The 72089-nt window shown below is 40.3% G+C and overlaps 5 protein-coding genes across 5 annotated transcripts in view; 2 read left to right on the top strand and 3 right to left on the bottom strand.

Moving 5' to 3' along the window:
• LOC139479760 (sushi, von Willebrand factor type A, EGF and pentraxin domain-containing protein 1-like) overlaps positions 1–3474 on the top strand; it is a 28460-nt gene extending 24986 nt beyond the window's left edge. The window contains exon 9 of the mRNA XM_071262646.1: positions 3010–3474. Coding sequence (XP_071118747.1) covers positions 3010–3251 — 242 coding nt within the window. The 3' untranslated portion in view covers positions 3252–3474. The remainder of the gene's footprint in view (positions 1–3009) is intronic.
• Positions 3475–4617: 1143 nt separating this feature from the next.
• Positions 4618–11330, top strand: LOC139465874 (EGF-like and EMI domain-containing protein 1). The gene is made up of 3 exons (XM_071247846.1): positions 4618–4722; positions 7376–7498; positions 9160–11330. Exons 1-3 carry the CDS (start codon positions 4656–4658, stop codon positions 9504–9506), a joined length of 537 nt encoding a protein of 178 aa, XP_071103947.1. The 5' UTR covers positions 4618–4655; the 3' UTR covers positions 9507–11330.
• A 4296-nt stretch (positions 11331–15626) lies between these two features.
• LOC139465869 (melatonin receptor type 1B-like) lies at positions 15627–17867 on the bottom strand. Its single transcript, XM_071247832.1, has 2 exons — positions 17798–17867; positions 15627–17104 (listed from the first exon to the last, which is right to left on the bottom strand). Exon 2 carries the CDS (start codon positions 17102–17104, stop codon positions 16106–16108), a length of 999 nt encoding a protein of 332 aa, XP_071103933.1. The 5' UTR covers positions 17798–17867; the 3' UTR covers positions 15627–16105.
• Positions 17868–29735: 11868 nt separating this feature from the next.
• LOC139465860 (melatonin receptor type 1B-like) lies at positions 29736–32605 on the bottom strand. Its single transcript, XM_071247820.1, has 2 exons — positions 32509–32605; positions 29736–31348 (listed from the first exon to the last, which is right to left on the bottom strand). Exon 2 carries the CDS (start codon positions 31346–31348, stop codon positions 30329–30331), a length of 1020 nt encoding a protein of 339 aa, XP_071103921.1. The 5' UTR covers positions 32509–32605; the 3' UTR covers positions 29736–30328.
• A 4638-nt stretch (positions 32606–37243) lies between these two features.
• On the bottom strand, positions 37244–57419 carry LOC139479738 (prolow-density lipoprotein receptor-related protein 1-like). The gene is made up of 11 exons (XM_071262600.1): positions 57084–57419; positions 51885–52130; positions 51198–51366; positions 48678–48802; positions 47900–48059; positions 46597–46712; positions 43862–44002; positions 41484–41621; positions 40452–40730; positions 39438–39485; positions 37244–38374 (listed from the first exon to the last, which is right to left on the bottom strand). The coding sequence occupies exons 1-11, from the start codon at positions 57145–57147 to the stop codon at positions 38325–38327; spliced, it is 1536 nt and encodes a 511-aa protein (XP_071118701.1). The 5' UTR covers positions 57148–57419; the 3' UTR covers positions 37244–38324.
• Between the last annotated feature and the right edge of the window lie 14670 nt (positions 57420–72089).

Below are 72089 nucleotides of genomic sequence, written 5' to 3'. Positions count from 1 at the left end.
TCATGAGTCTTTACATGCTTCACAAGAGGATCAAGAGACATATGAATGTGTGCCAAAGTGCACAAAACAATTCTATCACGAAGCGCCTCCACGTCAATCTAATGATTGGTAAATATAAGCGATTGAGGGAAGAGTGAGGGTGGTAGGATCTATTGTCTGACATGATTCTTCGTGTGAGAATGTCAATACCCTGTATTTATTGTTTCGTCCAATCAACAGAACCAAAAGAATATGAAAGGACGGGTACATCATAAGTATTTGTGGCTTTGACGTTATTGAACTCCAGATTTTCGTAAGTCTCCATTTGTACTCTGCCCGAAGTGTTTCCTGGATGTGGGCATCCTGCATCCATAAGAACGGATAGGCCTGACCTGCCACGAGATGGTCAATAACTCCTCCTCCCAGTAAACTGACTGATCCTCCCTCTTCTACCTTGCCACGTTTCATATGAAGAATGTTGCATTTGTCGAGTCCAAAGTACATGCCGACATCATTAGAAAAGGAGCCGGCAATGACAATATGTTTGTTTAGTGTGGATCCTCCATTAGCAATAAGTTCAAGGTCATCCATTTGTGTGTTGGGGATCTGTGCTGAGGAGGTCCAGGGTAATAACCTCCCTCTTTGCTAAGCTAAAAGCATAAGGGATTTAGTCACAAACAGAAAAGCAAAGGACTAAAAGAATCGCCCTGAAATATTCCTCTTCTGAAAGAAATGGGTTCCGAAGTCACCACCTGCCCCTGCGCATACATCTCAAGTTGAGTCAGAATTATAAGGTTTTCTGTAGTCAGTCAAACACATTGAGAGGTTACGGTGGTAAGTTTTAGCCTCTTCAAGGATCATTTTCTGAACCAGCAATTGATCCTTACAACCCCAGCATCGCTGTCTGGCTCCTTTCTGCTCCGTTTAAATAATGCCATTGGAAGTGCAGTATGATGATACAAGATCTGTAAGACACCCTGTAAATATTTTCTAGTGTGCATTCACAAATGAACAAGGGCGGAGAGTTTTAGGGTCAGTCAAATCACCTTTCTTTGGGAGGAGTATTGTTTAAACAGTGAAATAATGCGGTTTCGAATACCATCAGGCCCTTTTAGATTTGGACTTTAATTACATTTTTCAGGTGTAATGAAACCCACCAATGTGACCTTATGTTTTCGTGTACAATATCATTGTTATCCTCTACCCATGGTTCCTCGAGGTTACAGTTGCCGGGTATAGACAACAACTGTTTCCAAAACCTGTCACTGGAATCCATGGTGGGTCCTCTCTCATCACTGCCATTGGTTGCATTTAATTGTCTGTAAAATTGTTATTTTAATAGATTTGAACAATTTATTTTGTTTTATTAAATTTCTTTTCTTGTCTCACTTTCTTTTTCTTTCTGTCCAAACCTTCACTTTGTCTTCGGAGCATCAAATATTTGATTTAGAACAGACCAGTGAGTTTATTAAGGTATGTATGTTGGCTGGGGTTTCGTCATTGTTGCTCATGCAGTCAACAACTCCCCTGCCTTGTGAAAGACGCGATTACTCACATACCCTCGCCATGTTGCTGTGTTATTGCTGAATGCTGCTTAAATAGTGTTTATAGATATGTTGATTTTCTCCTCTACTTTGATAAGTTAAATAATAGAACGCACTATTGAGTAACGTCCATGGATGTACCACTGCCCTTATGTGATGACAACCATAAAGTTAATTTTTTTTACGTTTATACGAATATATATCTACAGGTAACCTAGCTATACATTGAAGCCACAGGATGTTTATCACAAACAAACATTTGCAGGCTTTATTGTGATATCGTAGTTAAACAATACACTCTCACCTACCAATGAAGATGTCAAAGTAGGTTAACTTAAACTGTTACAATTTACCAAATAATCTGTATATTGGAATGAACGGTTTTAGACATACATGTGTACATTATTTACTTCAACTTAGGTCATCCTGTGAAAAGCTGTCGGGACCAATACCCAGAAGAATGTCAGCACTACGTGACAAGGACACTAGTACTGTGTGCTCAGCCTGGCATTACCCCGGCGTGTCGACATGCGTGCTCAGCCTGTGTGGAGCCTGTGGGTGAGTATATACCACAGGGAGTACTCCAATATGGAGAACCTTTGAGAGTGAACTGAAGCTTCCCGTGGGGAATCCTTGTTAGAATTGGTCCCTAGCAACCAGTGAGTGAGTGAGTGAGTTGGGTTTAACGCCGCATTTAACAGTATTCTAGTTATATCAAGGCATGTCAGCTTAATGTGAGAGGAAAGCCCGAAGTGAAGCAGGTCTCAGACGTTTACCACTTCGGTGACACCCACGGGCACGGGTATGGTGCTGACAAACCTAGAAACATAATCAGAGCGAACCGGGATTCGAACCCACAATCATAGGTTTCTGGAGTGCCCAAGGGAGGCAACTCTGTACAGCGAATCTTGGCGCCTTGGGCGACTGGGCCCGCAGCAACCAGGGCTTGTCGTAAGAGGTGACTTACTGGAACGGGTTGTCAGGCCCGGTGACTTGGTTGACTGCGTGTCATTGTACGTCGACGGCGTGGATCGTTGATAATAATATCAATGGCGGGTTTCCCTGGTCCATATTAGTTTATTTACAGTCCACCGTCTACTAGTGGAATATTTTGCAGCGTTTTCAACAACAAACAACCAGAAAGTAAAGCTGGTGCTGGTTTCATTGAGACATGTACTTGTTCATGTGAGTTCTTCACAGCCATCAACGTCTGGTGCTCTGTTCATGAGATCTGACCAAGCGTATTGGGCCCTGTCAGGGAACACCAAGGCTACAGCAGCTGCACGTCTCACGAGAGTGGAGACGGGGTCGGGCCAGTGAAAACAATTGTTACGCCAAGCACAACCACAACAAATTAAATAATTAAACAAATTCGAGTCAAGCTACTTCATTTGTAACTTCTTATGTAATGTGTACTATTGATAAACGTGAAATAACAGTTTCTTAGCTCTCCTTTTATTAAGTCACGTTATTGTTGTACCTGCAGATCCCTGCGAGGACCCCGAGAGATGGGGGTGGCACTGTCGTGACCTGTGTGACGCTGCCTGCAGTGGACGACGATGTGACAGACTGACGGGACAATGTCTCGGTGACTGCATCAACGGCCACTACGGTGCGGCCTGTGAACTACGTTGTGAGAACTGTGATGGAGGAGGGTGTTTCAAGAATGGAACGTGTCGTACAGGGTGCAGGAGATGGAGGGGACCACAATGTGATCAGACTGATTAAACGTGATGTAGGACAGTGCGATAGAGTTGGAACGTGTCTTACGTGATGCACGCCTTGGTGGCGGGGTATGCGCTAGGGACAGAACGATTAAAATGGGATGGTTGGATATATACCTACCGATAGGATACATGCAAATGGATCATTCTCCCATTCTCGATACCCTCCCATGAATTGTGTGTAAACAATTCATTCATGAATTAAATGTTGATCATGTTGCATAGCATGGAAAAAAGTGTTTCTTTTTCCAGTTTTTAGTTCATGTATTGACTACTTAATGTGAATATTGTTTCGTCGCAGCAGCAATATTCCAGCTACATCACGACAGCCTATAAAGAATCGAGTCTGGGCAAGGCAAACCAGTGCCTCATAGCAATACATGATCAACGATCCACTCCATCTTAGAAACAAACACATTTGACCCTAGCATCCCAAAGGGGGCAGGTACACCACATTTTCAGGTTATTTAGTGGTGCAGTTATAAAGGAGAAAAAAACCCCAGAAACTCAGGAAACGAAATTGAATAGCCACTAACATCTCCTGTTACTGTTCCATTTGCCTGTCTCACAGACCCAGAGCCATATTATTTTCCCTTTCGCCCAACCTGAAACAACCTAAACGGGCATACTCAATTACATGTCAATAAATAAATTATTGTTATCGTTAGATTTTTTAAAGGGAAATTACATTAAGCAGGCGCATACAAAATAAATTACCCCATTATCTACACTATAAATACTGGTATTATTTCCCGAATAATACGGCCTTCAAATCCACTGTTTCAGACAGGAGGGTCTATTGTGATTAGAGTGAGTGAGTTGGTTTCAACGCCGCTTTGAACAGTATTCCGGTTACGTGTCAGCTTGGTCCCAAGTGATGCAGGTCTCAGGCGTCTTAGGCGTTCAGCACTTTGGTGAAACCCACGAGCACGAGTATAGTGTTGTCAAACCTAGAAACATTATCTGGGCGAACCGGGATTCGAACCAACGATCATCGGTTTCTGGCGTGCCCAAGGGACGCAATCGCGCACGGAGAATTGTGGCGCCTTGGACGACTGAGCCACCCATGCACCCAATTGTGATTAGAAACCTCTGATTTATCAATCAGAAAGGAGTGGTTTTGAAAGCCAATGCTGAATTTAATTCAAACATTTATTTCCCAGCACATCCTGTTGCGTCTTGTGTTATTATATATTATTTAAACCGTATCGGATTATATACATTTTGTCAGATTAGAAGCTCTATTTGTAACGACATGTTAAACACTATGTATTTTATGGAGATATCCCACATGACATTGCACACACGCCCACTTCATCCATCATGCCGTGAGGCTGGTTACATTGTACATCAACACCGGTCCTGTGACATCCGAGCCAGCTTTTGACCGAGAGACACTGCCACAGAAATGGCGTTTCACGTCTTCTTCTTCTCACTGCTTGCGTGGTTCTGTTTGGACACCCAAGAAGGACATGGTAAGAATACACAACCATTAGGATATTTATAATTTGTTTTTCCATTCGTTCATTTAAGAATTGACTTTGGACACCCAAGAAGGACATGGTAAGAATACACAACCCTTAGGATATTTATAATTTGTTTTTCCATTCGTTCATTTAAGAATTGACTTTGGACACCCAAGAAGGACATGGTAAGAATACACAACCCTTAGGATATTTATAATTTGTTTTTCCATTCGTTCATTTAAGAATTGACTTTGGACACCCAAGAAGGACATGGTAAGAATACACAACCATTAGGATATTTATAATTTGTTTTTCCATTCGTTCATTTAAGAATTGACTTTGGACACCCAAGAAGGACATGGTAAGAATACACAACCATTAGGATATTTATAATTTGTTTTTCCATTCGTTCATTTAAGAATTGACTTTGGACACCCAAGAAGGACATGGTAAGAATACACAACCATTAGGATATTTATAATTTGTTTTTCCATTCGTTCATTTAAGAATTGACTTTGGACACCCAAGAAGGACATGGTAAGAATACACAACCATTAGGATATTTATAATTTGTTTTTCCATTCGTTCATTTAAGAATTGACTTTGGACACCCAAGAAGGACATGGTAAGAATACACAACCATTAGGATATTTATAATTTGTTTTTCCATTCGTTCATTTAAGAATTGACTTTGGACACCCAAGAAGGACATGGTAAGAATACACAACCCTTAGGATATGTATAATTTGTTTTTCCATTCGTTCATTTAAGAATTGACTTTGGACACCCAAGAAGGACATGGTAAGAATACACAACCATTAGGATATTTATAATTTGTTTTTCCATTCGTTCATTTAAGAATTGACTTTGGACACCCAAGAAGGACATGGTAAGAATACACAACCCTTAGGATATTTATAATTTGTTTTTCCATTCGTTCATTTAAGAATTGACTTTGGACACCCAAGAAGGACATGGTAAGAATACACAACCATTAGGATATTTATAATTTGTTTTTCCATTCGTTCATTTAAGAATTGACTTTGGACACCCAAGAAGGACATGGTAAGAATACACAACCATTAGGATATTTATAATTTGTTTTTCCATTCGTTCATTTAAGAATTGACTTTGGACACCCAAGGACATGGTAAGAATACACAACCATTAGGATATTTATAATTTGTTTTTCCATTAGTTCATTTAAGAATTGACTTTCTCTTTGCGTAGATTATGAACCTTCATAGAGTGAGGACCAAGCTGTATTAACAATGTTTGGCCCTCATTCTATGAAGGTTCATACTCCAATGAACTCACACAAACTTAAAGTCAATTCTTATATTTTTATATCACTTTTTTATATGTCGAGAGACGTCTATTACAGGAATGAATTGGTACCTGTGACTTCGTGTTAACACGGAATAAAATAGTTCATCAAAAGGGGAGGTGACATGAGCGTATGTATGCTCAACTTGCTCTACGGGGACGTCTCTTATTGCCTGGTTACAACAAATAGATTCAAAAGATACCATCATTAGATGAAGAAGGTGTCTCACGAACAACGTCGGTTAGTCAGTCACACTGACAGCGCGTCGTAATACATTTACATCAAATCCTGGCCGCAAAAATGGCTACACGATAACGAGACAGGAGATATTTCCGAAGTTGTTCAGGAACCTGTGGCGATTATAAGTGTTAGCCATCACCGATCATTTGGCCGATCATTGACAGGTGATTGTGAAGATGCGTAAAATAGATACTGGAGTAAATTCATAGATTGCTCTAGACTGTCACTGTCAGTCATGACATGGATTGAGTCGATGCTACGATAGTTTGGATGTGCATTTCTTCGTTTTGTTCATAAGGATTGGTCGTAACGAGGACATTCGTAAACGATCATGCAGTCAAACTCTCTGATTTTTTTCATCAGGATGAAAGGGTCTAAATGACAGAAAGAACGCTTCTGTATGTATTCGGCCAAGGGAACCCCTAGGGGTTTCCCAGGAATGTGGAAGTAGTCCGTCAGTGGTTACGTCCTTTCAAGAATACCGTCTCGTGACTTCTAAATAACGTCAGTTTCGCGTGGGACCGGCTTCTTGTCCAATGGAAAAAGTCGTTTATCGTGTACACCTCACGTTAAAATGGTATTATACAGTAAACTTAATTTGATCACATGTATGCTCTCAGAAGGAGTTGTGCCAAATTACCAAATTACCAATCATTCATTGTCAGGCATCTGAAATGCAACAATAATATAATGTTCATGTGGTAGTTTATTTAAAAATATCATTTTGGTTCATGGGAATGGGGGATAAATTATTTTCATCTGGTGCCGTCACTGATTTCCAGTGGTCCATTTATATAATTTTCGCAGCTATTTTGTCCTTCACGCCAGATGGAATCTAGACAGGTTAGTCTCTTTATATCTCAGTTCTCCCCACATCAAGTGATTATAAAGTAATTACAACACATGTGTGAGGCATCCAAAAATGTTAAGGCAAATAGGAAGATGGCAGTCACGGATGTCCCCTTTACTTTACTTTGCTACCTTTGATCAACCTGAAGACAATTTCGTGTAACACACTGATAACTTGCCGAAGATTTAGTCCTCAATAATCGTAGTTTGACTTACATACCTGTTTCATCATTATTCTCCCTGCAGGTTTGGATTGTCAGGACACGTTTCCTCGATGTCCGATAGACATCACCCCGTCAATGTGTGAGCAGCCTGGAATCGCCTCAGCGTGTTCGGCAACATGCCAAACGTGTCAGCTCCATGATGACGGTGAGTTCAGTGTATCAGCATCAGGCTCTCAGGTATTGTATAGACCATGTGGGGTTTCATTGTTGATTGTTTAATGTGGCACTCAGCAATATTCCGACAATAAAAAGAATGTAATCGAATCTGAACATCACCAACCACTCATTTGTATTAGGAGCAACGTCCCACGTACAATGACACACAACCGCGAATCACCTGACAATCCGATTCATTTAGCCACCATGATGTTGTTTGGGGCCAAGTCTAACCCGGAATTCCCACGATGGGTCAGTTGACTATATCATCATGCCTCTATAGAAGGGTTCGTTACAATGCTATAAAGACTCGTTCACTCACATACTAACCATCTTGTTAAATGTATTTGAACGTCCAATCCGGAAAAGGTGAATTACAAACATCTCCTACACACATGGCGTTTATCCGAACTTTATTTCAGACGAGGAACAATCTATGAGGGATCGCTGAAAAGTTCCGAGCCTAACTACTAAGATTGTATATCACACCCTTAATAGTTTTCATGTTTTTAGTACAATAGTTTCAATAATTACAGACTGCATTTAAACCAAATGCATACACTACCAGGCAGGACATTTCTCCAGCCATCAAAGAGATCAGTATTCTCTTTTGATGAAAATGGACAAAACTGGTAACGGCACAATCTCCAAATGAAAGGACTAACACCTATATCCACCCATGCGAACATGGTTTTAACGTTAGTGGTTGAGATTCCTTCTTTTGCCACTGAGGGCAGCGGAGTTCGAGAGAGGACGAGAGAGACTCTAAGATGATCCCAGACCAGGAAGACCTTCAACTGTCACCGCTGAGGACAGTGTTGATAAAATACACGATACGACTATGGATGATAGACAACTCACCACTCATAGCCAATACAGAAGGTATGTCGCATGAGAATGAACTGGGCATGACAAGGGTTTCAGCACGCCGGTTTCCAAGACTTCTGACTCCTGATCAAAGACACTTCAGGTTCATCATCCCTGAGACGTTTTGAAGTTGATCTAGTTTATTTTGTTAAGCAGTTTGAAACCATTGGTGTTTCTGTCGGTGCATCACTATAAGCTAGAGACTGAACAACAGTCGAAGCAGTGGAGACATCAAACGTCGGCTTCTCCGAAGAAGGCAAAGTCTTTTCCTTCTGATGGCAGGGTGATTGCTTCGGTTTTCTGGAATCCCAAAGGAATCATACTGATGGACTATCCCCCGAAAGATCAGACCATTAATGGCCTACATAATATCATTTTGCTGAGGCAATTCCATGATAATATCAAGACTAAACGTCGTGGAAAACTTAAAGCTATGTTGTTCCTCCTGGATGCACCTATGCAAAAGTCTGGCTGCAGCGCATGACTCTGACTTTAAACTCTTTGAACATCCCCCGTTTTCACCAGATTTGGCACCGTCAGCTTTCCACCACTTCATAGAAGAAAGAACTGTCTGACAAGCAATATGTAAATGACATTGACGTCATTTCTGCTATGGAGGAGCATTTTACACATGTGGGACCCAAGCACTCTAGCATCGGAGGAGATTTTATTTAAAAACATTAGCAATCAACTCAACTCAGTCTATCATAGTTAGGCTCAGAACTTCTCTGCCCCAAAACACACTTTGTCCTTGTTTTGAAGTCCCTACAATTTATCTTTCAGGTTATCAGTGTGTAGCTGGTTATGTGGAAAAACGAAACAAATGTAACAGTTGCGGCAATCTGAGCCTTCAAGAAATCTTCCAGAGTAGAGAATGTCCTCAAGGTTGTCTTCGGGGTAACTGGGGGAGAAACTGCTCCATACCCTGTAGCCTGGGCTGTTATGATGGATGTGAGAAATGGTCGGGGCAATGTCTTCAGGGCTGCCACAACGGCTTCTACGGTGCGCACTGTGATCTGCATTGCGAAAACTGTGGAGCCAGTGGTCGATGTCGTATAGATGGGACATGTATGCATGGCTGCAAATCTGGTTTCAGTGGACCTTTGTGTCTGGAACATACAAATAACTAATCACTCGCTTCACTCAGAGCCACTGTAATCTAGACTTATGAGCTGACCATTTGAGGTCCTAGGGGTTAAAAATGTTAACAAATATTATTGTGCTTCAGACTGTTGACAAAATACGACATTGTCTGCCAAAAAATATACATTGTGTACATGTTGCAAGATATTTAAAAATTATATTTAGGCACACAGATTCAATCAAAAACACATATGGTTTTGGAGCTGTAGCTGAAAACATTTCCAGTAACCCGTCCAAATATCAAATCGTCGGTCCCTTAGCTATATGTTCTACATATCTGTACGTTCTTCACAAATGTGCATTTGTTGTTTACCGCCACACTCAGCTATAGAAGAGTCATATTATGGCGACCTGTAACTAATCGAGTTTGCGCCAGACAGTAAGCGATGATGAGTAAGGTCCAATGCCGTCAGGATAGGATGACACGCGATCAACAAAGTCTCCGAGTCAGACTACCAGATCCGCGTAGTCGCTTCGGATGACAACCATAGTTTCCTGGGACCCATTTTAACCTGCAGTCCCCATGGGTGTCGTCACATTGTTTATGCTTGACGTATATCTGATGTGAAGTTAAAGAGTCTTATATTCTAATCCGCCCGTCATCCATATCCTACTTACTATCCCCGATTCATCCACTGCCACGTCTTTGTATGCCCGATTATCCGTTGACATTCAGATCTTACTGCGCCCGACCCGTCCATCATTCACCTTTCATTACGCATGGACTATCGACAATCCAAATCTTACGTGCTCGATCAGTCGACAATCCACATCTTACTATGCATGATCTGTCGACACTCCAGATCTTAAGTGTCCGATTCGTTTACAATCGAGATATTACTATGGACGATCCGTCGACAATCCAAATCTTAAGTGCCAGATCAGTCGACAATCCGGATTTTACTATGCTCGATCTGTCGACAATCCGGATCTTACTATGCTCGATCCGTTGACAATCCAAATCTTACTATGCCCGATCCGTCCACAATCCAGATGTCAAGTACCCGATCCGTCCACAATCCAGATGTTAGATACCCGGTCCGTCCACAATCCAGATGTTAGATGCCCGGTCCGTCCACAATCCAGATGTTAGATGCCCGATCCGTCCACAATCCAGATGTTAGATACCCGGTCCGTCCACAATCCAGATGTTAGATGCCCGGTCCGTCCACAATCCAGATGTTAGATGCCCGGTCCGTCCACAATCCAGATGTTAGATACCCGGTCCGTCCACAATCCCGATGTTTAGTGCCCGATCCGTCCACAATCCAGATGTTAGATGCCCGGTCCGTCCACAATCCAGATGTTAGATGCCCGATCCGTCCACAATCCAGATGTTAGATGCCCGATCCGTCCACAATCCAGATGTTAGATGCCCGGTCCGTCCACAATCCAGATGTTAGATGCCCGATCCGTCCACAATCCAGATGTTAGATGCCCGGTCCGTCCACAATCCAGATGTTAGATGCCCGGTCCGTCCACAATCCAGATGTTAGATACCCGGTCCGTCCACAATCCCGATGTTTAGTGCCCGATCCGTCCACAATCCAGATGTTAGATGCCCGGTCCGTCCACAATCCAGATGTTAGATACCCGGTCCGTCCACAATCCCGATGTTTAGTGCCCGATCCGTCCACAATCCAGATGTTAGATGCCCGGTCCGTCCACAATCCAGATGTTAGATGCCCGATCCGTCCACAATCCAGATGTTAAGTGCCCGATCATTTTTACGGAAATATATGCACACCACACGTGTAACGTTCAACTGCTACAGCACAGTGGTATTACAATGTAGTATTTGCCATGCATACAATGCAAAGAATAAATTATATTAATTGAAAAGACTTCGTACACTCGTTATAGAAATCTATATTGAATTCAAGTGAAATGTGTTTAAAGTTGCTCGGCTTGATGAACATACCATAATTCTTTTCATGTGCATACTATCTCGTCTGGATCAAATAAACCAGTGAATTACAGTATGTGCCACGCTGTCGGGGTTCGATGACATGCAATTGGAGAATCATTTAGGTACCTTGAACGAGAAGCATAGTTGCTAGGGACCTATTCTTACACAGGAATTCCTCGAAGAACTCCATCCGGTCAAATCAAGAATTGACTTCAAAGTTCTCTGTTTCACCTATAGATGTCTTCGTGGTACCAGCCCTGCCTGTCTCTCTGATCTTCTCGCGTTTTATGCTCCTGTACGTGAACTCTGTTCTCAAAACCAAAATCTGCTGAGTCCCTTGGTACAAGCTCATTTCTCCTGCTGTGTGCCAGTCTTGAGGAACCCGTTAACATCAAATCAGCCAGCAGTCTTGTCACTTTTCTATCGAAACTGAAAACACATCTTTTCACAACCTACTATGCCTATGAGTAAGATTCACTTTCTGTTGTTCGTAATGTCTGGACGGTGCAGCGCTATGAGCACGTACTGGGGCATGGAATAGGCGCATTAGAACATAAATAACACATGCTCGTAATGAAAACAGAAGCTGTCATGTCTACGTGTATGCATCCATATGCCTTATATTCATATCACTGGATTATCACGACTTCCTATGATAATAACTATTGATATTTTGTAATTGAGGTCGAAGCAACCGGGAATTCGACTAATCCAGTTCGACATATCCGGATTAAACTAGTGACAATAATTCAACATATCCGAGTTTGAGACAACGGGTACAAGGTATAGTACAACTAAGCTGGAATTGAAATCCTTAATTCAAATACGTTATGTTACCCCCGTGTTAATAATTTATCTTTCACGGAAACAAATCGTCACTCAAGTGGTTTAGTGGATAGAGTGTCTGTCCGGAAAGATGAAGGCCAGTAGTTCGATCCCCTGTCCGCGTCATACCGAAATACGTTAACATACTATTGAACGCGACGTTTAACACAATCTCACTTCACCTTCCAAAACCAGCTTGTAAAAGTACTTCTTTTCAGCCAGTGTCAAACATGCAGTAAACACAATTTGTCAACGTTGGCTATCTCTTTATGCATAATACCTCTTCACTTGATCTCGCGGTCAAATGTTTTTATTGCATTTCATAAAATACAATTTCATGAAAAAAATATTATATTAAAATTGTCTCCACGTTGTGCTCTAATTAACATATGCCACTTGTGTTCCCTTAAAGTTATTTTGAGTGTTCTATCTGTATTGACTAGACTATGGTAGCTAGTTTGACCACATCGTCGAGCTGTAAAATTGACACCGTGTCGGAACATTTGATACACAATACACAAACAGCTGCCCAGTGAGTGGACTACCTGCTCTTACATCACAAGACCAGTGAAGATCCGGGGTAGAACAGATCTTCAGCAACCCATGCTTGCCGTAAAGGCGAGAATGCTTGTCGTAAGATGTGACTAACGGGTCGTCAGGCTCACTGACATGGTTGATGCTTGTCATCGTATCCCAATCGTGTTGATCGATGCTCATGATGTCAATTCCTGGATTGTCTGGTACAGACTCGATTATTTACAGACCGCCGTCATATACTTGGCAATATGCTGGAGTGCGGCGTTAAAAAACAAACAAACAAACAAACAAACAAACACAAAAGCTATCTTTATCACAAGCACAACGACGAGCGCAGTTGAGTGAGTGAGTTGTGACTTTACGCCGCTTTTAGCAATATTCCAGCAATATCACGGCGGGGAACACCAGAAATGGGCTTCACACATTGTACCTATGTCGGGAATAGAACCCGGGTCTTCGGCGTGACGAGCGAACGCTTTAACCACTTGGCTACCCGACCGCCCCTCCATGAGCAGAATAAGCTCCGAGCGACACATCCTGCACAATCAATCGGAATATCAGGTCACCTTAACGTCTACATGTCATTGAGGTGGAACATTTCATAAAGTTAAACATCTTTCCACGTTGATGTCAGAGGGTGAATGAGTGAGTGAGTTGGGTTTAACGCCGCTTTCACCAGTATCCCAGTTATATCATGGCGTGTCAGCTTAATGTGGGAGGAAAGCCCGACGTGATTCAAATCTCGGGCGTTTACCACTTCGGTGAAACCCACGAGCATGGGTATGGTGCTGACATAACTGGAAACATAACTGGCAAACTGGGATTAGAACCCACTATATATATTTTTTAGCGTGTCAAAGGGACGCAACTCCGCACAGCGAATTGCAGCACCTCAGACGACTAGGCCACCCGTGCCCCCTCGTAGATATAAGTATTACAGTTGCTACTTTAACGGTGCAGAACAAAACTATGAGGAGGATCCCGATCTACGTTCAAAGGCTATTATACGTTAAGGTTTGGGTGACAATGGGATTATTGACAGGGAGGCACAGACATATAACAGATCATATTAGACAAGAACCCACATTACAGTACACAATACAAAAAAATCTAACATAACAATGTGTTACCAGTGTCACGCTGTGACAATATCACTGTAACGTTTGATTAATCTCAGCTTACTAAACACTGTAAGCTCCAACTATGATAGGACAAACACTATCAGTTTCATGGCCACAAACTAGGGCAGCCAAGATGTTTGCTATCTCACACATGTAACCCACTTTCACAACGGGACATGGTGTAAACAACGAGACCAGACAGTGTTACAACTGCTTAATGGCGGACACATATGGTCCATGGCGCCACAATGCGCTCTGCAGAGTTGCGTCCCTTTCAGGGTGCCAGGAACCCGTGATCGTGGGTTGGAATCCCAGATTCGCCCTGATTATGTTTATGGCTTTGTCGGCACCATTCCCGTGATGTCCTCCCACATGAAGCGGACGTGCAGCTATATACGTGAACTCCCTCACTCGCTCACTGACTGAGTTTGAAAGTCAGCAGTTCAGAGTGAGTGAGTGAGTGAATGACAATCAAACCAGTGACTGATAACATAAGAACACACACCCTCCTTCGTGGGGGTGGCTGAGTATGGTTTTACGCCGCTTTTAGCAATATTCCAGCAATATCACGGCGTGTCTAGTGAAAGAAGAAAAAATTGCAAATTCGTGGCCACGATGAGGTAAGTGACATATCTCTTGTGGTGTTACAGTGTATTATTGTTTTCGAACTGTCAGCCCATGCTATCACTCACTGGTTTGTCTGATGCAGGTTCGACTGCGTATCACATCGTCGCTGACTTTTTTGTCAACTGAAATGTCTGGAAACCTCTGTTCTCAGCTTCATAATGTTCCACGCAGGTAGTATATTTGAACGCAGGTTATGCATATATGGAAGCATATGCACTTTCTCTGTCTACAACTATTCAAGTCAGTCAAACAATGGCTTATGGTTTCATGCACGATCGCATGGATCACTGCTTCTGCAATCATCACATGATACAGAGTGTGTACAGCTGTAGTTGATACATGTTAGCTTAAAGGCCGTCTTAAGTATCTTTGCAATAATATCTACATTTATGATCGTAAATATTGTTACGTATTAAAAAATCTTTAAACAAAATATGTGACTGTCATGGGTTCGGATGTGTATGTTGTGAAATGCTCGGTATTCTTCCTTCATGTGTGACAATATTGGAATAAACTTATATCTCATTGTATGACTGTGTGTATCAAACCTCCTCAGATTCACAAGTGTCTTGAAACCGCCAGGAGAGGTGTCTGTCTACCTACTCACGTTACATTAATCTATAATCAGTACAATAATGTCATTCTTGCTGAATGGGGACGGTGGGATAGCCCAGTGGTGAAAGAGTTCGCTCTTCACGCCGAAGCCCTGGGTTCGTTCCCCACATGGGTACAATGTGAGGCCCCCATTTCTGGTGTATCCCTCCGTGATGTTGCTGACTTTTGCTAACAAAATGATTTTCAGAATGGAGCACAGATAAAAACGAAAAATGCATACTTAATATAAAACGTGTAGAGGCGGAATGCTCCATTGTTTTAAAAAATGTATAAAACAACGCAGCTTATACTGTCCTTTCTGTTTACTTTATCAATTTATTGATACTGCCTGTATTAAATTGGAACCCTAACGGGTTACAATTGTATGTAACACCCGCTGCAACTGATCATGAATACGGATATCTGTTTAACCGGTTAGTCCTGTTAGACAAGATACCACTGTGCCTATCACAAACTTCGACTCGGAAATATAGTTAAACACATATACACCGTGAAACGTTCATTACACTTGCTTTACTGTTGAATCGTATACAAACACGTTCATAAACTAAATGTCAACACGAATGAGACAAACAGATTATTACCAATAATCAACTTGATAATGTTTATACCACAGTCATCACAGTTTGGGTTCGTGATTACCCGTATTAATGAACCTGTGTAAGAACACATGTTTGTAACACCATCATTGATACCACTGCATAGTCACTTTACAGTCTGCAGGGAGTTCCTGTGGAAGCAGAGGCCGCCAGTTACCTATGCCTTACCCATGCCTGTCCTACAAGGTAAGTAAAGGGTGTTCAGGCTCAGTGATTGGTTGATGGCGTATTATTGTACCATGATAGCTGTGGTCGATGCTCATTGCACACTATCACATAGCTAGAATATTGCCAATTGCGGCGTAACACAACAAACACAACATCATATGACCCAATGGACGACATGTTATTTGTTACCGTTTCATTGGCTCCTGCAGTTCAAGTTTCTCCGTTACCATATGACTGAAATAGTTGTTCTGATTAGCATTAGTCAGTGCTGCAGGACCTTCCAGATATTGCTGGTGCGTGTAGTAGGGAGGAGGCTGGCTGACAAATGGCTGTTGATTGGCGTTGGAAGGTACCTGGCCTTTAGCTATTGATCGGAAATCTTTGTCCAGAAACCAGAGGAGTGGGATGATCATAGATTTAGCGTAGGCAAAATAGCCCAAAACTATTGATAGAATGTAATACCAGCCGCAGTCGGAGAAACAAGTGCTCATTGCCAAAGATAACACTTCGCCTGGGAAGAAGAGAGCAACTGTCAAGAACGAGGCTACGATAAGATCCACCGGTGCAGTGGAACTGGAAGAGGATTGATTCAACTGCCGTCTTCTCTTTTGATGTACAGCAATACTGACCACTGTCGTGATGATGGCGATGAAAGATGGAACCCAATAGGACAAGGCAACAAGAGCTCTTGCGTATTGCACAAGCGAATACAAACCACACGCTCGAGCACCAGGAGACTGACCGTTGACCATTATTGGCACCAGAACGATGATCGGTCCAAGAAGAAAGAACGCGACGAGAATGCATGTAACCATTTTCTTGCACATTCCTTGATACGATGAAACTGTAGATTGAAGTATGAAGTCCATGTTCAGTGCAATGACGGCAAAGCAGCTGTTGGCAACAGTAATGGAACCGCATGCATATAATGCCTTCAAAGTTGAACACGACATATCGATTTCCTGTGCAACCAGCGTGTGTGTCCACATCGGGAGGGGAAATATTCCAACGAATAAGTCTGCCATTGCCAAGAACAAAACAATGACATACTTTGAATTCTGTCTGAACTCCTTTCTTAACAAAATAACAGCAATTAGAGCCAGATTGCCGATAATGATTCCTATTGCGAAGAAACAGTTGAAGACGATCTGTGCGATTGTGTTGCCATACAAAACAAGTGCCATCTGTGAAATAAAACAAAACAACAGTTAACATACTATTGGACATTTGTAAAATCATAATATTGTTTAATTATTGATATATGAGTTGAGTTTAACACCGTTTTGAACAGTATTCCACTTATATCACCGTGTGTCAGCTTATGTGATGCAGGTAACACACCTGTACCACTTTGGTGAATCCCACGAGCACGAGTATGATGCTGACAAACCAGGAAATATAATCAGGGCGAGCAGGGACTCGAAACCACGATCATAGATTTCTTTCGAGCCCGGGGGATACAACTCTGTACGGCCAATTGCGTCGCCTTAGACGATGGGCACCCGTGCACCCTACTCAATAGTATGAGATCTAAACTGCGGATATATCTTTTGCACATTTGTATACTTTAGGGTTAACCAACAGGTAAAGTGTTAATATTCAAAGTAAATAGAAAACAGGCCAGGAAGGACACAACATTAAAACAAGTATAGTCATCTGCACAAAGAAACGTCAACTAAGATATTTTAGATTCGAATTATATAACCTGAATACAGTCAAATCCCGTTAGTCCAGGCGGCATCGTTGCCATAGAAACACCGGAATTAACGAATGTAAATAATGTAACGTTTTCCATACATGAAATTTCCAACGGCGGGTGTCCAGACGGGCCGTAACACTTTAAATTTAGAACAATATTCCGAGAAAGATATACAAACCTTGCCAAGACGTTTAGTTTAGTTCTGTGGTCTTCTCGCATCCAACTATTACTTAACTACCCGTACAACCTTTTATCAGAGACAAATTCGGCTATTATTAGATATATACCTCATTTCAAGTCACGTGGCTGATAACATTGCAGCAACCATGGAATGGGTCATAGACATATCACGTGACAAAACCTAGCAATTCGCCACACATTTTGTCCATTGGAATTAGTTATCAATTTATTTAGAAAATATGTACATGTCATATATTGTTTATGACCTTGTTATATCGAGGGACGCTGTGGTTCTTCTGCAGACGAATAATTTCATGTAATGAATGACGCATGAGTAACTCTGGCATACGTCAGACAACGGGGCGTTATCAGCAGGTGGGGCTCAGGGTAGCCTGGCTTTGCGCAATGAGCACATGGATTGGGCTGTCGGTGTTTTTTTCAAAATAACTTAGGAGAATGGGGACTTTCCACTAGAGCAACAACAAAGGAATATATACACGCACACGCACACGCACACGCACACGCACAAACATACATATGAAAGTTGCCGCTTCCACATGTATCGAAATGTTCACTGAGTGGAACTGTGCGGTTGCGTGGCTGCTAAATTTGTGAACGGTGAAGATTTATACTTCCTTTTCATTGAAGTTCTGTCTTCCCCATATTATTCTCATTGCACCCACTACAAACAATCAAGTATAAAACATTTCTAGTATTACAAGTATATTTTGTTTAACAGTACATTTAGTATCCTTTGAAATTTGGACTGGACAGCCTTCAATTATACTTCCGCAAGTAAAGCAAGAAACCTGCTGAGTAAAAAACAGAATATTTAGAACCTGTCGAAACAGGTCTTTAAAGGGCATTTAGAAGTGATACACATAAGGAAGAGAAGTTATGGAAGTTAACTTCTTTATTATGAGGAACACAGCGTTTCAGAACATATGCTTACTCCTTCATCGGCTAAATGAATGCCTTACTTACTTTCTTACTTATATTGGAGATTTTACGTGCGCTTTCCGACTGCAGCGTATTTCGCACACGGGCCCGGCCAAGCCATTTAATGTGTTTCCGAAAAAGGGGAAAAAGTTGTTTGGCAATCCAGCAGGGCTGTTTTAGTGGTTGTTTTTATAGAATTTTGGAAATTTTGAGATTTGGAAAAAATGCCAAGAGGGTTTGGGGGGCGAACTAAGGAACCTGAGTATGGAAGTTTGTTAGTTTGATTATGTGGTTTGGTTTTGGTAGTTTATTGGGGTTTTAAATGCGATTTATTAGTCCTGTTTTGATTAAGTATACGCCTAAGGCTTTGAATTTTTTTTATTTTATTTTGTGGGTTTAGGATTGCTTCTAGAGTAAGAGCCTTATTTAGATTTAGGTTGGTTTGTAGTGTAGTTCGGTGTGTTAGGTAGTGGGTGCAGTGTATGAGTGCGTGTTCTTGTGTTTCTTGTTGTTTGCAATGTGGGCAGGTTCCTGTTGCGTGTTTTCTGATTATTTTGAGGTTGTTATTTAGGTTGGTATGTCCTGTTTTGAGTTTAGTAATTACGCTGTCGATTTTTTTGGACGGATGTAGAATACTATTTGTTTGCCTGCCTTAGTTAAATCGTTTGAGCTTTTTAGTATTTGATTTATTAGTTCAGGGCGGTTTTTGGTGTTTTTATTTTGGAGGGCTTGTAGTCCACTGAGCGAGTCGGTAAGTATTAGGATTTTTTGTTGTTTTTTAGATTGTTGATTATGAAGGGCTGAGGCCATGCCCATTAATTCGGCCGTGAATATTGATTGATTGTTTGGGAGTCAGTATGATTGTGTGGCTTTAGTCGGTTGTGTGATGTGGACTCCGAAACCTGTGTGTTTGGAGATCGGATCTGAGGATCCGTCCGTGTAAATGTGACACCAATTTGGCCAACTTTCATGAATGTATGCTAGTGTGGTGGTTTTTGCTATGTTTGGGTCGGTTTGTTTATTTATTGTGCTAGCTAGTGTTATGTCTATTTTCGGTGTTTTAAGTTTTGGGGTCAAGATATTTGATTTTTTACAGTTTTGTTTAAGATTGTTTATTTGGTGTTCATTTAAGTAATTGGTTATTCTTTGGGATATTGGGGTAAGTAGAGGGTGTTTTCGAGCTAGGGCTTGGTTTTTGGGGCTGATATTTTTGTTTATTAGGTTTTGAATTTAGTGGCATTTCTCCTGTTAAGGCCTGGAGTGAAGTGTAGGAGGTGCCATGTTAAATGCGTGTTATAAATTTTAGAGCCCGATATTGGATTGAGTCTAGTTTTTTGCTTAGGGATTGTTTTAGGGTGTCGTATATGGCACATCCGTAGTCTATTTTAGATCTAATTAGTGATATATAGAGTGAGAGGAGGGTGTCTTTGGAGGCCCCCCAGTTTGAGCCAGTAAGGCACCTAAGCGTATTTAGATCTTTGCTACATTTAGTTATTAGATTATTTATGTGAACGTCCCAGGAGAGATGTTCATCGAAAATTAGTCCTAAGAATTTGGTTTGTTTTAGGAATTGGATTGATTTAGGAAATGAATGCCATGAGCAGAGAGCATATATATGTACATGTAAAGACAACAAAATAAAGAAGATAACAAAAGGTGGAAAATATCAATGGGTAGAAACTAACAAGGGAAGCCAACAGATGATTGGCGCTGATCGGTGATTAGTAATAGACAACAGAAGCCACCACTTTACAGCTATTAGCGCTAATCTTGTGGAAGCCAGTGCTTAAGTTATCATAGATAAATAATAGGCGATGGACAATAGGCAAACGGGAGGCCGGGGGTAATAAGTACTGATAGGTGAAGACTGGACATAGCAATGGGCAAATGGAAGCCATCTAGGTAATTACCATCGACAAAGATCAAAGCAATAAGTCCCAAGCACTAGGCAGATAGGTTCCCTGGTCACGGTTCATGGCTGGCTGGTGTTTCCCGATGTCAATGGCTTCTTGTAGTTTTCTATGTCGCCGGTTGTTGTTGTTGGTTGCCAAGACTTTGGTGGCTTTCCAAATGATGTTATGGTTTTGGTTCTTCAGGATGAGTTCGGAAATAGCGGATTTCAGGTCGAGTTTGTTAACAGAGGTCTGATGTTCTTTGAGTCTGGTGTTGAGGGATCTGAGGCTTTCTCCAATGTACTGGTGGCCACAGTTGCAGGGGATCTTGTATATACATCCTCGGGGGTTGGGACTTGTTGGGACTTTTTGGCTTGTAGATGGGTCTTGATGGACTTGCCGCTAGAAAAGGTTACATCTATGTTTGCTTTGTTCTTGATAAGGCAGGAAATCTGATGGTAGGGTATGGTGATTCTGATGGGCGATGGGGCTGGTTTGGGCCTGGGATCGGAGTTCGTGAGGGTCTTGCGGATGGTTTTGGAGACTAGTTGGGCAGGATAGCTGTTAAGGAAGTGAAGGTTTCCTTGAGATGGTCCAGTTCACTGCTGAGGGCATCAGGGTGGCAAGTGGATTGGCACGTCGGGTGAGGGTGGCGATGATGGCTTGTTTATCTGGGGATGGTGGCAGGAGTTGTAGTGGATGTTCTGGTCTGTGTGTGTAGGCTTACGGTACACTGATGTTCTTAGTCCATCATCTGTGGTCTGGGACACGTCTAGGAAAGGAAGGTGCTGATTGGTTTCGTCACCATGGTGAACTGGATTCTCTGATGCTGGGCGTTGAGATATTTAAGGAGCTCTGTGGGGTCTTTCTGGTGGGCTATGGTGGTGAATGTGTCGTCTACATTTCGGTACCAGCAGATGGGTTGGAATGGTGCCGAGGAGAGGGTTGATTCCTCGAAGGAAGATTTCAGTGATGAGTGGAGACACAGGGGAGCCCATTGGTAGTGGATTTGTTTGTTGAAAGTGAAGTATGATGTGTCAAAGCAGCTGAAGGCTAGGTTGATGATGATGTCTATTGTGAGTTTTACAGTACATTTAGTATCCTTTGTAAATTTGTACAATAGGAAACGCTTACGTTCAGCAAGGCGGTTAGTTGATATGATAACACAGTCGTCAAAATCCTTTTTACAGGAATGTTAAATTTGTTCTTTCATAGATTAACTAATGGTATCTCTCAACTTATCTTAAAATATTTTCTCTAAAAATCCAAAAATAAGGGTTGCATAGGTTCGGACAACATTTGTACCCATGGCTACTTCTTTCTTTTGTGGAAAATAACATCCATCAAAATAAAACATGTTATTGGTATTAAGCAACTTCAGTGCATCAATGATTACTTCATCCGAAAATCCATCTGTTATTTCCTGGCGATACTCTTACAGCAAGTATCTGAAAGCGTCCAATCCGATTTCAGTTTCAATATTACAGTCGAACTGAGACATCCAAACTAACTATGACATATACCGAAATACTGAACTCAAAATATAAAGTTCACCAGCCCAGAACCCCTTTTAAAAAAAGCCCTGTGATTGCATGCCTCTAGACATCCTAAAATCCATTTGTCCAAATTGTGTTTGTCTTAATTCGGGATGTGTATTGCCTTGATTGACAGCTTTCTTTTGAGTTTGACATCTCTAATGGCCATTTGGACTATTAAATATCACCAGTAAGACCTGCAGAATTCAATGAATGCTGTCATTTCAAATTTTAAATTCAAATAATCTGGACCACACAAACCAGTGACTGAAATCATGAGCAACGATCCACGCCACTGGGGCAGCATGAACCTTAATCAGCTAAGTCACAGAACTGCACCAGCAGATCTTGATATGTCGCCTCTTACGACCGCATGTTGGTTTACATGGAAGTCAAATTGGAAATAAAATACTGGAGTACGAGGTCGTGAAATGGTTAAAGGGTTGCATTCAATATGCCCTTTAGTTTCATGCTGAACTCTGTATTTTGACAAATCGAATTCAATGCTTAATGACCAGAAGCACAATTGGGAAATTAATTGCCCTTTGTTTGAGTATGTAGCTTTTTGGTCCACGAGCGCCAGCACAAATGTTGTGTTCGATGACAAGTTATATCCTTCAACGTTTAAACATGCACTAAGATTAAAAGTTGAAGGTGTTTCGTTATTCATATAATAGTTTTATTCATAATATCACACCCTTCCCTCTTGAATCTAATAAATGAACTTTAGAAAGGACTACATGTTATATGTATATAGAATAAATTGAACGAGAACAACTAATGATTTACAGGTGCATTATACATTGACAAATGTTAACAAGCGTTATCAAACAATATGTCCAAATAACTATTTGGGCAGTCATCTTGCAGATTTAGACATGGAAACGATAATTATATTGATTATCATAAAAATGTATATCATGCATTTTAAAAAAGGTCAATATACAAATCCTTTTATATGTTTTCCCTTCAAACATACAGATGAAGTACATAAATGTTTTCCCTTCAAACATACAGATGAAGTACATAAATGTTTTCCCTTCAAACATACAGATGAAGTACATAAATGTTTTCCCTTCAAACATACAGATGAAGTACATAAATGTTTTCCCTTCAAACATACAGATGAAGTACATAAATGTTTTCCCTTCAAACATACAGATGAAGTACTTAAATGTTTTCACCATAAAGTCCCATGAACGACATTCGAGGGCGCCCTTAAACCGTAAACTCATTCATTTACCAATACGAATGGAATGGTCCAGTATAAAGAAAGAAAGAAGAAGAGGGCGTTTAAGTTTACAGGTCTCAGTCGCATGGCAGGAGTACTACTGTGCGGTGTCAGGAAATAAGTACTTACTTTTTTATGGAAATTTGTGTAAATGTCGGTGCTATAGGTGCATGCTATCGGTGCATGCTTACGCTTTTCGTGAACACCTCGTGTCATCACTGATTTTCAGTGGTCCAAAGCTATTTGCCCTTTACACCAAACGAAATCTGTTTAGGCGGATAATCTAGACTGGTTATTCTCCAGCATTGACAATTTATAATATAACTCCTTTAATTCAAACTTTCTTCGAAAATTAAATCCAATGCTAATATGCTTGTGAAATAGTGATGACTGACAGATTTGACGTTAAGCCGGTTTTCCTGCCAGCTGAAACTGGAGGTACACACTGTTCAACGATCATAGCATAGGCTCAAGCATGTACCATTATGGATCCAGGTAAATATCGACCCATTTGAATACTATAATCCGATCCGGTTATGTGAGTAAATACTTTTGAATTTGGTTATAAAGTGTTTGTAAAATATTATGTCAAAAATATTTTTGTATGACTCCTTTAATTCAGTCTGTCTTCGGAAATTAAATCCAGTGCTAATGTGCTTGTAAAATAGAGTTGACTGACAGATTTGACGTTAAGCCGGTTTTCAGGCCAGCTGCAGGTACACACAGTTTCATAGGCTCAAGCATGTACCATTATGGATCCAGGTAAATATCAACCTTTTAAAATGCTATACTCAGTCCCGGTTATATGTGATGACACTGATTAATGTATTCCATTAGCAACCAGTTGATCGGGGTAAGAATAGAAAACTATGCAATCCGCATTGATGCATTTATACTACCAGTCAATCCTTATAAAAGATTTAAGCAACAGTGTTACTACAATACATTTTGAAATGCGCTAAAAATCGGATTTGGAGATGAATGAGAGGGAGGTGACTACGTAATGCTATAAAACAACGCTGCATGTCAATAAATTATCAATCATATCTTTCGCAAACACCCAAATTAAATGAAGTTTTACTCTTTACTGTCTACACCATCTTCTACGATTTGAAGTATTCTACGGATACCCTTTTCAGAGGAAAGAATACACACACACAAGTGAATAATGTCTCTTCCGTTTAATACTTGGCTCCTCCGTTCTCAGCCTCATAATGCTCCAAACAGGTAGTATATTTGAATTTGTTATGTGTATATGGAAGCATATGCACTTTCTCTGTCTACAACTATACAAGTCAGTCAAAAATGGATTATCGTTTAATGGACGATCGCGTGGATCACTGCTTTTGCAATCATCACATGATATAGAGTGTGTTGTTGATACACGTTAGCTTAAAGGCTGCCTTAAGTATCTTCGCAATATTATATGCATTTATGATCGTAAATATTGTTACATATTAATGAATCCTTAAACAAAATACGTGACTGTCATGGGTAGGGATGTCTATGTTGTGAAATGCTCGATATTCTTCCTTCATGTGTGACAATATTGGATTAAACTTATGTCTCATTGTATGTCTGCGTTTATCAAACCTCACATTCACAAGTGTCTTGAAACCGCCGGGACAGGTCTCTGTCTACCTAGTCGCATTACATTAATTTATAATCAGTACAGCAATGTCATTCTTGCTGAAAGGGGACGGTAGGGTAGCCTAGTGGTTAAAGAGTTCGCTCTTCACGCCGAAGCCATGTGTTCGTTTCCCACATGGGTACAATGTGTGGAGCCCATTTTTGGTGCATTCGGAGGACAGCCATACCCACTCACTCTTGCAAAATGATTTTCCAAATGGAGCAAGATAATAACGAAAAATACATAGAGTAGTGTAGAGGCGGAATGCTCCATTCTTTGATTAATGTATTAAACAACGCAGCTTTTACTGTCCTTTCTGTTTACCATATCAATTTATTAATACTGCATGAACTAAACTGTCGGCCTAACGGGTTACAAATGCATGTAGCTCCTGCTGCAACTAAATACAGATTTCTGTTTAACCGGTTAGTCCTGTTAGACAAGATACCACTGTGCCTATCACAAACTTCTAGTTAAACACATATACACCGTGAAACGTTCATTACACTTGCTTTACTGTTGAATCGTATACAAACACGTTCATAAAGTAAATGTCAACAAGAATGAGAAAAACAGATTATTACCAATAATCAACTTGATAATGTTTATACCACAGTCATCACAGTTTAGGTTCGTGTTGATTACCTGTATTAATGACCCTGTGTAAGAACACATGTTTGTAACACCATCATTGATACCACTGCATAGTCACTTTACAGACTGCAGGGATTTCCTGTGTAAGCAGCGAATATATCTTTTGCACATTTGTATACTTTAGTACAACATTTGTATACTTTAGTACTATATTTTGTTTTACAGTACATTTAGTGCCCTTTGCACTTTGGGCTGAACAGCCTTCAAATATATTGCTGCAAGTAAGCCAACGTTTGTCACCACACTTACAAACAGAATCAAATTTAGAACTTGCCAAAAGGTTTCGTTGTACCATGGACAATGTTTTTCATGATTCCGGGTTGGAATTAGCTTTAAATTGTTCCCTACATTTGCTCTTTAACAGATTCCGAGATTATCTCTCAAACATATCCTCTCAAAATCCAAAAATGAGGGTTGCATGGGGTAGTTAGGGCTACTCCTTTCTTTTGTGAATGATAACATCCATCAAAATATAGCATGTTATTGGTATTAACCAACTTCAATGCATCAATGATAAACTCATCCGGTTAGCTATCTGGTATTTCATGGCAATACTCTTTCAGCCAGTATCTGATAGCGTCCAAACCGAGCTCCGTTTCAATATTAAAACACTGAAATACTGAACTTCTCAAAATACATAATTGACCAGCCCAGAACTCCTTTTTTAAAAACAAACTGTAAATGCATGCCTCTAGATATCATAAAATCCATTTGTCCAAATTGAGTTCGTCTTAATTCGAGATCTATTTTGCCTTGATCGATATCCATCTTTAAATACTTTCAACCTTTAGTACTTTTTGACATTCATAATGACCATTGGGTCAATATAATGTCATCAGTAAATAACTGGAGAAGTGCTTACATCATGGAGTGACACTGTTGAATGCAGCCACTTCAATATTTTAGATAAACGAGTCTGGACAACACAAACCAGTGACTGAAATCATGAGCAACGATCCGCGTCACTGGGGCAGCTTGAACCACAATCAGCCAGCCCAGAACCCCTTTTAAACAAAGCCCTGTGAGGGCATGCCTCTAGACATCCTAAAATCCATTTGTCCATTTGAGTTCGTCTTAATTCGGGATGGGTATTGCCTTGATCGACAGCTATCTTTAGATATTTTCAACCTTTTGTACTTTTTGAGTTTGACATCTATAATGACCATTTGGATTATAAATATCATCTGTAAGACCTGCAGAAGTCCTGAATGCTGCCATTTCAAATTTTAAATTCAACTTGCCTGGACCACACAAACCAGTGACTGAAATCATGAGCAACGAGCCGTGCCACTGGGGCAGCATGAACCTTAATCAGCCAAGTCACAGAACCGCACCACCAGATCTTAATACGTCGCCTCTTACCACCACATATTTATTTACATACGTATAAGTAGTTGAATTCCATTCTAATCTAGGTAATTTCTAATTCTTTATAGGTCTTCAGCTACCCATGCTTGCCGTAAAAGGCGACTATGCTTGTCATAAAAGGCGACTAACGGGATCGGGTGGTCAGGTTCGCTAACTTGGTTGATGCATGGCATCCATTCAAATTGCGTGGATCGATACTCATGCTATTAATTGCTGGATTGTCTGGTCAAGACTCGATTATTTACAGACCGCCGTCATATGGCATGCGGCGTTAAACAACAAACAAACAAACAAAAGTTATTCCTAATTTCCATTTGGAATTCAAATTGGAAAAGAAAAATACTGGAATACGAGTCTTGTGAAGTGGTTAAGGGGTTGTCGAAGATGCATTCAATACATTCATGAAGTGTCATGGTCCTGTATTTTCATGCTGCATGCATGATCCCGATTGCGTGGATCGATGCTCATGATATCAATCACCGGATTGTCTGGTCTATACTAGATTATTTACAGATAGCCGTCATATACCTGGAATATTGCTGAGTGGGGCGTTAAACAACAAACAAACAAACAAACAAAAGCATGTATGAAAACTTTGTATTAGGACAAAGTGAATTCAATGTATACATACAGAAAAAAGTTAAGCACTCCCTAATATATTTCGTTATTGTTTGGTTCCAATATTTGTATCAGTCCTGAAAGATATAATTACGGGAAGAATTATTTTTCCTCGTGACCATGGCAAGAAGGCGATTATCAAACGCCACAAGATCAGCATGCATACCGCAGGAATGTCATGTAATGCCATTGGTCGGAAATGGGGACATCATGGCACTGTCGTAAGCCGTTTAGTCGAGAAACATGCTCAGACCGGTGATGTACAGGACCGTCCCAGATCAGGAAGACCTCCTGTGACGACACATCGCGAAAACAGGGACCTTCTTCGTCTCATACGCCGAGAACCCTATTTAACAAGTACTCGTCTGAAACTGCTGTGGTTGCCCAATCGTCGTTTCAGCACCAGAACCGTCAGGAACCGACTGAAAACAGCAGTACTGAGTGCTAGACGAGTCATAAAGCGTTCCTTGTTGAGAGATCACCACAAAGCTGCTCGTTTAGCATGGTGTATTGCGCGATAGAACCCGTGCTCGTGGGTTTCACCGAAGTGGTAAACGTCTAAGACCTGCATCACTTCGGGCTTTCCTCCCACATTAAGCTGACACACCATGATATAATTGGAATACTGTTAAAAGCGGCGTTAAACCCAACTCACTCACTCACTCACTCAAACATACAGAAGAAGCAGATAATCTTTTTCACCTATTTATTTTGACAATTATTAATATAAATCCTTTAGTTCAAATTGTTTTCGGAAATTAAATCCAGTGCTAATATGCTTGTGAAATAGAGTTGACTGATAGATATGAATTTAAGCCGGTTTTCCGGCCAGCTGAGAATGTAGGTACACACAGTTTCAACAATCATAGCATAAGCTCAAACCTGTACCATTATGGATCCAGGTAAATATCGACCCATTTGAATACTAAAATCTGTTCCGGTTATATGTGATGACATTGATTAATGTATTCCATTAGCAACCATTTGATCGGGATAAGAATAAAACAATATGCAATCCGCATGGATGAATCAATACTACCAATCAATCCTTATGAAACATTTGATTAACAGTGCTTCTATAAGACATTGGGGATGCGCTAAAAATCTAATTTGGAGATAAGGGTGGTGACTCAAAATGCTTTAACTCGACGCTGCATGTCAATAAATTATCAGTCATTTCTTTCAGAGACACCAAAATTAAATTAAGTTTTATTCTATACTCTCTACACCATCTTCTACGATTTGAAGTATCCTATGGATACTTTTTTCAGAAAAAAGAGTAAACTCAAGTGAATATACTGAATCCTTGGCTCCTCTGCTCTCAGCTTCGTAATGCTTCACACAGGTAGTATATTTGAATTTGATATGTGTATATGGAAGCATATGCAATTCTTTGTCTACAATGGCTCAATGCGTGGGTTATTGCTTACACAATGCGTCATTGGTGTACATTAACGTTAAAGGTAGCCTTATTTACTTTCGCAATATTATCTGTATTTGTGATCGCAAAACGTCTCACGTTTTAATGAATCTTTAAACAAAATATGTGACTGTCATGGGCAGGGATGTCTATGTTGTGAAATGCTCTGTATTCTTCCTTCATGTGTAACAATATTGGATTAAATGTCTCATTGTATGACTGCGTTTATCAAACCTCACATTCACAAGTGTCTTGAAACCGCCAGGAGAGATCTCTGTCCACCTACTCGCATTACATTAATTTATAATCAGTACAGCAATGTCATTCTTGCAGAATGGGAATGGTGGGGTTGCTCAGTGGTTAAAGAGTTCGCTCTTCACGCCGAAGACATGGGTTCGTTCCCCACATGGGTACAATGAGGCCCCCATTTCTGGTGTATCCCTCCGTGATGTACATCTATACTCACTCACTCTTGCAAAATGATTTTCCAAACTGAGCACAGATGAAAACGAAAAAATGCATACTTCCTACAAAAAAAGTGTAGAGGCGGAATGCTACTCTTTTTTCATAAATGCATAAAGTAACGCAACTCATATCTGTTCTTTCTGTTTACTTTATCAGTTTATTAATACTGAATTAAACTGTCGACTTAACGGGTTACAAAGGGTTGTAACTCCACTTGGAACTTAATACGGATTTCTGTTTAACCAGATAGTCCTGTTGGACTAGATCCCATCTTCGTCTCGGGAATGTAGTTAAACACATATACACTTTGAAACGTTTATTGCACGCTTGTTTTATTATCGAAAAGTATATAAAGACGTTTGTGAACTTAATGTCAACACCAATGAGACTAACCTACAGGTTACAAATACCAAAACTCAACATAATAATATTTGATTGTTTATACTCCAATCAGCACAGTTTGGTTATAATTACCCGCATGAATCAACCTGTGTAATTACCCATGTTTGTCACACAGTGATTGACACCATTGCATTGTCACTCTACCAGTTACCCCCAGTTACCTATGCCAGCCTTACAAGGCAAGTAAAGGGTGGTCAGGCTCGATGATTTGGTTGATGGCGTATTATTGTACCCTGGTAGGTTTTTCTTTTTTGACGATGCTAGTTGCACCAATAACTGATCTGTCTGTTTCAGGTTATACAGCTAGAATATTGCCAATTGTGGCGTACAATAACAAACACAAGAGCATATGGCCCAGGGGAGGGATAGTTTTTGTTACTGTTTCACTGCCTCTGCCGGGTCATCCTTCTCAGTTACCACGGGACTGAAATAGTTGTTCTGATTAGCATTAGTCAGTGCAGCAGGACCTTCCATATATTGCTGGTGCGTGTAGTAGGGAGGAGGCTGGCTGACAAATGGCTGTTGAATGGTGTTGGAAGGTACCTGGCCTTTAGCTTTTGATCGGAAATCTTTGTTCAGAAACCAGAGGAATGGGATGATCATAGATTTAGCGTAGGCAAAGTAACCCAAAACTGTTGATAGTATGTAATACCAGCTGCAGTCGGAGAAACACGTGACACTTGTCAAAGATAACACTTCGCTTGGGAAGAAGAGAGCAACTGTCAAGAACGAGGCAAGGATCATATCCACCGGTGCAGTGGGACTGGTAGAGGATGTGGATACTGTCTGTTGACCATAATGATTCAACTGCCGTCTTCTCTTTTGATGTACAGCAATACTGACCACTGTCGTGATGATGGCAATGAAAGATGGAACCCAATAGGACAAGGCAACAAGAGCTCTTCCGTATTGCACTAACAAAAGAAACCCACACGGAGCACCAGGAGACTGACCGTTGACCATTATTGGCATCAGAAGAATGATCGGTCCAAATAGAAAGAACGCGACGAGAATGCATGTAACCATTTTCTTGCACATTCCTTGATACGACGAGACTGTAGATTGAAGTATGAACTCCAAGTTCAGTGCGATGACGGCAAAGCAGCTGTTGGCAACAGTAATGGAACCGCATGCATATAATGCCTTCAAAGTTGAACACGACATATCGATTTCCTGTGTAACCAGCGTGTGTGTCCACATCGGGAGGGGAAATATTCCAACGAATAAGTCTGCCAGTGCCAAGAACAAGACGATGACATACTTGGAATTTTGTCTGAGTTCCTTGTTTGACAAAATAATGCCGATTAGTACCAGATTGCTCACGATGATTCCTATTGCGAAGAAACAGTTGAAGACGATCTGTGCGATTGTGTTGCCGTACAAATCAAGTGCCATCTGAGAAATAAAGCAAGGCAACAGTTAACATACACATTTGTAAAAGCATACATATTTAAACTCATTGGTGAATGGCGCTTTAAACAGTATTCCGCTTATATCACTGAATGTCAGCTTATGTGATGCAGGTAACACACCTGTACCACTTTGGTGAATCCTACGAGCACATGTATGGTGCTGACAAACCAGCAAACATAATCAGGGCGAACAAGGACTCGAACCCACGATCATAGATTTCTTTCTCGCCCAAAGGATACAACTCTGCATTGCCAATTGCGTCGCCTTAGACGCCCCCTACTCATTAGTATGAGATCTAAACTGCGAAATTTGCTTCGCTAATTTGTATATTTGGGGATTAACCTACAGGTAAAGTGGCAATGTTCAAACACAGTAAAAAACCAGGTCAGGAAGGACACAACATTAAAACAAGTATAGTCATCTGCACAAAATAACTTCAACTAAAGTATTTTAGATTCGAATTATATAACCTGAATACAGTCAAATCCCGTTAGTCCGGGTGGCATCGTTGCCATAGAAATACCGGAATTAACGAATGTAAATAATGTAACGTTTTCCGTTAATGAAATTAAAAATTAATTAGTCCGGACGTTCGAGGTTAATATTCGTACACTTAACCGAGGCTACACATATTTATAGGGAGGTTTGATTTATGATATTAGCATATATTTGATACCAAATATACAGAACTGTAGCACCATTTTGTCAAACTACATTATCAGAATATATTATCTTTACACAAAGTGGACAGTTGTTTGATTTGTTTGTTGTGGTTTAGGCATCATATTTCCCCGCGATATGACGGCTGCCTGATAATAATGGGCGAGACAAACATGTGATTAATATATGAGCAACTTTCTACGTTGTCGGGGTGGGATGTCACGTTATCATTCAGGACACACAATGTAGCCAACCGATCCATATAAGCGAGCCTGACCTTCCGATCGCCTCTTACGACAAGGCCGCGGGGGATCTATCGTAACCCGGAATACTGACAGGCCGATGTTTCTTTTGATATTTGCATAATATTGTAACATATTACTATAAATTCTGATTAATTTTTATATGATTTTAAATTTGTAAAAAGGAATTAACAATATTTTGATAAAGCCACATTATGATTTAAATGACAATGTACAAACCTTGACTAAATGGATTGACTAGACGTTCAGTTCTGTGGTCTTCCTGCAGTCAACTACCACCTGACGACATCTGATGACTTTTATCAGAGACAAATCCGGCTATCATTAGATATTTACTTCATTTCAAGCCACGTGGCTGATCACATTACAACAGCCATGGCATGGGTCATACGCTTATCACTTGAAACCCAGCCATCAGCAAACATGGCAACCTGCCCACATACATGTACCTCCCCCGTTATAACACTAACCACATCATTTAATTCGCTCCACAGTTTGTACATTAAAATTAGTTATGTATTTAAAAATATTATTATGTACGTATGTATTGTTTATGACCTTGTTATGTCGAGGGGAGCTGTGGTTCATTTCTAGATGAAGTTTCTAAATTCCATATAATGAATGACGAGTATATGATAAACTCTGTTTGCTTTGTTGGCGCACGTCACACGTCGTGGGCTAGGGATCACGTGGGGTCGGGGGTAATGTTATTTTGCGCAATAATCACATGGGTCGGGGTATCGGAGTGTTTTCAAAACAAGTACTGATAATGGGTACTTTTAACACACAAAAACTTATATAACACACAGTTAAGTTCTAACTCTGAGCTAGGCACAAATATAACAAAAATAAAATTGATTCCCTTCTTACCCCACACCAGCCAGCACGAGATCTCAGATCAGCACATAAACACCAGTTTAGTGTCCCTATGGTCTCACTCAAAGCATTCGGCAACATAACTTTTGCTCACACTGCATCTGTGCTCTGGAATTCCCTTCCAGTGGAAATTAGGCAATCTCCAACTCTGGACACTTTCAAGACAAAACTAAAGACTTTAACTTATCTCTTTAGATGTGTCTATGACCCTGTGTGACATTGTGTTACATTAGTTACATTTGACCACTTTCTAAATGGCATTGTGTATTCATAGCTTTCGGCCATGGGAGCCATGCCAATTTACACTTGTCAGGGGGGGTACTCAAAGTACGTGATCTAGACTACCAGTTGTCGGACTTTCATATTTGTAGAAGCCTCGGTGGTTGAATGGGTTAGATCGCTGACTTTGTGTGCTGGCGATTAGGTGCCTCACCCTGGCAGGTGTGGGTTCGAAACCCGGACGGGACTCAACCCATAAAAGTACTAGAATCTGTACTATACTAAGAAAGTGATATCCTAAATATAACATTAGTTACTATATATCAAGTTGTTTTGGCTATGTTTAAAAAACATGAAATATTACTATTTTACAGTAAAAACTACATTTAAAAAATGCCGAGGGTCTTGATCCAATAATATTTTGTGACTCTCATATGTTATTGTTGCTGGTGTTATTGATGTTCTTCTTTCTGCTGCCCATAAGATTTCCGCTCACGGCGATGGATATTGTGAGTACGGTCCACGCAATCGGGACACACTGATAAATGCTGCCATTTCTTTATTTTAATTAAACGAGTCTGGACCACATAAACCAGTGACTGAAATCATGAGAAACGACCCGCGCCACTGGGGCAGCATGAACCTCAGTCAGCCAAGTCACAGAACCGGACCACCAGATCTTAATACGTCGCCTCTTACCACCACGTGTTGGTTTACATAAGTATATTAAGAAGCGAGTGAGTTGGTTTTAACGCCACTTTTAACAGTATTCCAGTTATATCACGGCGTGTCAGCTTAATGTGGGAGGAAAACCCGAAGTGATGCAAGTCTCAGACGTTTACCACTTCAGTGAAACCCACGAGCACGGGTATGGTGCTGACGAACCGGGATTCGAACCAACAATCATAGGTTTCTGGCGTGTCCAAGGGGCGCAACTCTGCACAGCGACTCGCCACCAGTGCCGCCGTATATTATGTAAATCGTTTCCATTATGATCTAGATAAGTTAGTTTTATGGTCCACGGGCGTCAGCGCAATCGTTGTGTACGGTGACAAGTTATATCCCTTAACGTCTGAACATGGACTGGGGGCACGGGTGGCCCAGTCGTCTAAGGCGCCGCGATTCGCTGTGCAGAGTTGCGTCCCTTAGGCACGACAGAAACCTATGATTGTGGGTTCGAATCCCAGTTCGCCCCGATTATGTTTCTAGGTTTGTCAGCACCATACCCGTGCTCGTGGGTTTCACCGAAGTGGTAAACGTCTGAGACCTGCATCACTTCGGGCTTTCCTCCCACATTAAGCTGAATACTGTTAAAAGCGGCGTTAAACCCAACTCACTCACTCAATTAAACATGGACTATGATTAAACGTTGAATGTGTTTCGTTATTCCTATTTTCAGTTTATTCATAATACTACACCTTCCTTGTTGAATTTTATAAATGAAACTTTGAAAGGACTGAATATTATACGTACAGTAATTTGAACGAGAAGAAATAATGAATTACATGTAGATTATATAATAATGACAAATGTTAACACTGCGTGTGTATTGTTTGCATTGTCCAAAGAACATAGTCCAGTATAAATAGAGACAGAAGCGAAGGCCGAGGAAGTCAATACAGGTAAATACTTTTTTATCTGTTCATAAAGTGTAAAATATTATATAAAATATATTTTCGTATGATTCCTTTAATTCAGACTGTCTTCGGAAATTAAATCCAATGCTAATATGCTTGTGAAATAGAGCTGACTGAGAGATTTGACGTTAAGCCGGTTTTTCTGCCAGCATAGGCTAAAACCTGTACCATTATGGATCCAGGTAAATATCGACCTATTAAACTGCTATTCCGGTTTTGTGTGATGACATTGATTAATGTATTCCATTAGCAATCAGCTGGTCGGGGTAAGAATAGAAAAAGGTTGCAATCCGCATAGATGAATCAAGACAACCAGTTTTTTTCTTATGAAAGATTTGAGTAACAGTAATACAACACGAAAATGCGCTTAAAATTCTCATCGGGAAATGAAGAAGAGAAAGTGACTCCGTAATCCTATTAATCAACGCTGCATGTCAATAAATTGCCAATTAGAGACACCCCAGTTAACTTTGAGTATCCAAGTTTTATTCAATACTGTATTTTAAACAACTTGAAGTACTCTAGCGACGGCATACTCAGAGGGAATGGGGTGAGTGAGTGAGTATGGTTTTACGCCGCATTTAGCAATATTCCAGCAATATCACAGCCGGGGACACCAGGAATGGGCTTCACTCATTGTACCCATGTCGGGAATCGTACCCGGGTCTTCGGCGTGACGAGCTAATGCTTTAACCACTAAGCTACCCGACCGCCCCTTAGAGGGAATGGCATACACACAAGTGAATAATACTGCTTCCGTCTGAATGCGTGTTGCACTTGGCTCCCCAGTTCTCAGCTTCGTAATGATTCACACAGGTGGTATTTTTTAATTTGTTTAAGTGCATGGAAGCATATGCAGTAGGTCAAAACAATTGTTGTTTGTCCACAACAACTGAAATCAGTCCAAAAAAATTATTTCGTCTATGCATTATCGGGGCTGTTGGGTAGCTTAGTGGTTAAAACGTTCGCTCGTCACTCCGAAGACCCAGGTTCGATTCCCCACATGGGTACAATGTGTGAAGCCCATTTCGTGTGTCCTTCTGAGTGAGGCATCTGACCGCCAGCAAAAGTATTCAGCGATCTAACCCACTCAGCCACCGAGCCTTCCACAATATGTAAGTCCGACAACAGGTCATCAAGATCACATACTTTCGATATCCCTCTGGTAAGTGCAAAAAGTGGCAAATTTGCGCGGCTCACGTGGCAGAAAGCTATGAATAGTGAATGAAAATTAAAATTGTTCCAGTTTCGGTCAATTAAGACGAATCTTTGTTACATGATCATTAGAACGTCCTTTCTTAGGTCCTATCGTCGAGATGGGGATTTTGTGGTAAACAATTAGAATATTCCCGTGGCCCTAGTTTGGAATGGATGAAAAGCACCTACATGCTGGTCCAAAAGATCCAACTAAATTGGAGTATACTCACTCAGTCGCTAAAGAACGAAAGAAAGAGTGAGTGAGTATGTATGGTTTTACGCTGATTTTAGCAATATTCCAGCAATATCACAGCAGGGGACACCAGAAATGGGCTTCACACATTGTACCCATGTCGGGAATCGAACCCGGGTCTTCGGCGTGACGAGCGAATGCTTTATCCTCTAGGCTACCCGACCGCCCCAAAGAAAGTAAGAAAGAAAGAACGAATAATAGCGATAATCACAAATCCATATGAAGCTTATGAATGCTGAAATTCAACCCATGAACGCAGTTGAATATTGTCAAAAGAGTAATATATTTCTGAAAAAATAAGCAACAACAAACGTACATTATCAAAACATTCTTGAATAAATAAACACAATTAAGGGTCAAACTACGAAGAAACGAGGATCATAATAAAATCAGATAAAAAGTCACATATAAAAATAATTTGAAGGAGATAAAAGCATATCAAACTCTCTGATTATATGGCGTGATGTGATATATACCTACAGCCGTTAGCGACTGGCGATATTGGGAGGGGGTGGGGGGAGTAGGGAGCGAAGATCGGCTGTCGGGGATGGAGGGGGAAAAGCATATGTCCATAAAGAAAAATGTATTTTGAAAAAAATACAATGTTCAGACTCACCCTCCTCCACCCCCACCCACTAGAACATAAAATGGTGGGCCTCCTAGCCGTGTGTACCCTGAACGTTTCAGTTTTGCGAGGCAGTTGTTACACAACCAGGATTGGGTGGTTTGGGCTGTTTGTGTATCGTTGTACACCGAATATGTGGGACACTCACTCGTTTGTCCTGTCAAGACCTGTTTTACAGGCCGCCTTGATAAAACTGGATATTCCTGACTGCGGTGTAAAACAGTAAGCAAACAAACATTACACAGCAAGTCGGAAAATTAACCCTAAAATAAACCCTGAATATCATCTAGATCAAATGACAGTTTTCAGATGCACAAACCAATCAAATATAACCTTCTAACAATTTCATAAACAAATATAAAATAATATCTTCAACGTTTCATAAACGAATATAATACAACTTCTTTACAATTTAATAAACAAAAAAATAATAACATCTTCTTAATTTCATTAACGAATATCATATAACATCTTTACAATTTCATAAACGAAAATATAGTTACATCTTCATAATTTCATCAACGAAAATAATATAACATCTTAACAATTTCATTAACAAATATGAAATAACATCTTGATAATTTCAATACCGAATATATTATAACATCTTGAAAAGTTCATAAACGAATATATATTATCATTTTGATAATTTCAAAATGGCATTGTGAACATTGTGACGTTACTGTATGACGGCATTCTAATGTATACATACAACCTGATGACCAAATATGCGTTACACACATCACAATATGATCATTAAAGCAAGCCAGTGTATTGAGAATTCAAATCCACATGAAAGTACACATCACAATATGATCATTAAAGCAAGCCAGTGTATTGAGAATTCAAATCCACATGAAAGTAATATGCATTTAAAGCCAACGGTCATGCAGAGAAAATACAGTTTCTAGTTAAATCTACCCAAGGTTGTGCAGTCATCTCTCATGGAGGTAAAGCAATGCACTGACTGAGTCGAAGGTAATTTTATCTGCTAATCTGGATTACCACTTCTTTGACATTGTCGTTTCCAACCTTCCTTATCACCTCTAAGGTAACACCATTTTCCAAGAGACTATCTATTCATGAGTTGTTTTCACTGCATATATCACAATTCCCTATTCTGTAAGTTTATAATCAACCATGAAACTAAACCTTATATGCAAGGTGAGTTCTTGAATTCGGTTTGTAAGGAAAAAGAAATATAGTTCTTGTGAAGATATTCAAGGGTTCACATTAACATTTTAAAGATCCTTGAGGCAGCAGCGATGATCAGAACATCTGAAAACAGAGTTAATCGAGAGTCATATCATGTCAACGATCACATTTACACAACTCAAGTTTGAAATATGTTAAAATTACAATGTGTTTGAGAACCACAACACAGCGTGTATTCCCTATCACTTAGTCCCATGGACCCGTGAAGATCCGGGGTAGAATAAGTCTTCAGTAACCCATGCTTTCCGTAAAAGGAGACTATGCTTGTCGTAAGAGGCGACTAACGAGATCAGGTGGTCAGGCTCGCTGATTTGGTTGATGCATGTCATCGCATCACAATTGCGTGGATCGATGCTCATGGTGTCAATCACTGGATTGTCTGGTCAAGACTCGATTATTTACAGACCGCCGTCATATAGCTGCAGTATTGCTGAGTGCGACGTTAAACAAAAAACAAAAAGTATTCCACTTTGGAATTATTCTTTTGTAACCTGTTCCAAAAAGCCAGAATCGTCTCCAGATACATGGATGTCTACTGGATGTCTCCCCCGGCCTTTCCAATGGACGCGGTCATCTCGGTCCCCAAACGGAGGAATTCATAGGGGAACTGGATGTACTGGGTTCGCTTGTTTACATTACACTACCCTCATATTATAAATATTGTTGCTCGAAATATAGATATATTTTTTTTAATCGGCTGTTGTGTTGTACAGACTGTATCGAAGGATCGGTAGAGAAGCGGTCATGCAATATCACTACTGCATTGCAGCCCTAGGTATTATTCGATTAGAGACGAATGGCTTCACCTCTCCATCCCCGTTCGGAACTGCCCACCGGACCACAAAACCAGAACTCCAGAACATCAGAACATTCTGAGCTGACGTTATTGTCACACACGCCAACAGCGGTCAAGTCAGTTCACACATTGGTGTAATCACTGACTCATACGGCTCTGAATGTAAATTGATGATCAGCTCGGGGTTTACCGTAGGGTCGTCGAACACTACATTATTTGCTACGTCGTGGATGTGGATGTAGGTTTATGGGAGGAAGCACCACAGATTGGGGTGACATAACCGGTTGGGGTCAAACTGTCCAATAACATGTTCAAAGGTCCAATACTTACCAACAAACCTCCCCCTGGATTTGGATGCTGAACTGGTTAAATCAACAACTGGAAAATATGAGAAATTGATAATATTATAAATAAAAAAAACAAATTAGATAGGGCCTCTGGTATAAAAAAAATAACGTTAAAACTTTATCTAATGATTTTGAAAAGATATTAAAGGCAAGATGTTTAGCAATGTTAGTTCACGTCCTACACGCCACGTAATTAAATGACAACAACATCTATAAACCACGTTTCACTAAATTAAAACTGTTTGGAATGATTACGAGAGTGGACGTGAATGTTTGTCCCCGATGAGAGTGGGAGGGTGGGGGTGCTGGTGGTGTGAGGGAAGGATCAGAGCCGTCTTCGAAATACCTGCGTGCTGATAGCAAAATACCAGTGACTTTTAAATTGTGCTAGAAACATTTCCGTAAAGCTGCCCGACTGTCTAGTTGAAAACTGTAGTTAATACATTTTTATTTCTATGAATCATTAAATCAGTAAAGACGTTCTTTAATGTCAAAATATGATGCCAGTTGGTTTTCATTTCGTAGTTTATCGGAAATGTTTTGGGTTGGTAAATTATGATGAGGGCTTGCAACATTTTCTGTTAACAAGCCCTCCTGGCCAGTGAACTTTGGCAACTAATTTATACACTGGATAAGAGGATTAGTATACGCCGTGTCACATGTATGTTTGGTCATATAACGCAGGATATGTCGTAGTTATTTGCCATACTTGCGGAATATATAGCTATGGTTCATGTACGAACGTGGGTAATTTCTTAGTGCTAGTTTTAAGATGCTATTACGATGAGGATCGGATAGTCGCAGTGTATGACCTAGCTGTTTGTCTTTGGTCCCGACGACATGAACCTCACCTACTACTAGGCCTGGCCTAGACTCGATCATTTACGTCATATGGCTAGAGGATTGCTGGCCGGGGTGTAAAACAACATTCGCTCACTCGGAACATTAATCCAGACCTTCTATGGAATTTTAAAAAATATGAATAAAAACGACGAACCATTTAAGTCCTGGCAAACGTCCCCCTTCCAGTAGGGTTGACACCCATTTGGACATACTCCAGTGGTAGGGTTACACACGTCTCCATGGCAGTAGCCACACATCCGACTACATCCCTCTCCGTAGTAATCTGCTATGCATCTCTGTTTGCACGTGGCCCCTCTCCACCCGGCACTGCACCCACTCGGACAAGCACCGGTAATAGAGTCACATGTCTGTTCAGACTTACAATGGCCACACGGCACTGAGCAGTTTAATCCATATAGTCCTGGATGGCAATCTAGAACAAACATAGCACGTAGAACACTTTTAGGCAGACTACAAGTCGAGAACAAGATTAATGGATATTTATAAGCTATGGTATGCGCATTTCTAATGCTGCTTTTGCCGATGCACTTTCAATCAGTTAGGGAATAACGATAACTGTGGTGAAACCACTTGACTTAAAAATATGTTCTTGTTTGCTGTGTGTTCTTTTCTTCGCGAACACTCGGTGTCATCAGTGATTTTCAGCGATCTATTCAAATACCTTTCATTGCTATTTCTGCTTTGGCCCAATGGAATCTGTTTCGTTTCGAATGATGTTTCATATAATTTTTATTTTATTTTTTCACTTTTATTTTTTCCAGGATGCCTGGGTTCCTGCAGGTGTTATGGTGAAACGTATTGTCCCTGATTTGCCATGCCCTATAGCTGTGGGTTTCAGATAAGTGATAAACATCTACGACCTGCACTTTGGCTCGCACGTAATGATTTCTATCAGCAACGTTTCACGAGTTGTTGTTTTTCTGTCACTGCTTCATCTATGTGTATATCTATGTGCACGTGGAGAAGCCTTCATCACACTACGCGGATGTGTTTTACTGCGCAGGTTCTAATTCAGTTCATTGAATTTAGAATTCAGTTGATTTGCATAAAAAATGTGTCAAACAAGACATCTGTCATACTATCTGAAATACATGTAACGAGATTTCTCATAAAATGGTCTATCGAGAGAGTTATTAAATATGTGTGTCTTTTAAAGTCCCTCTACCTCTCTGCTGGCACTTGTCTCCCCTCCAGTCGGGTTGGCAGCCGCTTGGACACTTCCCGGTCACGTGATGACACGTAGTCCCTACTTTGCACTTGCCACAGGGGGAACACCTCTTGCCGTATTTTCCAGGTCTGCACTCTGGAGGAACATAATAGATATGTTGATGTATAGAGGACAGACCCTCTGGAGGAACATAATAGACATGTTTGTGTATAGAGGACAGACACTCTGGAGGAACGTAATAGATATGTTGATGTATAGAGGACAGACACTCTGGAGGAACGTAATAGATATGTTGGTGTATAGAGGACAGACCCTCTGGAGGAACATAATAGACATGTTTGTGTATAGAGGACAGACACTCTGGAGGAACATAATAGACATGTTTGTGTATAGAGGACAGACACTCTGGAGGAACATAATAGACATGTTGGTGTATAGAGGACAGACACACTGGAGGAACATAATAGACATGTTTGTGTATAGAGGACAGACACTCTGGAGGAACATAATAGATATGTTGGTGTAAAGAGGACAGACACTCTGGAGGAACATAATAGATATGTTGATGTATAGAGGACAGACACTCTGGAGGAACATAATAGATATGTTGATGTATAGAGGACAGACACTCTGGAGGAACATAATAGACATCTTGGTGTATAGAGGACAGACTCTCTGGAGGAGCATAATAGATATGTTGATGTATAGAGGACAGGCACTCTGGAGGAACATAATAGACGTGTTGATGTATAGAGGACAGGCACTCTGGAGGAACATAATAGATATGTTGGTGTATAGAGGACAGACTCTCTGGAGGAACATAATAGATATGTTGATGTATAGAGGACAGACACTCTGGAGGAACATAATAGACATGTTGATGTATAGAGGACAGGCACTCTGGAGGAACATAATAGACATGTTGGTGTATAGAGGACAGACGCTCAGGAGGAACATAATAGACATGTTGGTGTATAGAGGACAGACTCGCTGGAGGAACATAATAGATATGTTGATGTATAGAGGACAGGCACTCTGGAGGAACATAATAGACATCTTGGTGTATAGAGGACAGACACTCTGGAGGAACATAATAGATATGTTGGTGTATAGAGGACAGACTCTCTGGAGGAACATAATAGACATCTTGGTGTATAGAGGACAGACTCTCTGGAGGAACATAATAGACATCTTGGTGTATAGAGGACAGGCACTCTGGAGGAACATAATAGACATGTTGGTGTATAGAGGACAGACTCTCTGGAGGAACATAATAGATATGTTGATGTATAGAGGACAGGCACTCTGGAGGAACATAATAGACATGTTGGTGTATAGAGGACAGACTCTCTGGAGGAACATAATAGATATGTTGATGTATAGAGGACAGGCACTCTGGAGGAACATAATAGACATGTTGGTGTATAGAGGACAGACTCTCTGGAGGAACATAATAGACATCTTGGTGTATAGAGGACAGACGCTCTGGAGGAACATAATAGACATCTTGGTGTATAGAGGACAGACACTCTGGAGGAACATAATAGACATCTTGGTGTATAGAGGACAGACTCTCTGGAGGAACATAATAGACATCTTGGTGTATAGAGGACAGACTCTCTGGAGGAACATAATAGACATGTTGGTGTATAGAGGACAGGCACTCTGGAGGAACATAATAGACATGTTGGTGTATAGAGGACAGACTCTCTGGAGGAACATAATAGATATGTTGATGTATAGAGGACAGACGCTTTGGAGGAACATAATAGACACGTTGGTGTATAGAGGACAGGCACTCTTGAGGAACATGATACACATGTTGGTGTATAGGGGACAGACCCTACGGAGGAACATAATAGACATGTTGGTGTATAGAGGACAGACACTCTGGAGGAACATAATAGACATGTTGATGTATAGAGGACAGACTCTCTGGAGGAACATAATAGATATGTTGGTGTATAGAGGACATGCACTCTGGAGGAACATAATAGACATCTTGGTGTATAGAGGACAGACTCTCTGGAGGAACATAATAGACATGTTGGTGTATAGAGGACAGACGCTCAGGAGGAACATAATAGACATGTTGGTGTATAGAGGACAGGCACTCTGGAGGAAAATAATTGTCATTTTGAAGCATAGCAAGTAAGACAAAACTCGTTCTTTTGTAGATTTGTTGTCTACAAAAGTGAATTATTTCTCTCTTCCATTATCAATATGTATGTTGTTGTTTTAGTGATTCCGAGTCATTTTGTAAATATATAATCCTCTTCATTAAACAACAACGAAACAACAACTTATCTCGAAACGTATGTCAGACGCATCCCACTTGTCAGATTGGTCCTGTTCCGCTCTGTCAAGGAACTCACCTTCCGTGCAGAAGTTTCCCTCGTACCCTGGTTCACACCCAGCCAAGCAGGACCCCGTGGTCTTCTCACACAGAGACATGCCTCCAGTACATCGGCCACACACACTAGTACACCCAGCGCCGTATCTTCCGTCAGCACACCCTGGTAAGAAAATTAGGTATAAACGAAAATGTGCTAACAAGAAGGAACACTGCCAAAATCAATTTAGCCTTGACAGAATATGTACTATTATGTTAAGGTATATTATCTAAATTCAATTCTATTAGGTAATCCTGAAAGGACGTCAAAAATAAACTTAGAAATTCTTAAATCAGTACAAGACTACATTCAGCTATCCAATAGGTTTTGTGATTTTACATAGCATCTTAAATTTATAATACTATTCCTTGCCGTATATTGCAGTACACTATTACTACTAAAAATGAGACCTGACAGTGCCGACAACGTAATTTCAACGTAGTTTCTATAATAAGAACATGTATACAATTGTATTCCTTGACTGTACTTTTGTTTATATTACATTGTATTCTAATTCTGGAGCGGTATTCAAATAAGTTTTTGCTTGTTTACCAATCCAGTTCACAAGTTGTGAAATAAATATGTTTAAAGCATTTAGCCTTGGAGACTTGGCTTGTTGCGTGTCATTGTACCCCACCACTTTGTTTGTTATTGTCTTCTTGCTGGAATATTGCTGAGTGCGGCGTTGTACAAACAAACAAACATTGTATGCGTGACACAAATACGTATATCTATTATATAGTACAGTGTGAAAGTTTTCCGAACTTATATTGTCATTGCAGTGAACACAACACTTGATATATCACTGCAGTGAACACAACACTTGATATATCACTGCAGTGAACACAACACTTGATATATCACTGCAGTGAACATAACACTTGATATATCATTACAGTGAACACAACACTTGATATATCACTGCAGTGAACACAACACTTGATATATCACTGCAGTGAACACAACACTTGATATATCATTACAGTGAACACAACACTTGATATATCACTGCAGTGAACACAACACTTGATATATCACTGCAGTGAACACAACACTTGATATATCACTGCAGTGAACACAACACTTGATATATCATTGCAGTGAACATAACACTTGATATATCATTGCAGTGAACACAACACTTGATATATCACTGCAGTGAACATAACACTTGATATATCACTGCAGTGAACACAACACTTGATATATCACTGCAGTGAACACAACACTTGATATATCATTACAGTGAACATAACACTTGATATATCACTGCAGTGAACACAACACTTGATATATCACTGCAGTGAACATAACACTTGATATTTCACTGCTGTGAACATAACACTTGATATTTCACTGCTGTGAACATAACACTTTGACGGAACTAGTGTCATACAAGAATGACCTCCCCTCGAATTGTCTCCCCTTTATCGCAAGTGTCCAGCCCGTACACAAACTGTTGACTTCCTTTTAACGTTAATTCCACATTGACAAGGCAAAACAATGACAGGTGGTCATTCATGGAGTTAATATCGCCTCACGCCGTTTGTTATTCTCTCGAAAATGTTTCGTTATAAACTGTAAATTTCTCATTTAACTCGTCAATCGATACTGTTCGTTTTGCAAAGCGCCATCTCCAGCGAAGGAGATATTTTAACGAGTGGCAACACATGAAATTTCCTCTATTTATACAAATTGGTCTTTGTGCAATCGATTGGCGAAATACGTTGAACATATATGTGGTGAGTACGCGCATGCAACTTCAAGAGTCGATTAATCAGTAGTTTGTAGCGTACATTTTGATTATTGATGGGTGAAATTGGTCTTTGTGCAATCGTTTGGCGAAATACGTTGAACATATATGTGGTGAGTACGCGCATGCAACTTCAAGAGTCGATTAATCAGTAGTTTGTAGCGTACATTTTGACTATTGATGGGTGAAATTGGTCTTTGTGCAATCGATTAGCGAATACTACCCCCACCCCCCATCCCCAGTGGAATAAGTAGAGCACTTTCGTAAAAGCAATAGACAGTGTTTTCCTAAAAATAACATACAGTATATATGTTTACTCTGTTGACTGGCTTTAAGGCAGTCCAAAGGCAATAAAATACTTGAACCAACAACAGTTCACTGATTGGTATGCGGAGAAGGTGTCAACAAGCGTGACACAAGTGGGAAGAACTCTTCACCCCAGCAGTGATAACTCACCGGATGCCCATTGTGTAATTCCTATTCTTTGAATGACATTGTAAAATACTTGTTACAACTGCTGCTCAATAAACCGTGTTTGTGTTATTATTCAAGTTGGTATTTCCGCTATCCGAAGTGTGCAGTGAGGACGTCTTATTGTTGGAGACATAAATGCGAAATTAATCAATGCAAACAAAGTCCACTCGCATTTTTCGCATTTAATTCACGTCCGAGTTAATTTCAAGATTTACAGTAACTCGAACATGTGCATACGCATACTGATGCACATGTGCTGGTACATGTAATTCTCGCATGCAGGAGTTGCTAATGTGCACCGCTGAGAGTGACAATTACAATGATTCATTTGTGTGCTTCTGCTTGAATTCGTAACGTGATCTTTTGTTGAACTATTTAGCTGTATAAGTGGGGCACGTCTATTGAATAATTTATGTATTAACAATACATTTTATATTTTGCTTTAGTGTGACATTTAACCTGAATGCATGGGGTCTTGAAAACATGTTACCTGTTTCTTCTGAATTTGGAGAAAAGACGTGGATTCCGGTCAGGGTTTTGAAATACCTTGAAGAAAGGATTCCCATGTGCGTAAAGTTGAGCGTTTCAGGGATCACTCGAATGCCCCTGTAACATACAGTAAGGACTGATTTGAATAACCATTGTTAAAGGTTCTTGACTGCTGAAAGACGTCCGTTCTTGTTTACCTTGAGTGATTGGAGAATGTCATAATGTGTAATAATTTCTCGTACAAGCACATATGAAGAGTAACACGTTAAAGAAGGAAAACAAGGTCAATATTGATCTACGTAAGATACAGTCGATTTAATAGTAACATGGCAAACTTTGCCCATAAGATATCCCGACTTTCACTGTGAAAAATAATAATGATTAATTCTAGGCCGTAACAAAAACACATTGATTATGAAACCTGTATGTTCTGTCAATAAAACAGACGACAATACCATAAATTATGTATATTTTACAAAATGGTCAATGGGCTAACTCCTAAATATCTATCTTTGTGGGTCCCACCTAATATATCCAGCATAACTGGATATAACCTTCGTACTTCTAATGACTTCTAGACCAGTGCAGGACGCTTATCCCAGTATAATCGATCTTTTTTGCCATCTGTTATACAAGCTTGGAATGCACTTGATATAAATATTAGAAATGTAGATTCCTTATCTCGGTTTAAGCAATTAATTTATGGAGAAACTAAGCTTACTGCAAATTTTACATTTTTGCTAGTTATGGCCAGCGGCAATGTCAGGTGATTTTATCTAGACTTAGGCTAGGCTGTAGTGATTTAAAATCACATTTATTTGACAGATTTCTGATTGATAATCCCATCTGTCCATGTGGCCTTAATAGAGAAGATGCTTTCCACTTTTTTCTATCTTGTCCACGCTATGCCAAGTTTAGAATTGATAAATACTTTTTTTGTTTACCAGCTCAGCATACATACTATACTCCACGGCAATGAAGATTCATCTTCCTCAGACAATGAATACATTAAAAAATCAGTTCACAATTACATCATTGAAAAAAACCGCTTTACGTAAGTTTTGTGTCAACTTAAGAATATAAAATGCATTTGGTATCTTGCTTTCCATTTTATTTCATGCTGTGTTACTCATTAATGTCTGCTCTATAGACTTCATTACAATCTACATGTACGATGTACAATATGAGGAGAAGCATTAATAAAGACCTTTTTTGCCTGTTTGCTAATCCTTTTTTCCATTTTTTAATGCTATTTAATGTAAAATCTGAACATTAATGGAAATAAAATACTGTTTAAATCAAACCTGTATGTTCTGTCAATAATGTAGAGAAAACCATTGAAGACAGCGATGTCCATCAATCGAGGTTTGGTCAAGGTGTTCCTGTAATGTGTTCTTCTGTCTGTACCATCCTTTAAGATGGAGTACACATTCCCATTGTATTCGCACCAGTAGAGACGTCCGGCTGAGAAAGAAACGCAGACATGATTTACTACTACAGTGGAACCCCGTTCTCAGTGTAATAGAAAGGGGGGGGGGGGGGGGGATCTGGGTTGGGTATGAGTGGAGCTGCTATCTCTCTCTCTCTCTCTCTCTCTCTCTCTCCTCTCTCTCTCTCTCTCTCTCTCTATGTGTTTTTGTGTGTTGGGTTGGGTATGAGTGGTGTTGCTCTGTGTGTGTGTGTTGGAGGGGGGGGGGGGGGGGGGGGGGGTGCGTACAGGCCGAGTGGTGTTGTTTGAGATTTAGCGAAAGAGGTGGGTTGGGCAGATTTTATACAAATGTAGGACGAGGGCATGAAAAATTGATAGAGTTCTATAATTTTAATAAATGAAATACTGATTTGAACATTATTGAGGGACTGGTTCTATGTTATGATGGGAGGGTGACATGAGAAAAACATGTTAAATAAAATGGGATGAGGTCGGCACAGTATGAAACGGTTCTAAGACAAATCTGTTTAATCAGAGATGATTCATGAAAGTTAAATTTTATTTCACTATTGGGAACTAGGTTCGTGCGAATGCGTGAATCCCTGCATGGGTTTTTGATTTGGATTAACGATATAATCAGCAGATATGTTTACTTCTTTCGTTGAAAGTGGCTCCCGTCGGTGCATAGACTCCCGTTGATACCAGAGTCGTCCTTCCACTCCCATCATAGTTGCATGATTCAATGATGTCAGTGTCGTGATCAAGCCAGTATAACTTTCTGAAGGTCAAACAGTTTACATTAAGCACATCGAACATTATCTTTGGCTGTTAATTGTTTAAAGCCGCACCTAACGTTACTCCAGCTACATGACTGTGGTTTGTAAATAATCGAATCTATACCAAACACACCAGTAACTAATAGAATGAGCAAGGCCCTACGGGGTACGACAGGCAAACCAGTGATTTATAGTATGAGCAAAGCCCCACGGGGTACGACACGCAAACCAGTGATCAATAGCATGGGCAACGTTCCATAGGTACGCATCTTCCCGAAGCAAGGGAGTTAACTGACCATAAAAGTCCAGTTACAACCCTTGCGGAATTAGGCTGGAATTTCTGAGCTCGATCGTAACACCATCAGTGGCTATTTCGAGTTATGCCCCTTCTCTGTCCCTCCTATTGACCAATCAGATGGAACCTCTGATATCACTTGCATTTGTTTCAAACAAATGGCGGCGCCCAGTGAAGACGATCTGATCGATAGTCAAGCTATGTATTGATATAAAACGGGCCTTACTTCGCGAAATGCATCAGATCACGTGAGCCCCTTTACTAAAATCATAAAACAGATTTGGAAAATATCTTTTGACGCTGAGTTGACATTGAACCTGATGTTGATTTCGTTACGCGATTTACGCGACTATACATAGACTTGTTAGTCCAGCCTAAATATAACAGTTACTCCATTTTCCATCCTAGTTCGGCAAAGGTGGAACCATGACGTTTATAATCAGTTAACTCCCCTGTCTAGGTAACATACAGGGTACGGCACGCAAACCAGTGAATAATAATATGAGCAAAGTGGTACGGCACGAACACAAGCGATTGATAGTATGAACAACGCGCGAAGGGGTACGTCAAGGACACCAGTGATCAATAGTATGAGCAGAGCCCCATAGGGTACGACAAGCAAACCAAGTTACCGAGCCTGTCCCCCCGATCCATTTCGTCGCCTCTTTAGACAAGCAGAGGTTATTGTGGGCCTATTTTAACAAGGAATTCCTACGAGGTTTATACACCTTGAGTGAATGCAACAACATATTATATACATAGTACATGCCATGATATTAAGAAACTAACATACTGTCACTAAAATGAAGTTATGTATAAGATATAATTAAACTAATTGTATAAGGAACCGTCAATCCACAGAGTTGAACAAAATTGATGAGTGGAAAAAGGTGCTAGAGCTGCGAATGAGGCGGACATGGACGCGGGATAGTATTAATAATTACGACGTTCCTTTCAATGGGCATGTACGATAGAACCAACATAGAGCCAGTCATGTCACACGGGGCGTAATACCCAGACCCGTATTACACCCACTGGCGGGCTGACGTGGCTTGTCAATACATTATGAAAGGGCGCTAGATATCAGCCCAGGTGGTAAGAGTTAGGTCCCTTGGTGTGTCGTCTGCTCGGCGAGCATTCCTGTGACAATGCCTTCCAAACAATGTGAAAATGTTTTGCATTCACTTGCAAAGAGGATTATGGAGCTAGACGCAGTCTTTGACAATACCGAGGACACATTTAGAAGCGAAATTGACACGAAAGGTCTTGTGAAGAAAGTGAAAAACAAGAACACGGTATGTGAAGATATGCGACGTGAAGATATTCATTATATAACTTGATGTTATAGTATTGTGAAAACTGCCGTGATGTTATAGTATTATGAAAACTGCCGTGAAGTAACCTCTCAACACATGATCTGGTCTGTGTAAGATGCAAAAACGTATAAAGGTACATAGTTAAACGAAGAAAGTCATTATATTATGCCTCAGCTAGTACCGGTAATATGGTAGATGAGGTGAGGTGAGATGGGGTTTAAGGTTCTTGCACCTACATAACGACGTGCATGGTGTATGTGTGCGTGCGTGCGTGCGTGCGTGCGCGCGCGCTTGTACTAGTCCGGACTTATGCCGATTTGATAGTGCTAGCCCACTGAGATACCATGCCGCAGAAAAACATGAATACCCCACTCAGACACAGTATACTGACTCCGGGCCGACCAGTCCTTGTATTGCCCCTTAATGCAGAGTGGCAGGTTAATAACAAGTACCTTCTTTTGGTATGAAGCGGCCCGGGCATCTAACCCCGACCTTCCGCTCCCCGGGCAGACGTTCTGCCACTAGACCATGGAGGCGGTCGGTAACATAGTAGTACATACAGATAAATGATATGCCCTGATATAAAGACCGAGTGACGCTGTAAGACTTCTTACAGACATATCACATGATCTCGGCTGGGGACACCCCGGAAGGTCACCTCACCGCCCTTAGTCGAAATTATAACTGAATAAAGGGTGACATGGTGACATGGCGTGAATACGATTACATGTACTTGAATATATAGATAAAATATATGTTTCGTACAAATACAGAATTGTTAATTACCTGTCGGTTTTGTCTGCAATGATGCCGATTGGAAGGCTTACATTTGCACTCACAATGATTGTACTATTAGCCCCACTAATGTCGATTCTCACAATGACTTTATTTCCCAAGTCGGTGTAGAAGATCTTGCCGGCACTACCATCAACAGTCATGCCATGCGGGTTGGAAACTGGAACATGTATTTTCCAATAAATGTCACTTGTTGAAAAAGGCAAATCAAGGATCGTTAAGAGGGCACATCTTGGACTCGAACCACATGTTTTTACAGAGCCAACTGAGTGAGTGAGTGAGTGAGTGAGTGAGTGAGTATGGTTTTACGCCGCTTTTAGCAATATTCCAGTCTGTAAGTAATCGAGTCTGGTGAAGACAATCCAGTGATTGGCGGCATGAACATCGTTCCACCCAACAGGGATACGATGACATGCATCAACCAAGTCATCGAGCCTGACCACCCAATCCCGTTAGTCGCCTCTTACGACAAGCATAGTCGCCTCTGACGACAAGCAATTCTAACCGGATCTCTCTGAGTACTGGGCCACCAGTGTCCACGGAATAGTGAACTGGTTTAAGGAAAATGAAATAGATTTTAATTTTGATGAAGTCTCTATCCGAACTGTAATATCAAACTTGCAAGTTATGGCGTAACCTTATAACTGACTTATATAACTGGACGGAAGGGTCACTTACCATTGTTTAGTTTTCGAACCAGAGTATTATTTCCACCATCAAGCTCGGAACTCCTGATTTCCTCTCGGCTTATATCCGTCCAGTAAATTCGCCTGGTGACATTGTCATAGTCAATGGCTGTGGGTGTGATGACAGATGTGATATTGTGCCGAGTGATCGTGTCCTTGAACAGATCCCACCTGTACACCGATCCCAAAGTGAACAGTGTGTGCCTCTCAGTCAATAGTATCGTAACTTCAGGGTGAGCTATAATAAAAACCGTATTTGTAGGTTTTAAACTGTCCCCTAAACGTAAGGGCTAAAAGCCAATCATGTGTGATGTTGCCCAACATTCGCTATCCTAATATTCTCCATTACTGATTACAATTATACAATATTATAATGAGGAAAGTGAAATGAAATTACTATCAAACTCTGGCTTCCACATGATAAACTACAGTAAACTACGGTTATAACGAACTCGAGGGGACCACTATTTTTTGTTCGTAATAACCGTAGTTCGTTATAAACATACATACAACTTATATACAACATATGGTCGGGACTAAAAACAAAGTTCGTTATATAGGTCACTTCGTTATAAGCGTGTTCGTTATAAACGTAGTTTACTGTACTGTCCTCTGAGTTCAAGTTAAATTAGATTTATATTTTTGGTCAGTTGGCATAGGTGTTGGCTTAAGGTTAAAGTATTCAAGTCTGTTACAAGGGATTCTGTGTTACCTTACTTTTTACACGTTTCAAATCCTCTGATTCCAACAATGCAACGAAAAACAGAACTCTTTGGTATGTGAGGATGCCATTGAGCTTTAGTGACAAAATGCACTGTGAACATGTAATGTCATAGCACCTTGTGATGTCCCCTTGTAACCGTGGCGTCATATGGTTACGCCATCACATCTACAGGTTTGTGGTATTTTTCCACAATTACATCCCTGATAATAGTTTTGCACAAACTACACTATCTAAGTAGTGATTTCACAAAGATGTCGTAGTGTTATATAAAAACGTCAGCCCGCAAAACGTTTTCCTCGTTTGGAACTAAGCTGTACATTTTGATATTTCTTGTTAGGTGATGCGCCGTTATAAATTCAAGATGATCGAAAAATCAACGTGGTCATCAAATGAACACACTGTACAATAAAATATTTGAAATAATATGCAATAATAAATAAAATCTCACCCTCATATGTTTTGACATGTAAAATATTAACTCTCGTCGATAAAAGTAGTTTATTTCTTCATCTTTGCTCATGTTGTCAATATAGCTGGAATATTGCTGAATGCGGCGTTAAACAACAAACAAAGCAAAAAAACTTCTTAATTTTAAACGACGGAAACCTCTGCGGTCTAACTTTTTTTTATGTAACGGTACACTATCATTGTGAGATCACCACCTAAACATTATATGTATGTGTGTTCGTAAACCTCGGTTAATATTCTCTATTTATCAGGATATACTCGATCTAAAACGTTTTTCATGGACCGAAGAATGTATCTATAAGTACGAGGCACAAAAGGAAACTGTGCAGGTCAAATATGTGATATGTTCAAATTCGATCTGTTTTGGCAACAGGGATTTTAAGATACGTTAAGGCCGAAACGGGCAAACATCTACGGATCACCGAATGTCATCAAGCAGAAGTGTTGCACGTGACCGACAAAACCATTTCTGCACGTGCATGTTCCCCTGGGTCATGAAAAACATGCAGTCCTTGTTCTAGCCCCTTAACGTCGAGCGCCAGACAGGGTAAAAACAAGTACCATCTTTTAACGTCATTTGGTATGACGCGGCTGTGGATCGAACCCCGGACCTTCCGCAATCCGGGCGGACGCTCTACCACTAGACCACGGAGGCGGTCCGACAGAACAAGAAACAACTGTTACAAACACCATATACAGCTGCACTCATACGGCGACATGAATAACAAAATGACGTCACAGATCGACTTCGTTTTCAGCGACCTAGAGTTACGGTTTCTGCTCATGATGAAGATGCAAACGGCATTGACGATAGCTCAGACTATTGCTAATCACAGACATTACTGTTCTGTCTATGGTAGGGTATTGTCAGAAATGATAACATCGTGTAAATATACGATCATGATCCTCTCACTTCTGCATTGTTTCACTTTGAAGGTAGTAAATTCTTGTTATCAATCTTAAACCTTGAAATAAACCATGGCACGTCTCTAATAGTCTCTAACACTGCATCAAATCTTAAACCGTGAAATAAACTACGGCAGTCTGTAATAGTCTCTAAAACTGCATCAAATCTTAAACCTTGAAATAAACCACGACACGTCTGTAATAGTCTGTAAAAGTGAATCAAATCTTAAACCTTGAAATACAGCACGACACGTCTGTAATACTCTCTCAGACTGCATCAATTCTTAAACCTTGTATAAACCACGACTAGTCTGTAATAGTCTCTAAGACTGCATCAAATCTTAAACCTTGAGATAAACCACGTCACGTCTGTAATAGTCTTTAAGACTGCATCAAATCTTAAACCTTGAAATAAACCACGACACGTCTGTAATAGTCTCTAAAACTGAATCAAATCTTAAACCTTGAAATAAACCACGACACGTCTATAATAGTTTCTAAAACTGGATCAAATCTTAAAACCTTGAAATAAACCACGACACGTCTATAATAGTCTCTAAAACTGGATCAAATCTTAAAACCTTGAAATACACCACGATACGTCCCCAATAGTCTCTAAAACTGGATCAAATCTTAAAACCTTGAAATAAACCACGACACGTCTATAATAGTCTCTAAAACTGGATCAAATCTTAAAACCTTGAAATACACCACGATACGTCCCCAATAGTCTCTAAGACTGCATCAAATCTTAAACCTTGAAATAAACCCCGTCACGTCTGTAATAGTCTCTAAAACTGAATCAAATCTTAAACCTTGAAATAAACCACGACACATCTATAATAGTCTCTAAAACTGGATCAAATCTTAAAACCTTGAAATAAACCACGACACGTCTATAATAGTCTCTAAAACTGGATCAAATCTTAAAACCTTGAAATACACCACGATACGTCCCCAATAGTCTCTAAGACTGCATCAAATCTTAAACCTTGAATAAACCCCGACACGTCTGCAATAGTCTCTAAAATAGTGTTTCCGCGGGGCAAGGGGCAAGTGGATATAGCATTTGAATGTCTACTGTGTGGATAGCGTCCTCTACATCATAAATAATACGTGCAACATAGAAAACATCACCGACGATTGTTGACATTCACTTTGCATTTGAATCAACGCTCTTATCGTCAACCGGACTGGTACGCACGTAATCAAACACGTGATGTTGTTACGACATAAAGCATGACCTAAATCTTTGGATTTCGCAATCCAAAACAATCAACCAACAGCTGTAAGCGTTGGGTACTCAACATAATCTCACTCCCCACTTACTGCTTGTGTGTGTTGTGTGTGTGTGTGTGTGTGTGTGTGTGTGTGTGTGTGTGTGTGTGTGTGTGTGTGTGTGTGTGTGTGTGTGTGTGTGTGTGTGTGTGTGCTACAACTACTTCCAGTGTAAATAGAGGTGTCTTACCCCTGGTCTGTGTCCTGCTGCAACTACTTTCCAGTGTAAATAGAGGTGTCTTACCCAGGGTCTGGGTCCGGCTACAACTACTTTCCAGTGTAAATAGAGGTGTTTTACCCAGTTTCTGGGTCCTGCACCAACTACTTTCCAGTGTAAATAGAGGTGTCTCACCCAGGGCCTTAGTCCTGCTACAACTACTTTCCAGTGTAAATAGAGGTGTCTTACCCCTGGTCTGTGTCCTGCTGCAACTACTTTCCAGTGTAAATAGAGGTGTCTTACCCCTGGTCTGTGTCCTGCTGCAACTACTTTCCAGTGTAAATAGAGGTGTCTTACCCAGGGTCTGGGTCCTGCTACAACTACTTTCCAGTGTAAATAGAGGTGTTTTACCCAGTTTCTGGGTCCTGCTCCAACTACTTCCCAGTGTAAATAGAGGTGTCTTACCCAGTTTCTGGGTCCTGCACCAACTACTTTCCAGTGTAAATAGAGGTGTCTCACCCAGGGCCTTAGTCCTGCTACAACTACTTTCCAGTGTAAATAGAGGTGTTTTACCCAGTTTCTGTGTCCTGCTACAACTACTTCCCAGTGTAAATAGAGGTGTTTTACCCAGTTTCTGGGTCCTGCTACAACTACTTCCCAGTGTAAATAGAGGCGTCTTACCCAGGGTCTGGGTCCTGCTACAACTACTTTCCAGTGTAAATAGAGGTGTCTTACCCCTGGCATGTGTCCTGCTACAACTAATTTCCAGTGTAAATAGAGGTGTCTTACCCAGGGTCTGGGTCCTGCTTCAACTACTTTCCAGTGTAAATAGAGGTGTCTTACCCAGGGTCTGGGTCCTGCTACAACTATTTTCCAGTGTAAATAAAGGTGTCTTACCCCTGGCATGTGTCCTGCTACAACTATTTTCCAGTGTAAATAGAGGTGTCTTACCCAGGGTCTGGGTCCTGCTACAACTACTTCCCAGTGTAAATAGAGGTGTTTTACCCAGTTTCTGGGTCCTGCTACGACTACCTCCCAGTGTAAATAGAGGGGTCTTACCTAGGGCCTTGGTCCTGCACCAACTACTTTCCAGTGTAAATAGAGGTGTCTCACCCAGGGCCTTGGTCCTGCTACAACTACTTTCCAATGTAAATAGAGGTGTCTCACCCAGGGTCTGTGTCCTGCTCCAACTACTTTCCAGTGTAAATAGAGATGTCTTACCTCTGATCTGTGTCCTGCTACAACTACTTTCCAGTGCAAATAGAGGTGTCTTACCCCTGACCTGTGTCCTCCTACAACTACTTTCCATTGTAAATTAATACAAATGTCTCACCCCTTGTCTGTGTCCTGTGCTACAAACTACTTCCAGTGTAAATAGGGGTGTCTTATCCGTGGTATGTGTCCTGCTACAACTACTTTCCAGTGTAAATAGAGATGTCTTATCCGTGGTATGTGTCCTGCTACAACTACTTTCCAGTGTAAATAGAGGTGTCTTACCCCTGGTCTGTGTCCTGCTTCAACTTCTTCCAATGTAAATAGAGGTGTCTTACCTCTGGTCTGTGTCCTGCTTCAACTTCTTCCAATGCAAATAAAGGTGACTTACCCCGGGCCTGTGTCCTGCTACACACTACTCTAAGATGTAAATAGAAGTGTCTTACCCTGGGTTTTTGTCCTCGCAACGAAGCCTGTGAAGACAAGCAGACATATTGTCGATACCCTCATGTTGCCACCACCAGTGAATCGTGACAGTTGCACGTGATCCAGATGTAGTATTCAATGTTTACTCCGCTGACGGATAATGTGTCACATAGTAACAGGAGCTTCAGTCATGCATGTTTCTTGTATATCTACTTTGGTTTTCTCCACAGTGATAATGGTGTAATTATGCTTAAAACAGCGTCACACCCAACTCAATCATTTGCATGTGTATCCATGCATACACTGAATACGGGTTTGTAGGTTTGATCTTACTGCGTTGTGACAAAACACACCTCACCGGAACTGGCATAGTTCAAACATTAAGGCATTCTATATAATAGTTCGTCATTACAGGAAAAGGAAACTTTGTATCTGATATTCTAAAAGGACAACATGCTTCATATTTCTATGGCTTTGTTATCTATTATTTGTTGGCGGGGTGATTATATCTTGTATAATTACTATCCTCGTTCCGGGCGTCTATTTTGACTGATACGCACAGCTGGCTCTGTGTGTCGCCCAGTACTTTGTCGTGTGTAAGTCTGAATAGACGGTCCGTTTGGCCTCAACAAGAAAAACAAATATAATGTAAAGCCAGCTCTCTTCGACATCACGGCGGGACACACAAAGGTATGACACGCACTGGCTATATTGTCCCCCTGCACATTAGTTTACATATATGGATGTATATAAAGTTTTATTTTTGATGTCAAACTGAATTTATATTTTCTTTGACTATAAGACAGTGTTACTTCAGCATCTCTAATATCTTTTAAAACTAAAAACAGACATTTGATCTACGATAAAACATATTTATCAGTTTGAATAAATATAACGTCAGGCATGGCTTATTATGCTGATGGTAGGTTTAGCCTTATCTCTGTACAAAGACCATAAGCATGAAATGTAATGAATGAACAATTTGCTTGTAAATCTGAGATACAAATAAAAGCGAAAATAATTCATTCATTTTTTTCAAAACAAACCAATAGCTTGTTAATGTGACTCAAAGACCATTAGTTTGAAAATGTGAGACATAAACAAACCATGAGCATGTAAATGTTCAAAAGGAACCGAAAAACGTAATCAAAGTAATTGAGATGTCTTGCAATTATGGCGGTGGTACGAGTAGCCTTACCCTTTGTTATAGACCAGTCGCATGTAATTGTGCTGCACAATTACAAAGCATTAGCACATAAAGATGGTACATTCAGATGCGAGTGTGCTGCACTATATATACATTTGGAGCTTCAGAAGAAACCTCGTTGGGAAGAAGTTACTTCCACATCACGCGGTCACAAAAGGATGCGCAGACAGCAACGGCAATCCAGACATCTAAATTACTATTTTTATATCTAAACAATAAATTACTGTTTTCATATCTTAACAATAAATAACTGTTTTCATATCTAAACAGTAAATTACTGTTTTCATATCCAAACAATAAATTACTGTTTTAATATCTAAACAATAAATTAATGTTTTAATATCTTAACAATACATTACTGTTTTAATATCTAAACAATAAATTACTGTTTTCATATCTTAACAATAAATTACTGTTTTCATATCTAAACAGTAAATTACTGTTTTCATATCTAAACAATACATTACTACCACACCAGGGTGTACTAAGTTTTTGAGCCGTCAATTAAAATACATAGATTATTATCAGTGAGAAAATCTTCAATGGAAAAGGAAAAGTCCCCATAGAGGATCATAGCCTATGATTATACAAGAGTTTCGGGAGTTGGTCACATTATGATAGTACATTTTGTAGTTCGGACTGTTGAAGACCTGAAGAGGGTGGAATATAAAATGAGCACAAAGTGAAACAAAGTGCAATGTGAGTCGAATTGCAAGAGCCCGCAGAATAACATTCAATGTATAGGGCTGTGGATCACTTCCTGCCTCACCAAAATAGAACATCCCTCTGAAACCTTAACAGTTGAAGGAGAAAAATAAATGTTTTTACGCCAGTCAAATTAGTCGTTGGCTTGAGATATGTCTCTTGAAAACATATTGCTGACGGTTGAAAATCATGTAGTAATAATAGCAATTCATTAATCTTGGTCCTTAGACTTGGTCCAATGCCACTGTAAAAGTTGGTTATACCTGTTCATGTTACCGGGGTCCGAAGGACGGGCGATCTAATTTGACTTGACCGTGATGACTTGCTTCTGTTGCGCCCACGGTGACACATGGTTATGGTTTTGGTTGTTGCCTCTGTTGAGTTTATTGGAGTAACCACAATATCTTTCCGGGTTTCAACAGATGTAACAGATTTATAACAGCTGACGAATAAGAGGCTGTGCGGGTCTGCTGCTGAATTGAAAGTAATAAGCGCTTGGCATCAGGGTAAGAGATTTTTGAAATGTGTAGCAATGGGATGGATTTGGAATATGTGTCCATTCCGATGTTACTATATTCTGCTTTGATTGCTTTTGGAAGTTTGTGAAGTGCAAATGTAATTAGATAGGTATTAGTGTTGGTGATTGAATTGTTGAATTGTTGGTTTTCGATTTTTGCATTCTATTCAGAGGAAAACGTTTCTAATTTCTAACACTTTAAACATCACAGGCAATGCCATAGGGGGATTTTGCAGTACATAGCAAAAGGATTGACTCTCAGAGGCAGACCATGAATAGATTGTACAACTGCAAAATAAAATGTTCCAACTATCTGGAGATGAAAAAGACTACTCTTCTTCAGAAAATGAGCTTTTAATCTAATGCACGTTTGTTTTTTCTTGGTTGTTCCGTGGATATTGTGTATATGATTCACCATCCCAGCTCACCGCTCACCTTCCACCACCGAGTGTCATAAAGACGCTGCACAATACCAGTGGATCTCAAACTGGCAGCACAAAGTATACTGAGATGATATACACATTGTCAAGCAGACTTATTGAATATGAAGCAATCCATCAGATTGGCTCATGAGCCAAACTGGGTCAAGAGCTTAAGTGAAAAAATAATTCTGAAATACAATTTGTGCAAATAAAATTAATCAACAGGGCAGGACTTTACCAGTCGATTGATAGGATCAGGCCATCCAGCCACCCGTCTGGCCCATGTTAGTTGTGTGTTTGACTAAGGAACGCTAGTCTGGGAGTCCAGGGGATACATTCGGCTCCCCACGGCGTCATATCTTAAGCAAATAGTCTTCTTATGAAACGGTGGGCCCTTTACTTCTTTCATAAAGTACTGCGTAAGTGAGTGGGCTGCATTCTACTCCGCTTTTATCAAAATTACAGCAATATCACCAGAAATCTGTTTGATGCAATTTACTCATGTGGGGAGTCGAATCCAGGGCCCACTTGCACAAAACGATATTAGCGCTAAGATTATTGTAAGCCTATGCTAAAGTATGGGAGTTACGATCATCTTAGCGCTAAGATCGTTTTGAGTAAGTGGGCCCAGGACTTTAGTGGGATGAGCAAACGCTATTACCCAAGTAATAATTACAAAATGTCCCGCTTGCATCCCAAGTACCGAGTTGTCCGACTCGTCATTGTTCTCGGTGCCTTGGTACATAACAATCTGTTAACTGCCATTGGGAGAGAACCCAGTTTTGCTGCCAGGAACACAGCCCTTCTGACACTTCTGAGGCTTCACATTTTCCCAAAAGTTCTTCTTAGTGGGAGTCACATTCGCTGTCTGGAAATATCAACCGAACCCTCTTTGCTGCATTTATTTCTTTTAATCTGTATGATAATAATAATAATAATAATAATATAAGTCCTATAGTCCTTGCCAAACTGCCCAATAGTAGAGGTATCATAAGGACAAGTAGAACTTTGCCATTTTTAGGGTTTTGCTATTTGATATCATTATAAGGACTAGTGGACTGAAACTGTTAGTTTCTATTGCTGCCTTTTGACTCGACAAATGCAACATTCTTCATCTGAAACGTGGCAAGGTTGAAAAGGGAGGATCAGTCAGTTTACTGGGAGGAGGAGTTATTGACCATCTCGTGGAAGGTCAGGCCTATACCTACTTTGGGACGCAGGTTAGGAACAAACTCCAGAATGCCCATATCAAGGACAAACTTCGGGCTGAGTACAAATGTAGACTCAAAACAATTTGGAGTTCAGAGCTGAATGCTCGCAATAAAGTTGAAGCTATACCTGTCCTTTGGTGTTGTTTATTGGACGAAACAAGAAATTTACGGTATTGACACTCTCACACGAAGAATTATGTCAGAAAATAGATCCCACCAACCCCGTTCTTCCATCAATCGTTTATATTAACTAATCATAATGGGAGGGCGTGGTTTGATTAACTTGGAGGCTCTTCGTGATAGAAACTATGCAATTTTGCACACATTTATTTGTCTGATAAACCTCTTGTGAAGAATGTCAAGTCTCATGATGAAACAAGGCATTGCACAATTTTCGAGCCGAGCCAAGGAATCTTATGATCAGTGTTGATTTTGTTGATGGTTCTGTTCTGCTGGACGGTACAGAAATGAGTGTCAACCAAGCGAGGTGTCATATCAAATCGGCCCAGATTCAGATTTACAAGGAGAGGCTATCTGAACGACCACGGCATCGAGTTTATATGCAGTGTGTTGAGACGATCCTTCGCTTGGATGAAGTCGAAAAAGTGAAACAGATCATAAAAAAAGTTTGTATACTGCTCAAGACCGGAGGCACGGGTGGCCCAGTCGTCTAAGGCGCCGCGATTCGCGGTCCCTTGGGCACGCCAGAACCTATGATTGTGGGTTCGAATCCCGGTTCGCCCCAGTTATGTTTCTAGGTTTGTCAGCACCATACCCGTGCTCATTGGTTTCACCAAAGTGGTTAACTTCTGAGACCTGCATCACTTTGTGCTTTCCTCCCACATTAAGTTGGCACGCCGTGATGTAACTGGAATACTGTTAAAAGCGGCGTTAAACCCAACACACTCACTCACTGCTCAGGACCACTCACTTCCCACTCGAAACCGCCAATGTGTGATTTTGCATCAATATATAAATATGCAATGAACTTAATGAGACTGTCCAACACATTGTCAGTGGATGCCAAGCACAGTATCTTAAGCGACATGATGGGTAGCTCGATCATTTTATTAGCGTCTTCCCGATGCTTGTGGTTTTGATACAGAGGTCCATCCATAGTACGACCCAGAATATGTAGGCGTCAAGGAAAATGATACATACACATTGTTTTGGTACAGGCCCGTATATAGCCTCAGACCTATCCAGGCCAAAAAATTGTCCTTTTTGATAAATACAATGAAATTAATTATATCATTGAACTTCTTCTCCCTTTTGACACGAATGTGATTTAAAGATTCAGGAAAAACATGGCAAATATGCGGACCTTGCTTTCGAAATGTCACGCTTGCATCCCGAGTACCAAGTTGTCCGACTCCCCATTGTTCTCGGTGCTTTAGGTTTGGTGCCTCCCAGTCTGACTGGGAGAGTACCCGAGTTTGCTACCAGGAATACAGCCCTTCTGACAATCTGGGTAATGCAGAAGGCTGCAGTGTGGGGGAATCTTCACATTCTCCGACAATTTCTGGGAGAAGTCCCATTCGCTGTCTGGGCTGAGTGTGGAGCTGGCAAGGGCCCTGAGCTGATGATGAGCCTAACCAGCCTGATTGTGCCAGGATCACCCAAACCCTCTTGGCTCCTTCATTTTAATTTGTAAATGATACTAAAAATGATAATGATGATTATACATTTATATAGCGCTAAGCACCAGTTAAAAACTGCTCAGAAGCACTTGCGATAGGTTTGGGCTTTGCTGGACACATCACTGACTTAAATGTTTCCATGTCTTGGATGCTTCTAATGTTAGGTGGTAGAGAGTTCCAGCTTTACATTTGCAAAGGACGACTACCAAAATTGGTATCTACAAGAGATGCTGATCACTGGAACGAAGAGATCTTGTTGGTTGATATGCCAAGATGTGAGGTATGTTGCACGCAGCATTATTTCTATCTGATCCTGTCGGAGACTTTCAGCCAGTGCATATCTCTTAGTATTGGCGAAACACGGTCAAGCAGTCGGGATCTTGTTATTATTGCGGCAGCAGTGTTCTGGACATGCTGCAGTTTCTAGATCAAGTGATTCTGTAAGCCACTGAGGAGGCTGTCGCATATTACTCATGACTGGGCGAAAATAGGAGCTGTTTTGCTATGTATGTATCTGCGAATGAGGCCGATGTTTCTGATGTTATAATGTGCCTACTTGCAGATTATATTGATATGGAGTTCTTGGAACCGTCACCTCCTCTGTGCGCCTGGAACAATGACGTGAGTGGCGCCAAACCCAACGTACTTACTCGTTCACCTTTCCTTCTCAGGTATCAGAGATATAAATATGAATGTGCATGGGAAAGATGATGTTTTTAAACATTTAAAAGTTGAACTTCAATAGTACAGTAAACTGAATTTGCTTTCCTGACATGCATTCCCGAACTACATTCACCAGATATCCCAAAACTGAATGGGCTTTAACTTCAACATGTTTTGACAGAATATCAAATGAGTAAAGAAGAATTGCTGTTCGTGGGTGCAATGAATCTAAATCGAAAGTAATCACAAACTACTTTAAAATATAAAATATCATATCAACTGTTGAATAATAACACACTTTCAAAATTCAGAATAGCGAATCAAATAACTGGATCGTACAGGCTTCTCCATTCAATGTTTATCAACTGATATTTAACACGGTAACATTCCATACAAAGCATACACAGTGAAGTATGTGAAACCTACCCACAAACCCATTTCTGACACCGAACGCTGCATCCTATACAGCAACATCTGTAGCATTCGAAATAATATAAATGAAATAGAAATGCTTATTTTACACTTTAATGTTTAGTTTAGAAACTGTTCCAGAGTAAACCTCACCTCTTCCATCCTCGCAAATTTGTAAATCTGGACTACTTCTCCTTGAAAGGAACGGTTTGGTTGGAAAGAGTCCCAGAGTGAAATGGAACTCTTCCATCCTGGCAACCAGTGCCAGGCCAGTCGGGTGCACACCCATTTGGACATTCACAGCTGATCACATTGCACACGTCTCGTTTGACAGTAGCCACATTATCTGCTGCATCCGTCACATAGGTGCCAGCCGATGGAGCAAAGCTGACACACACCCGCTGGGCAAACATGTGAATAGACACAGGACACCGTTTTTGGTTTGTGGGGCGGTCTAGAAAAAAGATCAATTTGATAAATATCCTTAATGATCGGGTAAACAAAATCAATATTATCTCTAGATTCGAGTCATATTGCAATTTCAGCAATATTTTCAAAATCTACTTTGTAAGTAAACTCAAATATAGTATGTACATCTATCTGGCAGTAGAAATATTCTAATTACATAAAGACGATGTCTCAGTTTACACTGGTCCCCCTAATGCCTGACCTGGCCCCGAAAAGGGCACCAGATCCGTGAGCATAGTTCCACTTGAAGAAACATTCCAAACATTCGTATGTGCACGGATTCGCTTATGTTCATTCATCAAGCCAAAACTAACACATGAGTTTCTTTCTTTGACTTACAAGACGACGGCTGGTCTGGAAGCAGCTTATGAAGAAATGGTAAAATGGTCGAATGCGACATGTACATGATTATCCGACATATACACCTGGAAAAATCTAAACACAACTTTTTATTAATACTTATAAGGGTAGTCATATTTAAAAAAATATACTGTAATCTGGTGACGAAACTTGTTTGTTGTGTTCAAAATGTGACATATGCTTAAATTGAAATTGAGAAACCAAACTGGATTATCTTATATTTATTATAGCATATACATTTATATAGGGCATCATTCTCTACGCTGTGCTCTGGACCCTTGACGATCCCGGGGTAGAAAAGGTCTTCAGCAACCCATGCTTGCCGTAAAAGGTGACTATGCTTGTCGTAAAAGGTGACTAACGTGATCGGGTGGTCAGGGTCGCAGACTTGGTTGATGAATGTCATCGATCCCAATTGCGAGGATCGATGCTCATGATATTAATCACTGGATTGTCTGGTCCAGACTCGATTATTTACAGACCGCCGTCATATAGCGGGAATATTGCGGCGTGAAACAACAAACCAACCAACCAACTGTGCTCTGTGAGCTTTTCCGGACCGCCTCCATGGTTTAGTGGTAGAGCGTCTGCCCGGAGAGGGCAAGGTCGGTGGTTCGATGCCAAAAGTCATACCAAAAGACGTCAAAAGATGGTACTTGTTGTTACCCTGTATGGCGCTCGGCATTAAGTGGCTAAAACAAGGACTGATCGGCTTGAAGTCAGTATACTGTGTCTGAGTGGGATATTATATCGGCGTTACTCCGGATTAGTGCACATACACACACACACACACACACAAACACACGCACACGCAAGCACACACGCACGCACGCACGCACGCACGGACGCGCGCGCGCGCGCTCCCCAAGGAGAAACCGATGTTGTAATCTGAGTGAGCGAGTGGGTTGATACAGGGGAAGCAACTCCGAAAGGTAAGCCGGTGTATGGTTGTTGTGGCGTTAGTCGTCCATGACAAGAATCTTGTACTCGATTCTGGGAGATATTGGCAGCCACTTTAACTCCCACAGAACCTGGGCCATATGCTCGATTGTTCGAGTTCTGGGAATGATTATAGCAGCGGCGTTTTTGAGAACTTGCAGACGACGGACTTGATCTTCAGTGATGTTTGCAAGGAGGCTATTTTCATAATCCGTACGTGACATCACAAGTGAACTAATTTAGCTGCATCACTGGGACTTATGTTTCCATGAAGCTTTCCGATGCATATAAGCACTTCTGATTATATTGAGTTTTGATCATACATTTTGTGTATTTGATCGAACCAAACTGCCAGGTTTTTTGTTTTTGTTATTGGCGCATTTCTAACAATAACAGTTGTCAGCTGAAGTGACATATTCGGCCGAATAGAAGACATTTTGTTTTATGTTCATTTAGTTTCTAAATAATAAATAAAAGTAGACAAAACCTGTCAACCTGTCAACAAAGGACTGTTAAAGAACAAGACTTATCACAGATATATATTTAGAACTCGTACTTCTGCTACCTACAATACGAATGGTGACGAATCCGCGTCGGGTGGAAGACCTATTCAAAATGAAATCGCAAGTTCGTAGGCTTGATATTAATATTCCAGTTCTTTCCTTTTGTTCATTAACCTTTACATCGTTTAAATGACGATTTTCTTGGTCTCCCTGTCCACTTCATTAGGTTTACCATGGCGCCTCTTCAATTTTGCATATTTAAGATATTGTATTCTCGAGGCGAAATGCACTACCATGTCCGAAAGGTTTGCGACTATTCATAACCCAGCGCCTCTAATGAAGCTTTAGAGCGAGGTTCATTAACATTTCACATAGGCCCATTTAGGACAGAAAGAAGCTTTCGATTTGTAATGGTCGATTGTAGATACAGGTCCTTTGTTTCGTTGTGGAACAATCCTACGTGTTGTGTGTGGTTTTAAATGATTTAACATAGCACTGCTTGAAACATACGGTATGTATATCTCCATTCGTCCAAAACAAACTCAAAAACCATCTGGGCAGAAGCGTAGAAATCACATGGGTAGAGTCTAATTGAGTTAAGCTGACAGGGGTCATAGCCTTTTAACAAAGAATATCGCTGACGTCACTGTCTGAGAATACACTCTCCCGTCAATGTATTTTCTATCGTGTTTTCTTCCTCCAATGTATTGCAGCATATGTTTAAAAAATTTCATCAGTGTAGTAACAGTAATATTTTATCTACACCTGTACTTATGATTATTCCAAAATAGCCGCCGACTTTGATAAAATGAAAACTTTGTACTGTTATATGACTGTTTTATTCCACGGCGGTGTTATCGTCATAACAGCTGTTTGCATCAGAGGTGGATGCTATGATTTTGAATATCCAACAGACCAATTAGAATAGAATATGGTGGAATACACAATTAATTACAGTACTAGATCAAGCTTTTAACATGCATTTGTTCGCTATATATTGTTTCGATCAGGAAACAAACCATGTAGCTGTGAAACAATGTATTTGGTTGAAAAGCTGTAAAATTTCAAAACGAAAAAAATGTTACAACCCCGACTTAAAATCCTTGTTAAGTTACTGATAAAATAATATACAAGGATTGCTGGTAGAAAATAACATATGAAAGGAGAAGGTAAGATTTATTGTTATTAAAATATTGTTTAATTATATTTATTTTGATCATTTCCACGGAAACTACATGTATTTTGAAAGGGTCAAGTACATGTAGTTGAATGTACTGAATGTTCAGGAAAGTTCTGGAAATGACTTGATGACTGGTCAAGGCCAGTGAATCCACACTAGAGATGTGAACATTTGTTAGAACGATCAACGACTTACAATAGATTGACAGGAAACAGTGTTCCATGTATCAGTTTCAGAAGATGATACATACAAAGGGGAAATCAAGTGAACATACACATTTTGGCAAAGTAGTTAAACACGGGATACCTTTGTTATGAACAACGGTTTGTTGTTATGATCGCTACCATATGCCAACGTTTGAGAAGAAAATGCTATAACCAGAGCGAGCTAAAATACGAATACACAGTTCCATCTACACCCACACTTGTCACTAATTTGTTGCCTATAAAGTCAATTGCCTATACGAACCATGTCATCACTGATGTAGTAAAAGTAGTCAAGTCAAATGTATTATTTTTTCAGGCTCGGCCTGCACACATCGACGTTACGTACATTGTATGAACACATTGTTAAGGAGAGAAGTATCAAAATTTGTATCGCATTTGAAGAAATCTGAAGACAATAAAGTAGACACAATTTATGGATAACAACTTCTTTAATTACTGTAGGGGCGACTTTTCGGTATAGATTTGTATACCGTTATCAAGCAAGACTCATTTAATGTTAATCATTGGCAACAATTTTACAATACAATTTACTAATAACCAAAAAATGGGCTTAAAATACACCATTGCCGTAAGCTTTACATGAAGAAATGGAATGACAATCGGGCGAGGAATGTCATCCATTTAACGTTGCGCTGTCAAATTTCCATAAACGATGACCAGTGGCGTTCTCTGTTGCTATAATATTTCTCCCGACACTCCCTCCACCATACGGTACGACCTCCAGAACGCAAAATGCTGTCGTTCGTTCTCCCCTTCGGTAATAAATGCCCCCACTTAGGAAAGACGTTATTTAATGATTATACAATAATTTCATAAGAAATATAGATTGGGTCGATTCAGACGGTTACAGGCCGGCAAAGCCACATTTCGAAAATAGATAGCCCAAATTGATGTGGCTCTCGCGGCAATGGTTATGGTTGCGTGATTGTATAATGTGGCTCTTGCGGCTATGCTGTCAAAACATGCTTTGTGATTCTAACAGGTTACCGAATATAACAAAACAAGTCTTGTTTTCTCATTTTTTATTCAACAAGGATAATATATTCATCAAAACTTTACATTGATGAATATGAATATGAATTGTAAGTGGGTCAAACTCTAGACCTCCTCTATTAGCAAAATCGCATAGGTACTGAAACAAGTTGACATAACACTCTTTTGTTCGATTGGACAACAAACAGTAAACTAATGGAAACATATGGCCAAACACCTCAGCATGTAAACAATAAATATGATCTAACAACTTGGGACAGGCATAAAATGTACCATCACAAAATACAATGTCTGCAGAACACAAATGTTCAATGTTCTTGTCTGTAGTGAAGATGAAGATGTCGTCACTAACACGGTGTAGGAACTGGTCGCCTCCCTCAGTCTGGGAGTATTAAATTAGGAGTATAATTAAAATGTGGGACACTCATATAAAGGTATCGGTAATCGGATTAATTACTTACCCGCTAGAATAGGTGAAATGCACTCAGCTGAAAATGTGGCTCTACCGGCATTAGCCATTTCTGAAATGTGGCTCTCCCGGCTAGACACCATTCAGACACGGATCATGTACTGTTGACTTGGGGATGATGGGCGGTGATGACAATATATTGCTGTATATACGATAGCTACGCGATAAATCGCAAAGAACAATGAAGAAAGGAGCGTTGTTTATTCCACGATAAAACATTGTTCTATCATGGACGTCGTTTCTGGAGATTCGAACATGCTCCCGCACCTTGGTGACGTCATATATTGGACGACGTCATATTTGAGAGGCAAGAATCTAGTAAGTTGTTCCCCATAGATGTAGCTGGGCTACGCAGATAAACGCAGTGATCGAACGATCGCAAACAAAATTGGAAGAGAAATGACAAGTAGTATTAGGAGAAAAGGTACAAATGATCGACGTGGGAATTGTGACAATATGCGGAAAATACAAAACTTAACCCACCTGTTCGTAAAATGGACTTGTCCGACATTTCCGAGGTAGAATTCTGTCATTCATTATTTAACAATAAAACACTGCTTCTTGAGAAAATCAAATTAAGAAATAGTCATTCTTTATTTGACTTTTTCTGATATTTAGTCCAGGTATTCAACACGGTCGTTTCTTTTTAATTGTACAACTTATTTTTAGCGTGACAATTATATTCATAACTATTGAAAAAATAGGTAACGGTTCAGTTATAGTGTCAAGGTATAACAAGTGAATTAACGTTCATTAGCCTCAGTAATATGTCAGGGCATTATGACTTCTACTGAATTAAGTAAACAGTAATAAATGTAGTTCATACCGTCTCACATTTTCAATACGGAACGTACATAAATGATCTTTGTTCCATCAAATGTGAAAGGTTTTAAAAGGCATCAACGTTCCTTCTTGTTAATATACAGTCGACTTTGTTCAAACCGGCATCGACCGCCTCCGTGGTCGAGTGGTAGAGCGTCCGCCCGGAGAGCGGAAGGTCCGGAGTTCGATCCCGGCCGCGTCATACCAAAAGACGTTAAAAGATGGTACTTGTTGTTACCCTGTCTGGCGCTCGGTATTAAAGGGCTAAAACAAGGACTGGTCGGCTCGGAGTCAGTATACTGTGTCTGAGTGGGGTATTCATGTTAAACTGCGGCATGGTATCTCAGTGAGCTAGCACTATAAATCGGCATCAGTCCGGACTAGTACAAGCAGCCACACACACACGTGCATGCACGTCGCTATATAAGTGCAATAATCTTGGACGCGACGTTAAACCCCATTTCACCTCACCTCAAACCGGCATCAGAAGGGACTACAAATAATCAAAGAAATCCCATCAAAGACAACCACAGTTATTATGGTCCGTCATAGGTACATTTCGTGTAGTTCGCGTTGACCATGCAAGTCGGTGTTCATTTGGCAAATTAGAGTTACTGATTTTGGCTTGTGCCATACACTAAGTCTGATGCAATTCCCTATGCTTGCTTTTACATGTGTATGTGACGGTGCCACAGGTGGAGCAGCATACGCTCACCTTTTCGCGAACATCTGGTATCATAACTATTTGACAGTAATTCATAAACACATGCTTATGGTGTAGTCGCAATCGTACAATTGACTTTCTTATGATTATAGAAATGATTTTTTCGCTTTTGTTTTAATGTACTTAATGTTCACAAACATAGCGGTTTGATGTGATAGCTATTTATTCATTACATTTGTGTATGCAGTAATTGATTGCTTTCCTCCTTGTATGAAATCGTTGAAAGCCACTAACTAATTTATAGAGCACTCAGTCCATTAGCGCTATCGAAGTTTCTGTTGTATTATCAGCCATAACCCGAACATGGAGTCACCAAGCAGGAGCTGGCTGCAGGCATTCCTTTACCTCCAAGCCATAAGTTCAACTTATGAGTGTCTTTTTGAAGAAAACGCATTTAAATATGGCGGTGCAAACGTATACATTGACGTTCAGTACAATTCGCTACTGACGACAATTTCTAACATTAATTCTCAGGGCGAATGTGCTATCTACATTGCACTGAGACGGCAGTTCCGGTGGTTCGTGTACAACAAGATGGAGAAGACGTGTGTCACCAGTAAATGTTGGGCGGTTCCTGTACAACAATCACAGTCATCAGACAATGTTTATTATAAACAAGAAGGTGAGATATTATGTCATATATACGACAAATACATATATGGAATGTATATAACGTTTGTAAATGGTTATCGTTTCTAATCGTTTACAACCTCTTAAAAAAGTATAGTGAAAAACGTTGTCAAGCTTGAAACGATTATACTGTAGTTTTACAAAACTATTAAAATGTTCTATACTATCATGGTTTCAGAAGTTTTACATTTTATTGACTACGATAGTTGTTCTGTAAAGACATGTTTGTTCATTAAATATGTGCTCCAAAAATGCATCCGGAGCCTATAGGTCGCGCTTCACCTGCAGTCATGTTGTTTTAGATAAAGAATCTGTTCTCCAAAACGCACCCGATGCAGAACGATCGCATCGCCTGAACACCCCAACTTATGGCTGTGACTGCACATGAAATGTTAGGGTTGTGAACAAATATAAGGCGGTAGCGCGCATCAGTTAGTTAGCGGCTGTGAGTTCGTTAGAGAGTTCGTTAGAGAGCTGGTTAGTTACATGGTTAGTTAAATGGTTCGTTAGACAGTGTTCAGACTCCCGAAGGAGTAACCAACACTTAAGCATACAGTAACTGTTAGCATTAGTTCTGGATATTTAGTTTCTTTCATTTGAGGTTTATTCATCTTTCCTTCACATAATAACAGGTAATCACGTTTATTTCCTATATAGATCTTCATAGTTTTTAATAGATTATCACGTTTAGTTCCTTGTTTCATTTAAAAAAAGGTAATTCATACAAATTTAAGATTAGTTTTCAATTAAGTTAAACCAAGCTAAAAAATATTCACTGCACAACAATAGTACCCAACGTTATTATTTAGCATGATGGTTTATAAGCATTATTTCAGAAAAGTCATTTCATTTAAACTGTGTCAGTCTCCTTGTGTTTACTGTTTATGTAGAGTAGTCTTCCCTATTCATTTTATATTATTTGTTTCCGATCTTAT

Source organism: Haliotis cracherodii, unplaced genomic scaffold (assembly GCF_022045235.1).
Source record: "Haliotis cracherodii isolate W230 unplaced genomic scaffold, xgHalCrac1.p SCAF_1, whole genome shotgun sequence".
NCBI classification, from domain to species: Eukaryota; Metazoa; Mollusca; class Gastropoda; order Lepetellida; family Haliotidae; genus Haliotis; species Haliotis cracherodii.
Note: the sequence above shows the minus strand (reverse complement) of the source record. Positions and strands in the feature narration are given on the sequence as shown.

Coding starts and splice junctions, on each gene's coding strand:
- LOC139465874 (XM_071247846.1), top strand. CDS start 4,656: ATGGCGTTTCACGTCTTCTTCTTCTCACTGCTTGCGTGGTTCTGTTTG. Junction 4,723..7,375: donor GGACACCCAAGAAGGACATG/GTAAGAATACAC, acceptor TTCTCCCTGCAG/GTTTGGATTGTCAGGACACG. Junction 7,499..9,159: donor GTGTCAGCTCCATGATGACG/GTGAGTTCAGTG, acceptor TTTATCTTTCAG/GTTATCAGTGTGTAGCTGGT.
- LOC139465869 (XM_071247832.1), bottom strand. CDS start 17,104: ATGGCACTTGTTTTGTATGGCAACACAATCGCACAGATCGTCTTCAAC.
- LOC139465860 (XM_071247820.1), bottom strand. CDS start 31,348: ATGGCACTTGATTTGTACGGCAACACAATCGCACAGATCGTCTTCAAC.
- LOC139479738 (XM_071262600.1), bottom strand. CDS start 57,147: ATGAGGGTATCGACAATATGTCTGCTTGTCTTCACAGGCTTCGTTGCG. Junction 52,131..57,083: donor TGCGAGGACAAAAACCCAGG/GTAAGACACTTC, acceptor TTTTTATTATAG/CTCACCCTGAAGTTACGATA. Junction 38,375..39,437: donor ATCCAGGGGGAGGTTTGTTG/GTAAGTATTGGA, acceptor CTCTGTTTTCAG/ATGTTCTGATCATCGCTGCT.